The 60156-nt window shown below is 34.2% G+C and overlaps 2 protein-coding genes across 3 annotated transcripts; both read right to left on the bottom strand.

Moving 5' to 3' along the window:
- Positions 1–18222: 18222 nt before the first annotated feature.
- Positions 18223–29338, bottom strand: LOC110029418. 2 transcript variants are annotated; one of them, XM_020731740.1, is made up of 2 exons: positions 28424–29338; positions 18223–18531 (listed from the first exon to the last, which is right to left on the bottom strand). In XM_020731740.1, the coding sequence occupies exons 1-2, from the start codon at positions 29057–29059 to the stop codon at positions 18472–18474; spliced, it is 696 nt and encodes a 231-aa protein (XP_020587399.1). In that variant the 5' UTR covers positions 29060–29338; the 3' UTR covers positions 18223–18471. The 2 variants fall into 2 exon arrangements, with proteins under 2 accessions (XP_020587399.1, XP_020587475.1); XM_020731816.1 differs by lacking the exon at positions 28424–29338 and adding an exon at positions 18652–19513.
- A 9502-nt stretch (positions 29339–38840) lies between these two features.
- LOC110029637 lies at positions 38841–39649 on the bottom strand. Its single transcript, XM_020732054.1, has 2 exons — positions 39233–39649; positions 38841–39112 (listed from the first exon to the last, which is right to left on the bottom strand). The coding sequence occupies exons 1-2, from the start codon at positions 39593–39595 to the stop codon at positions 39050–39052; spliced, it is 426 nt and encodes a 141-aa protein (XP_020587713.1). The 5' UTR covers positions 39596–39649; the 3' UTR covers positions 38841–39049.
- Between the last annotated feature and the right edge of the window lie 20507 nt (positions 39650–60156).

Here is a 60156-nt window from a genome sequence, read left to right as displayed (position 1 = left end):
TCATCGGGTTTTCAAGTAAGGATCATTAATAGTTATGTAGGCTGGAAGATAACACTGGTTCTTAAATGTGTCATTACACATTATGTTCATATTTGAGATACGACATTAGCAAGTAAGGGTCATCAGCGGTTATGAAGGCAAGAAGTTATCGTCAGTTCTTCAATACAACATTATTAGTTACACAATATTTGTGACACATCATTAGCAATCAGAGTTCCCCAATGGCTGTGAACAAGGGCATCCGGTAGTGGTTAGCGGTGGCTGACAAATGGTGGTTGATGGTGGTCAGTGGCAATGGAGGCCAAAAGTTTTCAATTTAGAACATCATGGCAAGTGAAGAAAGTGTGATTACTTGTGGCTTCCGGGGGAGGAGCATTTTGGTTCCTTGACAAATAAGTTATGTAACCACCATATTTGACGACCCATTTTTATCTCCCTTAATTATATGCTTTTTAATAATTTTATGGCCTTATTTTAGAATTATGCGAGCTTAGGCTCATTGGCTTTCTCTTATCAAAAGGCTTAATTTGATTATAAGTATGCCCGATTTAGAGTTCGTTTAACCATTCAACTAATGATCTAAAGGCTTGAAATATGCTTTAATGACTTGAAATGGGCTTAATTGGACATGGATTGACCCAACTTTGACATCATCGAGTTTGACTTGTCAAGACAAACAATTTGATATAAAATTTCTAAAATTAGGGCTCTGGATGATTTAGAATTTGAATCTAGAGTGTACATTACTAAAAAATCTACTAAGATTCGTGGCAGATGAAAAAAATTTGTTGATTACACATTAGTCGTCGTCATTTTTTTTGGGTGATGTTGCTTGTGGCACTAAAAACAAAACTCTAGAAATTTAAAAAAATATGTATAATTTCTTTTTTTGAGTTGTCATGTGCACTCCCTGAAGTTTGGATCAATTTTAGTTGTCAGGGTCGGTGGATGCTGAGTAAATGTAGTTTAAAAGTGATGGTGGTGGTCAGACAACAATACTTCAGTGGTGGTAGCGATCGTAGGAAGGTGGTAATTATTGAAGCTTAGGTTGAATTCTTATAGACTTGAAAATGTTTTTAGCTACCCTTTGAACCTAATGATCTAGGTCACATATTTTTGTCTCTCTTACTGGACACTTTGCACCTCCATCTCCTAACTCCTTATATAACCTTTTCTTTAGTTCATAGAGAACTCATTGGGTATGAGGCTCATTTTGAACAGAGATTGAGTTCATCTTTTACTGGTAGAGAAGATAAAATAAAAAACACCAAATGAAAACAATACTAAAATCAAGGAAGTCCAATTTATATGAAAATTGACCTAAAAACTTAATTAAAATTGAAAATCATTAACACTTCAAAGACTGAAATAAAAATTAAAATAAATTCACCGAAGTAAAAAATAAAATCAAGAAAATTGAATTTACCAAAATTATAAAAATTAAATTCATCAAATTAAAATCACAAGATTGAAATGTTGAAAATATAAATATAAAATTATCAAATCAAGTATAAATTAAAACCAAAACCTATTAAAACTTCAAAGTAAAATAAAAATTAAAATAAAGTCATCTAAAAATATAACTAAAGTCCAAACCAATAATTTTAAAGTTAACAAAGTGAAAATAATAAAGATAATAAAATTAAAATCCACGCAACCATCAAAATTGAAGATCAAATTGACCCAAGTCAAAATTAAAACTAAAATCACACATCACAAAAATTCTCAAATTGAACAACAAATTAAAATCACAAAATTAAAACCACCAAGCAAAACTAAAGTAAAAAACAAACCAAATTTAAATTGAATCATCAAGTCCACTAAAAATCAAATTCAAATTAAAGTTAATTATAAGCAAATCTATTAAAATTATAAACTCCAAATATCAATCAAAATTAAAATTAAACAAATTCACCGAAGTGAAAACAATCAAAATTCAAAATCGATTAAAACCATGAAAATTAAACTGAAAAAAATGAAAAAAAAAAACAAATTAGACTAAAATAACAAAATTTAAATACACCTCAAACAAGCCAAATCCATTACATCAAGGCCTCACCCAAGTCAAACCCACAAATCCACCAAGAGTCAAGCAACCAAGCCAAACCCACCTCATGAAAAGCTACCGAATTTTCAAGGTAAGCAGTAAGACAAACCCAAGCCAATCAACCTCATGACAAATCAACTCAATCCAAAACCAAGCCAAACGCAAGGCACCAAGAAAACACATGCCAAGTTAAATAAAAAAATTTCCAAGCTATTGAAGTGACCAAACCCATGCTTATAACTATCTTAGATCATGACAAAATGAGATCACCCGTGTAACCCAAAACCACCCAAAATCACCAATCTAAGAAAAATTCCATCATGACCCACTTACGCAAACCCAAAGGACCCACCCCAACCTAATAGTTCCTTTCCAAGGACCAAAATAAGCTCTTTAAAGCCAGAACAAGCTCCCCATGTCCTCATATGGATATTTAAAGTCCAAACTCGAGAGCTCCTCATTCAAGCCATATTTCTCGATCCCTTCCCAAACTTTGCCAAAAATCCCCTCAAACTATTTAGCCAATCCCCCTCATTAACTCCCCTTCCTTATTAAGCTCTACCTCACCTCTTACTCCATTGAATTTTCCAATCCTCAAAAAACCAAAATCATTTTCTAACTCAAAATCACCAAAATTTTAAATTGACTCTTCCATATGCTTCCCAAAGCCCTAAAAAAAATTTCTTCCATCATTTTGCCTCTGTCTCAAGCCCTTTAACTCACCTATAGACCAACTCGTGAAACCTTTTGTTCAAATTCATACAATAACTCAACATCACTTCAATTCGAACTCAGGGGAGGCGTGTTTGATCCAAAAAACAATGAAACATGCACCAAATTGAAACCAAACCTCTTGGGTCAAGGAATAAGCTCAGAACTTCATCTTGATGCTCGGTATTAGTCCTTTATGAAGAGAACCGTCATGTCATACAATTTTAGCTATATGATGTGAACTTTAGAGCCTATAGATACTTTTGGATGTGTTGGATCTTAGCTTTGTGCATAGGATCGCTTGGATCAACCATTTGATCTTGGATGACTTCTCATTCACTGTCTCTTTGGGAATGTTGAACGAATGTCATTTGTTTCTATGTATTTTGAATGGATGGCTTAGATTATATCAAACAAAAAACCATGAGATGGATCAATGCACAAGGTCATATGCCAACATGAAAAGGGAAGTCAACCACGGATTGATGCGTGGAGTTTAGCATCTGTTGAAGTTAAATTGGCGGTTGAGTCATTGAGCACATTAACAAGATAAATCTAGGATATCCCAATTAATTAATTAAATAAAAAAATATTTGAACTTTAAAAATTCATAACTAATTACATAAAAATTTTTAAAAATACAAAATAAATCTTAAGAACTCGATAAAATAAGAAAAATAAAATTATAATAAAACTAAGGCAAGTTACTCGATAAAATAAGAAAAATAAAATTATAATAAAATTAAGGTATAAGGCAAGTTAGCCCATAATTAATTTAGAGATTAAATAAAATCATTAAATCAATAAAAAAACATTAAAATTATACATAAATCAAAATTAAGTGAAAATTGAAATGATTAAGTCTAACCAAGGTGATATCCTATAAATTTTCCAAGGCCAAAGACCAACATTTTATTAAAAATTTATAATTTTCTTTCAAATCAGTAGTTAATCTAGAAAAAAAAATATAAAAAATAGATAAAGAATTAAAAAATCTACAAAATCTAATGAAAATAAGTTGACTTCTTTTCACTGTTATGAAAATTCTAATGTCAGTTTCCACGTATCGAAGTACTGTAATTTTTTTTTCGAGTGCAAGTCCATCAAAGAAAATAAGAGAGTCCATAAGTAAGGAATGAAATACAAGTAAAAAGTAAGAGAATATAAAATTGCAATTTATAATCTCATATATTTATTCTAAAAAATGTACAGATGAATGTCGTAAACTGAAGCGTGATTCAAACTAAAGCTACAAAATAACAATAACTATGAAAAGTCGGAATCTTAGAATTCTTAAGAACCTCCACTCTAACAATGCATAATGTCATAACCCCTCTTGCATCTTCTGGATAGAATATTATTTCCTATTCTTGTTGATTCAAACTTTCTGGTAGAAGGATAAAAAAGATAAATGAAGAATCAACTCATTAATCCACTTTATACATGTTTGCATTAATCTCCGACAGCCATACGCCAGGAAATAAGTCCTACAACAATGAACATAAATTCAAAATTAGAGATCAAAATTAATCCAAATACAATCAAAATTGCAACCACCACAACTAAGAATAATAATTATGGGCTCAAAATATGGAATTTCCACTTACATCGAGTTGTCTCTGGATGACCTTGGGTCTCTTTTTAGGTCTTCGACTGGGCTTCTTCGCTTATTCCCATTGAACACCAAAAAGTCCTCCTCGATCTCCGCTCGAGATAACGAAATAGAAAACTTCTTTCGCGGGGCATTTTCGCCGACCGCTGATCTTTGCATAACGAATTTACCCAATGACAGATTAGAAGGTGATGAGCAATGGTACTTGTTTCTTTCGTTCTCCAGTGGAGCTTGACACGCAGCTCTTCTTTTCCTCATATTCCATGGACAAGCAACTCGTGCAGCAGCAGTCTCTTCTCTCTTCTGCAGCGGTAGAAGGATCTGCAGCGGTAGAAGGAGCATTGTCCTGCTCCGCCTCCTTTTCCGTCTCCCCGCCAGCGTGAGACGACATGGGAAGAGCAGTAATAGGAGAATAAGAAGCTTTTCTCTCTCCTTGGGGCTCTATTTGGGTATCCGGATTTGTCGATCGAGCTCCCGAACCACCGCCCTTCAAGATTGGGTTCGCACGACCTAGAAACCCTTGACCGCTCCAGTTCATCGCCGGGAAAAAAAAGTCGTGAAAACGTGACGGTCTCGCAAGGGAGCGTTTGGGTCTTATCTCCCCGTCGCCGGCTAGCTCTAACCGCCGCCCGTCAGTCACTCCATAACCTGCGGACCACATAGTCTGCAGAAGACAGCATTTGAAAACCGATTCGGCTCCAAACAGAAAATTATCGGTGGAAGCAATCAAAAAAGGCTTCTTAAGGGCTTCGTTGGACGAGCACGATAGGGTGGGAGAGAAGCTTAGCGGAGAAAGAAGAAGAACAGGGAATGGGAAAAAGGGCCAGGCGTGTTATATCGTGGAAGGTGACAATTACATACAAACCACCCGAAATTTGTTATTTACAAATTAAACACGTTTGTTAGAAAAATTAGCGGTGACGGAAAAGTGGATTAACGGTTAGAGATAGCAGAACGGCGGAGAACGTGGCGCAGATACATTATCTCATCAATTTTAAATAGGAGTGTTAATTTCGTAAATACCATGTTATTATCCGTAGAAATATCTGCTTCAAGGAATAGAATTTCTAATTGTAAATAAATCATAATATTATACAATACACCTGTATATTATAAGCATTCCACCACCTTCAAAAATTTTACTTTTGCAGGTGGCTTGAATGTCAATGGAAAATATCTTTAAATAATTTTTTTTACTAGAAAAATTTTGATGTTATTCTACAATACACCTGTATATTATAAGCATTCCAACACCTTCAAAAATTTTACTAGAATAATTTTGATGCTTTTGATGTGTCCCCTAAGATTCACGGTAATAGAATAATGATTTAGCATCGTAGCGTCGTTGATGATTGTTTCAGAATAATTTTGTAAATATCATGTAGGTCGTTGATGATTGTTTCAAAAGTGTCGGATAGCATGGAGCTGTATGAGTTGTGAGCAACATATGTTATAGTTAGTTATATAAGTTATATTTGTGAGCTGTGATAACATCCGTAAGCCATAGAAACTAGAGTTGGAAGCTGCATGAGTTGTGCACAATCAGGTCATAATTAGTCACGTAGGTCATGGTGGTGAACTGTAATAACGTCTGTAGGATGTAGAGGCTATAGTTAGGGGCTACATGAGTTGTGAACCGCATAAGTCACAGTTGGTCATATATGTCGTGGTGGTGAGCTGAAATAATGTTCGCAAGCCATAGAAGTTGGAATAGGGAGTTGCATGAGTTTTAAACCACATAAACCATAGCTGGTTGTGCAAACTATAATGGTGAGTTGCAATAACCACATACACAAGTCATAAAGAACAAAGTTGGAAGCTCCACGATATGTAGACCACGACCGTAGTTGGGCACTTAGGTGATAGCAATGAGTTGCAATAATGTCCGTAGGCCGTAAAGGCCAAAGTTTGGAGCTTAATAAGCTGTGGAACACTTAAGTCGTAGTAAGTATTGTTGGTTGTAATGGTGAGGTACAATAACATTCGCATGGCATAGAGGTCAACTTTAGGAGCAGCATAACCTATGAGCAATGTAAGTCATAGATGGTCACTTAGGTTGTAGTACTGAGCTGTAATAATATTCATAGGACATAAAATCTGGACTTGGGAGTTGTGTAAGTTGTGTGGAGATATTTAAGAATTTGCAGAAGGTCACTATACTCTGGTTATGACTGTTGTAAGTAGTTATTGCAGAGCATGTCATCGTACCCAGGGTGCATGGTTCAACCATCTTTATGTGGCGTCTTTATATCATATTCGACATACATCGTTACACCATCTCTGGGCTGCATTGTTACATCGTCTTTAAGCTTGTTGAGAAATGTGATGTTCTCGGGCTCGTGAACGCATTTTATTCCATAAAATTAGATGTTATAAGTGAGGGGTGCCCTCTAGTCCATTTTACATCATGAAGTCCTTCTATTCATAGAAGATAGCAGGGGTAAACATTATATAAAAAATAAATATTTTTTATGTTTTGAAAGAGAGAAGCAAATGACATTTTAGTCCTTTGTATTTCGATCGTTGGATTGTTTTTTGATCGATGTCGACTTTCATGTCCATGTTTTTTTGCCTTGGCCTTGCAGCACTTTTTGTCAATTTTATAACCGTATTTGTCAGTTTATATTTTTTATACTTTTCTTGTATAATGACAACATAAATTAGATGAATATTTTATGTTTTATTCACATTTAACAATAGAAAGCATTCAATGCATAAGAAATTAAGTGGCTTGTATGTGAATTTTCTTAAGATGATGATTGTTTTAGCGTGGCTATCCGGCTGACAGAAGAATGTCCGACGACTAAGATATGGTGGTCGGTCGAAGGAGTCCGACCAACTGATACTCATTGGAGAAAGGTTAGCTAACGGAGAGAGTTGGTCGATCGACTGAAATGAGGTAGCCGAAGGAGAGAGCTTAGCCGGTGGACTAAAGTGAGGTGACCGACTTTTGGCTTGCCTTAAAAATCCGTGCAGATTATTTTTGAGTAGACAATATAATATTACATTTATATTTCAATGATAAGTTGCCAAATATAGCATACTAAATAATTTTCAATATTTAAACACCTCATGATTTATTAAATTGGGAGTTATAAGATTTACTAAATTTTATTTAGAGCTTAACCCCTTCGAGTTTTCCTGATAACCAACAGGATAAATATCAAGGGAATGCCCAAAAAAATGTACGGCAGATTATTGTCGAATAAAACAATCGACTATTTTTCAGAATTTTTTTCCCGTGATGTCGAATAAAACAATCGACTATTTTTCAGAATTTTTCCCGTGATTTTTTTTATATCTTCAGTTTATTGCTCATTATAAATCTGATTTTAATGTAGGTTTTAAGTCAAAACCCTTATGGGATTTTAAGAAAACCAAATTTTAATTATATTTTAGAAAAGAAATCATTTAAGTTAAGAAAACTAGCAAATGAGAAGTTATACTTCATTATTCATGATTTTAAATATGAAAATCTGTCAAGCTTTCATTATCAAATTATCTTGTTTATATGTTAGTTATAAATCTCTTAATATAATGTTTCAAATTAAGTTTTATTTTTATCATGATTTTAAATCATTTTTTTGTAATGTATTTATTTTGATGCTTGAGCATTTGTCTTTGAAGGGAACATGTGATTTTAAGCCTATTGCTAGCCATTATTTTGTTTTGTTATTAAGGCTTGATCATTGTATTTGATACCATTAGGTGTCATTTTTCTTAAGATGAGTTTATGTCATTCATCAACTTTTAGAGACATTAAATATAATATCGCTTATTGTGAATGCAACTTAATATGCCTGCCATTAACTTGTTATAGAAGCTGGAATGGTGAAATGCAATCTTACAGATGTTCAGAAATTGATAGGAAGATAATTATAATTATTTTAAATAGATGGACGAAATTGATGATGCATCAACTAACATGGAACATAAGAGAATATTGAAGCTTAAAACATAATTAGAAGGAATCAAGTCCATAAAATTTAATAATAGAATTATGATTATAGTCGTTACATGCCAGAAGATTCATAGTAGTAGAGTGATAATTTAAAATATTATTGTTGCACGAAGATCCATCACACACACATATAGATAGTTGAAAAGTAACAGGAAGAGACTCTAAGCTTTTTTATATTGAAAAACCTCAAAATGGGAAAAAACCAAGGGCCTAACTAAGTCAAAGAGAGCGACTATGCAATTGTAAGTAGATAAGTCCAACTTATACTAAATTAGAGAAGATGAAATTACAAATCTGATAATTATAGATGTACAATAGTAGTTTAGTTATAATAGCTATAATTAAGCTACATAAAAGGTAGTTCTCGACTATAATAGAAATAATTAGCCAAAAAATCATAGTTGGTTGCTACAAAGGTTGTAGTTAGTCATAAAGGCTGTAGTTAGTAGTTGCAATAGCAACAGTTGGTCATAGAGGCTGGAGGTGATGCTTTACAAAAAAACACTAGTTGGAAGTCATAATAATATCCATCGGCCTTGGAGGCTGTAGTTGGTCATTGAAATAGCGCCTGTGGTCACAAAGTTCAAAGTTTGAACCTATAGTAGCTTCAGTTGGCCACAAAAGTTGTATTTGGTGAATTTAATAACATTAATTGTCCAAAAATGCCATAATTGATGACTACAATAGCGTCATTTGGTCACAAAGGTTGTAGTCCATGACTATAATATTGATAATCGGCCACAAAGGTCATATTTGGAAGTTGTAGTAGTGTTAGTTGGTCATATGGGTCTTAATTAGCATATGGACCCCTTCTTTTAGAGAGAACAAAGTTACAAATTTATATTTAACACTGCATTTATCTTTATACAATGTAAAAGAAAATATATATACTCTTAATATCCTTCTTATTCGGGCTACGAATATTATAAGCAGTGGTTGCCAGTGGCCAGTGGTTGGCGGCGGCCAGTAATAATGATGGCGGTGATCGATGATGATCAGTGGTTACAGAGGCAAGAGATTATTGCCGGATTTTCAAGTATGGGTTATCGGTAATTATGGAGGCTGGAGGATATCACTGGTTCATAAATGGATCATTTTACATTACATTCATATTTGAGATACGACATTAACAAGTAGGGTCGTCGGCGGCTATAAAGGAAAGAAGTTATTGTCGGGTTTTCAATACAACAATATTAGTTACACAATAGTTATGATACATCATTAGTAAATAGATTTCCCCTAATGTCTGTGAATAGGGGCATTCAGTGGTGGTTGGTGGCAGCTGGTGGTTGATGGTGTTCTACGACAATGGATGCCAAAAGTTATCATCGGTTCTTTGATTTAGAACATCATGACAAGTGAAGAGAGTGTGTTTATTTGTGGCTTCTAAGGGAGGATCATTTTGGTTATGTCGGCACTAAAAGGTTGGAGGGTTGTGAATTTGTTGGTTGTCGGATGGACCTACCACACCCGTTTTAATTTAACTTAATATATAATTTAGAAAAAATAGTAATTTAGTTTTTGAAAATACAAGACCGGACCGATCTCATATCCGCAGTAGTTTAAATAAATGAGCCTAATACCGTAAATAACCGCAAATAATGTATTCATCTCGAAGGATAAACACGCTACTTGCTGGTAAGACTCGATTAAATAAACTAAAAATTGTATGACATCCGTTCAATCTGCGAAACCATTTTTATTATAAGCCGACAAGTTCCCCTATTTACTTTGAAGGATTAAATAGAGTTTATATTAAGCTGGGTTCGGAAATGCTTTCTATAAGGGCAAGCCCTTATAGTTAATTACATCCTAGATAACAGAAGTCACCTAAGAAAACTTTCGATAAAAATCAGGGGATATTAATTTCAAGGAGTTCAAAGGTATATAATTTTTTAGTGAGATCAGACAAAAAGGTGTGAAGAGAAATGACTCAAATTTGGAACATTTTATTTTAGAATCCAAAGGGAGAATGACTAGGGGATGTCATAAATCTAGAGGAGAATCTCGGTGACTTCCCAAAATCATCCTATTATTTGGCTTCAGTTTCAGAAATTAGAATTATTGAATGTTTCATCCTGCCAATTTTATTAATTAGGGCTTACATTCGTGTAAAATGATCACACAAATAACCTGAAAGATGTGAGGATTTGGGTCGTAACGAACGACAACCTAGGAATCTTAAGGCACTTACATTCGTGTAAAATGATCACACAAATAACCTGAAAGATGTGAGGATTTAGGTCGTAACGAACGACAACCTAGAAATCTTAAGGCAAGTTAGGACTTATATTGTATAGCAGAACCATACAAAAGCCTAAATATAAGTTGAGGATTTATGTTGCATGAGCAAACAATCTCGAAGTCCTATGGATTGTTGTTTAATTCTAAGGAATGATTTAGTTGGTGTAGACAGACTTTGCTGTTGAAGATGGTTGTGATGCCCATAGTGCTAGCTCCAAGCTTCTCGTCGTGGTGAGTTTAAGTTTTCTAATGTGTCAAGTTATGATGTCAAATCAAGTTTTCCTATGACTATATTTATTTAAATTTTATGGGGGATAATAATGTTGATTAGAGCAACACCGGTTAGGATCCTACAGTTCCTTTGTTCCGACACCACTATTTTCTTTCGGATTCACTTTGTACAAATGAATTTATTAAACTCAACTTAATGAGTTCCATACTTTCATTTAGACCGTGGGAAGTCTTCTTAACAACCGTAGGTTGCCTCATTCGAGGGATTCCCGATCATCTGATAGAGACGTTTTAATTTAGTTGCAATTTCGGTTGATTTAGTTGCAGTTTTTGTTTTGTGATGTTTGTGATTAAATTTTTGACTTGTTTTATATTTTGAATGTTGTGACGGTGAATTTTATCATGTTTTATTTTTAAATTTTTGTTTTCGTTTCAGTTTTGTGGCTATCCTAAAAGTTTTAGTTTTGACATGCAGGGTGACATCATTGTTTAACATGCAAGTTCGAGCAAAAAGTACGGAAAGATAAATGCAATAATTTAGAAGTGTACGTATCGATTCTTCTCATTTTTCCATCTAAATATGCTGGTAGAAAAAGTAGGAAGTACAAGTTTAAGGTGCGTCTACCAGATCCTATATCATATCTTAGTGGGTACTATTTATTTAAGACCAAAATGAGATTGGTTGCTGTCATTTATCTCTTTTATATTTCAATCATCAAAATATATCAATTAAGATTATTTGTTGCCCATTTAGCTCTTTGGTTAAGCTTAAATATTACATAAGTCTTAAATTCCAAAATTACCCTTTTGCCCCTAAGGCCTTAGCACCATATAATTCATAAATTGAACTCAAATGACTTTAAAATTTTGTATTACCCCACTCATGGGTTAGTTAAAACATCATAGGAGAAAATTTGATTTTTTTTGAATTTATTTAATTTTATAATTATTTTTCATGCAAAAATGGGAATTTTCAATGAAAATTTGATAACTCAACCAAAACAAAACCTCTATCCTTAAGAAAATTATTGGAGGTTTACCTAGGTTAGAGAACCACTTTGACCAATTTTCATAATTTTTAGAGTTTTAATTTAGTTATTAGAGTTATTTAGTTGTTTTGAGCATTAATTAAATATAAAATATTATTTAAGTAGAAAATTAAGTTTTATATTTTTATGAAATCTCTTTGAGTCCAAGAAACCCAAATAAATAAATTTCATATTTTCTGTGATTTATATTTTAATTATTGGAATTATTTTAGTGAAAATTTAAAGAAAATTCATTTTAAGCCTTTAAAAATTAATATCTTGACTTAAAGAATTGAGAAAATTATTTTAATTAGTTTCAAGAGATCAGAAAGTCAAATGTGAAATTTTTGTGAGTTTTTACAATTTTGCAATTTTTATGATTTTTAATTAATTTTTTAATTATTTAAATGCTAAAAAATAGCTCAAAAATGAAGTATTTATTTTAATTCTAATTTTATTTTTCTTAGGTTTCTCTAGTAATAAGGAGCTCCCAAAACCAATTTGGTGATTTTTTTAATTGTATTTTAATTATTATAATTATGTTAATGCAAAAAATGTGATTTCACTTGATTAATCCATTGAGTAATTAAATTAACTCCAATTGACTTGAAATTTTTATGGGAAGCTCCTCTAACATTAATTACAGTATAGAATGATTATTATGTCAATTAAATTTATAATTACTCCAAATTAACTTTATTTCATTTTTTAGGGATGATGATAATTAATATTATGAGTTAAATCAAGTTTATAATTTTCCTAGAGTCCACTAACTACAGTGAACCTACCAAAAAAAATTTTGTATTTTTCTGATGAGTATTTTAATTTTTATAATTATTTTAACAAAACAGAAACTATTAATTTGAAAATTTGATATCTCTAGTTAGAGATGCCCCCTAACCTTGGAAAGATCAGGGGAGATACCCAACAACAGAGACATCAAAAGCCCCATGGTTCCATGACATGGTAAAATGTCTATGGAAATGGTAATTCAAATAAGAAAAATACTATTTAATTAATTAAAAATAATACATGCATCAAATGGACATGGAAATATTTTCACATTATTCTCCTCTATTCACTGAGCAAGAGGATATTTTTACTTTATTTTTGTGATTTTTCTACATAAAGATATGTATTTTTAAAGTTCTGACCATTAAATAATTCAAGAAAAATCCCTATTTTTCTACTTAAGTGACACGACGCGGACTGGATCCTCGTATGCGTCGAAAGATCCTCGTATGCGTCGAACGGACGCATGTCACCGAGGGATTGGACGTCGTCATCTGAGTCAGCCTGTCGTTCACGTATAGAAGCATCATCCATCCACATCAGGACCCTCCTTTTGATACACGCTCGATCAGACGTTCGTCCGTCGTCGTCCCCGATGGACTGAACCCGCGAGCTATCGAACTTCAAACATTAATATATCTCTCGATTGTTAATCAAATTAAGTGTAGTTTGTTTCTATGGACTCATATGACTAGGAGAGCATATCCACATGGTTGATCAAGCCTTAAAACAAGTTTATAAGCATGGAGAATTAAATGAAGCTCGATTTAAGGGGAGAGTTCAAGGGGAGAGTTCAATATCTTTTCCCAAGAGGTGTAGCCTCGATTGGGTGCTTCCAAAAGCTTGCGTTGAGTCCAAAGAGCTCCTAAATGATGCCTCAAGTTGTGGTGAAATGCCTAGGTATGATTTCGATCAATGCCGATTTGGGGTGTTGATCAAAGTCCACCCTAGGGTGTTCTGGTGATGGGGCTTCTATGGGGAATCTTCTTTTCTCACTCAAGGGATGGTTTGGGTGCAATTAATTTGAATTTGGTGGAGCTTTGAGGGATGTCTTATTTTGGGCTCAAATTTGGGGTGAGAAATTGGCTCTTATCAGTGGGGAAGAGGGCTAGATAATGGTTGCATTGCACTCAAGAGGTGTTGAAGAAGCTATGGGATCAATTTGGCAGAGTCTCCCCAAGGAATTTCAAGCTTTCCCCTCTTGGGCATGGAGGGTGAGTTTAAATAGAGGGGGAAGCAGAGGCCATTAGGGGCAATTGGTAGGTAACATAAGTTTCTTAGGTGGAGAGGAGGAAGGGCAACAATCCAATTGGAATGAGCCAACTTGGTTGAGTTCAATTTTGAGTTTTGGCCTAGGTGGAGCATTTGGGCTTGGCTTTTCGCGCAGCCAAGGTAGTCGGTCGGCCAAGGAGTGCTCACCATCTGACTCAGGGATGTCAGGGCTTGGTTTTGGCGAAGTTTATTGGGGTTGGTCATGTTCTTGGTTTTGGCGAAGTTTATTGGGGTTGGCCATGTTTAAAGGTGTTGGATTGAAATAGTATGGGGGAAGGGTCATTTTCGGTCACTTTGGGTCAAAGCATGGGTTTCGGCTGGGTTCACCCACCAAGGTTGGTTCAGGCTGAAGAAAAATCAGCTCGTTCAGCTTAATGATTGAGGATAAGTCATCATCCAAAGAAATTTGGCTAAACATGAGTTTAAACCTTTTTAATGAGGCTTGAAAGTGGCTTGGCCTCTTTCCATTAATAGCTTGGTGATTTGGCAAGGCTTACATGGCTCACCTATGGCTTGGGAATGGCTTCAAGGCTTCCCTTTGGCTTGACTAATTTTCATGAGAAGGGATTTTGGATTTATTTGGTACTTTTGGTAAATTTTGGCATGATGCTTTATTTAGAATGATTTGATCATCAATTTAAAACTTAGGGAATGATTTTAATCAAATGGATGATGAAGAGAAAAAAAAATGTCATGTGTGCTTTGGATTTGGGCTATTAAAATTAAATGTAGTGGGCTTGGCTTCTAAAATTGAGGTTGAATTTGGGCTTAATTTGGGCTAATTGAATGTTAAATTTGATATAGGTAGATATCATGAAGAGTTTGTAAGTGATTTCAAATGATTTGAATTGAATTTGAAGACCAATTTGGTGGGTCTAGCCATATGGTCAAAATTGGGGCTTTTTGATTTAGGTGAAATTGGGCTTGTAATTGGGTCAAATTGAGCTTGTATTTTGCGAAGATTGGAATTGTGGATATTGAATTTGGTGATTTAGGTTAATTTTGGTCAATTTAGGTAGTTTTGAGTGGTTTGAGATGATTTTTGGGCAAATTTGGGTATTCTGGGCAATTTTAGGATTTTTGGCAAAAATTTTGGTTATAGGGGTATTTTGATAATTTGGTGATTTTGGGCCAGAACGGGCAAGTAAGCCATGAAGTCATGCCAAACCAATAGGAGCCATATGAAGATTCATTTTGGATGCTCAATATGTTGGTTCTAACCCTCTTAGCCAAAGACTAGGGGTATATGTTCATTTATACGAGCTTTCCAAAAGGAATCATGGGACCAAATTAAGGGGTCTTAAGGTATGGGGTATGCAAGAAAGTTTACTGTGTGCAAGTCATTTCAACCCTCACCAGACCACCTAGGGTTAGTCTTAAGGTTTGACCGTCGTATGGGAGACTCCCCTTGAGTTCCCCCATACTGACCCCACCTACTGAGTGCTAGTGGTTAGGACCAATATGTGGAACTTCAAGTTGAGCAAATAAGAATTTGGAATTTCTAATGGTGAGGGTTCCTTTTCTAATATTCTAGGAATAGTCAATAGGAAAAATCTATGGCTAGACCCTAGGCTACTAAAGCGAAAAAAAACTATACCTCAACCAAAAATGAGGTCAACAGGTTCCTTGAAAAATAACTTCTATAACCATCAGATTTGATGACCCATATTTATCTCCCTTAATTAAGGTTTTTTTCCTTATTTTAGAATTATGTGCGCTTAGGCCCATTGGCTTCCTCTTATCGAGAGGCTCCATTTGACTATAGGTATGTCCAATTTAGAGTTCATTTAACCATTCAATTATTGATCTAAAGGCTCCAAATATGCTTTAATGGCTTGATATGGGCTTAATTGGATATGGATTGGCCCAACTTTGACATCATCGATTTTGTCTTGTCAAGACAACCAATTTGATATAGAATTTCTAAAATTTGGGTTTTGGATGATTTAGAATTTGAATCTATAGTGTTCATTACTAAAAAAACACTAAGATTTGTGGCAGATGAAAAAAATTTGTTGATCGCACATCAGTCGTCGTCATATTTATTGGGTGATGTTGCTTGTGCCATCTGAAAATATAAGTCTAGAAATTTAAAAAAATTGAACTTCTGAGGAGTTTTGAGTTGTCATTTGCACTCCATGAAGTTTGGATCAGTTGTAGTTGTCACGGTGGGTATATGCTGAGTAAATGTAGTCTAGAAGTGATGGTGACGGTCGAATAACAAAACTTCAGTGGTGGTAGCGATCGTAGGAAGGTGGTAGGACTCTGGAGGTGCAATCACGCATGCACGACATGCGACTTTCATTCATACAAGCCAAAAAAAAATTACAATTATGCAATAAAAATTTAGTGACGTTGTTAACCTCATTTTTACATGAGATCTCTTCTGTCCTCTCTCTCTAAAGCCTAGGATCTAGCTTTAGATATTCATTCATGTCTCTCTTAAAAGATGAGTGGAGGAAACAATACCAAGTTAGGACTTTAAACATCTCTTCAATCCTTATAGTTTTATATAATTGGCTTCAAATCCTTAACCCTTGGTTGGGATGATTAAAGTTAAGTTATTGAAGCTTAGGTTGAATTCTTATTGACCTGAAAATGTCTTAAGCTACCCTTTGAACCTAGAGGCTCAGGTCATATATTTTTGTCTCTCTTACTGGGCACTTTGCACCTCTATGTCCTAATTCCTTAGATAACATTTTCTTTAGTTTATAAAGAACTCATTGGGTATGAGGTTCATTTTGAACAGAGATAGAGTTCATCTTTTAATAATAGATAAGATATAATAAAAATCACCAAATTAAACAATACTAAAATCAAGTTGACCATATTCACACTTTAAAATTGAACAACAAATTAAAATTACAAAGTCAAAATCAAAATTCAACCAAATTAAAATCACAAAATTAAAACCACAAAGTAATACTAAAGAAAAATACGAACCAAATTTAAATCGAATCATCAAGTCCACTAAAAATCACATTCAAATTAAAGTTAAAAATAAGCAAATCTATTAAAATTATAAACTCCAAATATCAATCAAAATTAAAATTAAACAAATTCACCAAAGTGAAAACAATCAAAATTAAATCAAATCAAAACTCAAAATCCATTAAAGCCATGAAAATTAAACTAACAAAAATAAAAAAACATATCAGACTGAAATCACAAAAAATTAAATCCACCTCATCCAAGTCAAATCCATTACATCTAGGCCTCACCCAAGTCAAACTCAAATCCACCAAGTCACCCCATGAGCCAAGCCACCAAGCCAAACCCACGTAAGGAGAAGCCACCTAATTTTCAAGATAAGCCAAACCCAAACCAATCCACCTCATCACAAATCAACTCAATCCAAAACTAAGTCAAACCCAAGGCATGAAGTAAACACACGCCAAGTTAAATAAAAAAATTCCTAGCTATTGAAGTGACCAAAACTTAAACCCATGCTCATAAACATCTTTGATCATGCCAAAATAAGGTCACCCATGGAATTCAAAACCACCCAATGTCAACCTAAGAAAACTAAATCCCAACGGGGTGACCCAAATCTAAGAAAATTTCATCATGACCATGTATTTTGAGTGGACATCCTAGATTAGATTAAACAAGCTACCATGAGATGAATCAATGCACAAGATCATATGCCAACCTGAAAAGGGAAGTCAACCACGAATCGATGCGTGGAGTTTAGCATATGTTGAAGTTAACTTGGCGGTTGAGTCAGTGAGCACGTTAACAAGATAAATCTAGGATTTATTAATTAATTAAATAAAAAAATATTGGATCTTTAAAAATTCATAGCTAATTACATAAAAATCCTAAAAAATACAAAATAAATCCTAAGAACTCAATAAAATAAGGAAAAAACTAAGGCAAGTTAACCCTTAAGTAATTTAGAGTTTAAATAAAATCATCAAATCTTTAAAAAGCATTAAAAATTATATATAAATCAAAATCAAGTGAAAATTGGAATGACTAAGTCTAACCATGGTGATCTCCCATAAATTTCCCAAGGCCAACATTTTATTAAAATTTTGTAATTTTCTTTCAAAACAGTAATTAATCTTAAAAAAAAACTACAAAATCAAATGAAAATAAGCTGGCATCTTTTTTTTTGTCATGACGATTTTAAGGTCAGTTTCTACATATCGAAGTGTAGTATGAAATCATTTATATAAATTAAATCCTCAAGCATTGTGAATTATGAAAAACACTACACGCAGAACTTTTTTCAAGGACAAGTCAAACAAGGAAAATAAGAGAGTCAATAAGTAAAGAATGAAATGCAAGTAAAAAGTAAGAGAAGGTAAAACTGCAAATTATAATCTCATATATTAATTCTAAGAAATTTACTGATGAATGTCGTAAACTGAAGTGCGATTCTAACTGAAGCTACGAAATAACAATAACTATGGAAAATCAGAATCTTAGAATTCTTAAGAGCCTCCACTCTAACAATGCAGAATGCGATACCCCCTCTTGCATCTTCTGGATAGAGGATTATTTCCTATTCTTGTTGATTCAAATTTTCTGGCAGAACTATGAAAAAGAAAAATAAAGAATCAACTCATTAATCTACTTTATACATGTTTGCATTAATCTCCGACAGCCATACGCCAGGAAATAAGTCCTACAACAATGAACATAAATTCAAAATTAGAGATCAAAATTAATCCAAATACAATCAAAATTGCAACCACCACAACTAAGAATAATAATTATGGGCTCAAAATATGGAATTTCCACTTACATCGAGTTGTCTCTGGATGACCTTGGGTCTCTTTTTAGGTCTTCGACTGGGCTTCTTCCCATTGAACACCAAAAAGTCCTCCTCGATCTCCGCTCGAGATAACGAAATAGAAAACTTCTTTCGCGGGGCATTTTCGCCGACCGCTGATCTTTGCATAACGAATTTACCCAATGACAGATTAGAAGGTGATGAGCAATGGTACTTGTTCCTTCCGTTCTCCAATGGAGCTTGACACGCAGCTTTTCGTTTCCTCAGATTCCACGGACAGGCCATCGGTGCAGCAACAGCCTCTCCTGCAGCGGTAGAAGGAGCATTGTCCTGCTCCGCCTCCTTTTCCTTCTCCCCGCCAGAGTGAGACGACATGGGAAGAGCAGTAACAGGAGAATAAGAAGCTTTCCTCTTTCCTCGGGGCTCTATTTGGGTATCCAGATCACTCGATCGATTACCTGAACCACCACCCCTCGAGATTGGTTTCACACAGCGTAGAAACCGTTGACCGCTCCAGTTCATCGTCGGAAAAGAAAAGTCGTGACAACGTGACGGTCTCGCAGGGGAGCGTTTGGGTCTTATCTCCCCGTCGCCCGCTAGCTCTAACCGCCCCCCGTCAGTCACTCCATGACCTGCGGAAGAAAGCATTTGAAAACCGATTGGGCTCCAACCAGAAAATTATTCGTGGAAACAATAAAAAAAGGCTTCTTGAGGGCTTCGTTGGACGTGCACGATAGGGTGGGAGAGAAGCTTAGCAGAGGAAGAAGATGAACAGGGAAAGGGAAGAAGGGCCAGGCGGAAATACTCAAAAGTTCTTCTCTTGAACAATTACATACAAGCCACCCGAAACTTGTTATTTACACATTCAGCACTTCTTTCATACATTAGCGGTTTGTTAGAAAAATTAGCGGTGACGGAAAAAGTGGATTAACGGTCAGATACAAGAACGTCGGAGAATGTGGGGTTGCATTTATCTAATAGTTAACATTTTAATGAAATCTTAAGCTTATTATCTCTTATATATATTTCAATTATATTTGAATTATTTCATATGGGTTGATATGGATTTAATTTTCATATGATGACTCGGTTTTAATCATAAGTTTGTAGATATTAGAATTTAGATAGTTTCGAATTTACCTCAAAAAATTTTTAATTGAAAAATGAAATAAAAAACGGACAATTGCATACATATCACTCAGAAGGTTACTATTTACAAAAATAGCTTCTTTCATCAATTTTTTTCAAATTTCCACTCCAATAACAGAATTTAACGAAGTCAAAGAGATCAACTATACAATCGTAAGTACATAGGTCCAACCCTCTTCTAAATTAGAGAAGATGAAATTATAAAGCTGATAATCATAGATGCAAAATAAAATTTTAGCTATAATAACCATAATTATGCTACAAAATGGTAGTTATTGACTATAATAGGAATAATTAGCCAAAAAGATCAAAGTTGGTTGCTACAAAGGTTGTAGCTGACCATAACGGTTGTAGTCAGTAGTTGCAATAACAACAATTGGTCATAGACACTGTAGGCGGTGGTTGACAAAAATGCTCTAGTTGGAAGTTGTAATAGTCGTTGGCGGTCGGTAGTGACGATCGCGGTGATCGATGATGGTCAGTGGTTACCCAAGCCAGAGATTATCGTCGGGTTTTCAATTAAGGGTCATCGGCAGTTATGGAGGTTGGAGGATATCATTGCTTGCATTATACAATACATTCGTATTTGAGATATGACATTAGCAAGTAGGAGTCATCAGCGACTATGAAGGCAAGAAGTTGTTGTCAAGGTCATTAATACAACATTAATACAACATTATTAGTTACAAGTTACACAATATTTATGATACATCAATAGCAAATAGAGTTCTCCAGTGGCCGTGAATAGGGGTGTTCGTTGGTGGTTGGTGGCGGCTAGTGGATGGTGGTTGATGGTGGTCAACGACAATGGATGTTATAAGTTATGACAAGGTTTTCGATTTAGAACGTCATGATAAGTGAAGAGAGTGTGTTTATTTGTTGCTTCTAGGAAATGAGCATTTTGGTTCCTTGACTAATAAATTAGGTAACCACCAGATTTGACGACCCATATTCATCTCCCTTTAATTATAGGTTTTTCTAATAATTTGAGGGTATTATTTTAGAATTATGCGAGCTTAGACCCATTGGCTTCCTCTTATTGAGAGACTCGATTAGACTATAGGTATGTCCAATTTAGAGTTCATTTAACCATTCAATTAATATTTGAAAGGCTCCAAATATGCTTTAATTGCTTGATATGGGCTTAATTAGACATGGACTGGCCCAACTTTGACATCCTTGACTTTGTCTTGTCAAGACAACCAATTTGAAATAAAATTTCTAAAATTAGAACTCCATATGATCTAGAATTTGAATATAGAGTGCTCATTACTATAAAAAAATGCACTAAGATTCATGGCAGATGCACTAAGATTCGTGGCAGATGACAAATATTGTTGATTACACATCAATCGTTGTCGTATTTTTTGGGTGATGTTGCTTGTGCCATTTGAAAATATAAATCTATAAGTTTAAAAAATTTGTGCTTTTGAGGAGTTTTGAGTTGTCATGTGCACTCCATGAAGTTTGCATAAGTTGTAGTTGTCACGGTGGGTAGATTCTGAGTAAATGTAGTCGGAAACTAAGGGTGACGATCGGACAACAATACTTTAGTGGTGGTAGTGATCGTAGGAAGGTGGTAGGACTCTCGTGGTGCAATCACGCATGCATGATGTGCGACTTTAATTCAACCAAGCAGAATAAATACAATTATGCAATAAAAATTTAGTGGTGATGTTGACCTCATTTTTACATTAGGTCTACTCTATCATCTCTCTCTAAAGCCTAGGATCTAGCCTTAGAGTTTCATTCATGACTCTCTTAAAAGGCTAGTGGAGGAACCAACACCAAGTTAGGACTTTAAAACATCTCGTAAATCCTTATAATTTTATATAGTTGGCTACAAATATCTAACCCTTGGTTGAGATGATTAAACTTAAGTTATTGAAGCTTAGGTTGAGTTCATATAGAGACCCGAAAATGTCTTAAGCTGCCCTATGAGCCTAAAACTCATGTCATATATTATTGTCTCTCTAATTCGGTACTTTGCACCTCCATCTCCTAACTCCTTAGATAACCTTTTCTTAGTTCATCAAGAACTCATTGGGTATAAGTCTCATTTTGAGCTGAGATAAAGTTCATCCTTTAATAATAGAGAAGATATAATAAAATAACCAAATCAAAACATTACTAAAACCAAGGAAGTCCATTTTATATGAAAATTGACCCAAAATTAAAATTAGAATCAAAACTTATTAACACCACAAATAATGAAAAGAAAATTAAAATAAATTCACCAAAGTGGAAATTAAAATAAAAAAAATTAAATTTACCAAAATTATAAAAGTTAAATTCATCAAAGCAAAATCACAAAATTGAAATGTTCAAAATATAAATATAGAATTATCAAATCAAATATAAATTAAAATCAAAACCTATTAAAACTTAAAAGTAAAATCAAAATTAAAATAAAGTCACTTAAAATTGTTTCTAAAGTTCAAACCAATAATTTCAAAGATAACAAAGTGAAAATAATAAAGATAATAAAATTAAAATCCACCCAACCATCAAAATTGAAGATCAAATAGACCTAACTCAAAATTTAAACTAAAATCACACATCACTAAAATTCTCAAATTGAACAACAACTTAAAATAACAATGTCAAAGTCTACATTCAACCAAATTCAAATTGAACAACAACTTAAAATAACAATGTCAAAATCTAAATTCAACCAAATTAAAATCACAAAATTAAACTAAAGTCAAATGAAAACTAAAGTCAAAGCAAAACCAAATTTAAATGGAATCATCAAGTCCACCAAAAATCACATTCAATTTAAAGTTAATATGAACAAATCTATTAAAATTATGAACTCCAAATATTAACCAAAATTAAAATTAAACAAATTCACCAAAGTGAAAACAATCAAAATTAAATCAAATCAAAATTGAAAATCCATTAAAAACATGAAAATATAAAAACATGAAAATAAAATTATCAAAAAAAAAAAAAAAAACAAATCAGACCAAAATCACAAAAATTTAAATCCACCTCATACAAGCCAAATCCATTACATTTAAGTCTCAACCAAGTCAAACCCAATTCCACCAAGTCCACCCCCATGAGCCAAGCTACCAAGCCAAACCCACCTCAAGAGATGCCACCCAATTTTCAAGGTAAGCCAAACCCATGCCAATCCACCTCATGACAAATCAAGTCAATCCAAAACCAAGCCAAACCTAAGGCACCAAAAAAACTCATGCCAAGTTAAATAAAAAAATTCCAAGCTATTGAAGTGACTGAAACTTAAACCCATGCTCATAACCATCTTTGATCATGACAAAATAAGATCATCCCATGTAATTCAAAACCACCCAAAGTCAACCTCAGAAACCTAAATCCCAATGGGGTGACCCAATTCTAAGAAAAATTCCTTCATGACCCACTTACAAACCTAAAGAAAAATGAACCAAACTCAAAACCAGCCCACCCCAACCTTATGGTTCCTTCCCAAGGACCAAACTAAGCTCCTAAAGGAAGAACAAGCTCCCCCATCTCTTCACATGGCTATTAAAAGTCCAAACTCAAGAGCTCCTCATTTAAGCCATACTACACGATCCGTAGCCAAACTTTGCCAAAAAACCCTTCAAATTTCTTAGCCAATCTCCCTCATTAATTCCCCATCATTTTTAAGCCCTAACGCACCTCTTACTACATCGAATTTTCCAAGCCTCAATAAACCAAAATCATTTTTAACTCAAAATCACCAAAATTTTAGATTGACTCTTTTATATGCTTCCCCAAGCCCTAAAACAAATTTCTCCATCATTTTGCCTCTACCTCAAGCCCTTTAACCCGTCTATAGACCAACGCGTGGACACTTCTGGCCAAGTTCATACAATAACTCAACATCACTTCAATTAGAATTCAGAGGAGGTGTGTTGGATCCCATCAACAATGATTCAAGCACCAAATTGAAACCAAACCTCTTGGATCAAGGAATAAGCTCAATGCTCAAAACTTCATCTTGATGCTCAGTCGTAGTCCTTTATTAAGAGAACCATTATGGCATAAAAATTTTAGCTATTTAATGTGAACTTTAGAGCCTAGAGGTCCTTTTATATGCATTGCATCTTAGTTGCATCTTAGCTTTGTGCACATGATCGCTCGTACCAACCATTTGATCATGGATGGCTTCTCATTCACTGTCCCTTTGGGGTTGATGAACGAATGTCATATGTTTCTATGTATTTCAAATGGACGGCGTAGATTAGATCTAATAAGAAACCATGAGATGGATCAAGGCACAAGATCATATGCCAACATGAAAAGGGAAGTCAACCACGGATCGATGCGTGGAGTTTATCATATGTTGAAGTTAACTTGGTGGTTGAGTCAGTGAGCACGTTAACAAGATAAATCTAGGATTTTCTAATTAATTAAATAAAAAAATATTGGAACTTTAAAAATTCATATTTAATTACATAAAAATCCTAAATAATACAAAAAAAAATCCTAAGAACTTAATAAAATAAGGAAAATAAAATTAAAATAAAACTAAGACAAGTTAACCTATAATTAATTTAGAGATTAAAAAAATCATTAAATCATTAAAAAAATATACAAGTTAACCTATAATTAATTTAGAGATTAAAAAAAAATCATTAAATCATTAAAAAAATTATTAAAAAGTCTATATTAACCAAAATTAAGTGAAAATTGGAATGATTAAGGCTTTGTTTGGGGCAGCTACAGTTTCTCAGCTTTTGAGCTACAGTCGCGTTGCCCCAGGAAGCTGCTGCGGGGAAACAAACTGCCTTTTTGTTGCAGCTGTGTGAAAACACCTGTGGGACAGTTGTTTCCGGAAAATGATCATTTTGTTCCTATGTAGTATTTATGTATATAACAGAAAATAAAATAATTTTTTATATTAAACAAATAATTTTATGCAGCAATAAATTAACATTAATTAAAAATTAATTTGTTTTTTTTTAATTCACAAAACTTTTTTGTTTATCAAATAATTTAAAATTTAAAAATATGTTTGTAAAATAACTAATTACTCATTAAATAATTATATAATTTAATATAATTATGATTTATTTGAAAATATATGAAAAAATCATTAATTATTAATAAATTAAATCAATAAAATTAAATTGAATGTGTCTGCATATCTAACACCTAAACCTTTTTTTTTTTACTTTTAACCTACTAAAACCTTTCATATCACATAAAAATACCACCATATTACCTTTTAAAGTTAAACAAACCTTATCATGTTTAGTTAAGGTGGTATGTATGCTAAAAATGAATTTTAGGTGCTATAAATGTATATGGATGGGACTGAGTGGTATGTCTGCATGTCATGCTTAACTCCCTCTATTTACTCACGTTTAACTCAGATAGCTTCAGAATTTTAGACAATTATAGACTTCTGATTATTTTTAGCAGAGAACACATATGCAACCTAAATGGGTGATTGTGGTAGTTAATGAAATTAAAACAAAAAGTTCAGTGATTATAAATGGAGCAATACATTGAACTATCCATCCATCGATCATCCTTCAACCCTTGATCACCCTTCTCAGTTCTTTAGGCCAAACATTGTTGAAGCCATACCTGTCCATCCCACTCAATGACTAAAGGAGGTAGTTGGGAACTTGGTTCTAATCTGCTGAGAGAGCTCTTAACATTGAATTTTTACATATAATCCAATCATCACCAAGCTCCAAACACAACAAAGGAAGGTAAAGAATTGTATCCACAATAGCGAAATATATGACGGAGAAAGCACCTCATGCAAATAGCAAAAATCGAAAATTAAATGAGCCAACCAAACGACATCCACAGATGTGCAACCAACCAACCAAATGGTATGGGAACAAAGACTGATGACCATAGAAGTAACATTCCAAAAAACAGACAATACAATCTAGATAGTTGAACCCCAAATAGCTTATAGGATGAAATATGATAGGTAATTTAGCATCCAAACAAAACCATGCTAATAACCTCAACCAAGATACATATAAGAGGGGGTTGACATTTCGTCACGTAGGAAGATGTAGACCCCAAACCCTAGAATCAAAAGAAGCATTAAAAATGACCCATTCAGAAATAAGCACAAACCATCTGCTACAATTAACAAAGGCGTGTAGCCCAAACAAACAAACGAGGAATGTAAGATTGAACACATAAACACAACTACAAGCAATGAAGTGTCCAAGAAAGTTGAATCTGATTAGTAATTCAACAACTCAAAAACCAAGCTAGTAAAGTTGTAGTGATGCCCACACATTAGAGTAGTAATCAACCAAGATAGATAGAATGGAGAATATCCAAGATAAGTAGAATGGAGGTTTCCATCTCACCACATTAAGAGTTGCAGACCCCAACCCCCTAGTGTTGAAAGGCCTTTATAATACTAAATAACAGTAAATTGAGAGGAATTTAATCCGCAATAATGAATTATATAGCTAACAAAGACAAGTAAAAACTCTCCATGGTCTGCACCTTATTGGGGTCTTTATCATCCAGTGATCCTGAACTTCTGTTTTAATTTCACCTTGCCACTAGAGTATTTGGGTTTGCATTGTCTTAATAGTACTCACTATAAATCTCGAGTGCAAAGAGTTTAAATGCCTTAAATATTTAGAAATTTTAGATGTTAGATTTGTAAATCAATGAAAATTCTGTGATATGGATGTAATTTCCCCTGAAACAGAATATATCAATATGATCCAGCATAACCACAAAAAGATTCTAAGCCAAGTTACAGCACAAAGTACTGAGAAACAAAATTTTAGTGACATTAATGAAGTGTTTTAAGCCAAAGATACAACTCATCAGCTACGGATAAATAATTCTACGCCTTTAATACTTCCTTGTAAGTGGAAAATATATGACAGAGTTCACTATCATTTTTGGCTTAGTATTTATAAATAAGTTTGTAAATAAATAAACATGGATACATTTGCAGCAATTTTATAAGTAAAAACAGCTAGTCAGACAGCTGCACTTCTCCCATACCACTAAAAAACTACATCTACAGCAATTTTATAAAAGAGATTATTGTAAGGACTACAATCCAATGAGAAAAAAAAAATGAGAAGCGGGGAACAAAATGAGGGTCTGGATAAAAATAAAATCCAAAATATAAGATAAATAAAGAAGCTTTCAACCGGTCATGGCAGCAATGGTTGACTAAGAATCATTTGGCCCTCCTAAGAACCCACATCATCACCATTGGAAACATATACATTTTATTATTGGTCAGTTGAACACGATTGCAACCCTCCAAAATCATCATCAGTGCCCTCATACAGTCTTAAACATAACGAAAAAAAAGAGTGATGCACTCATGCAAGATATGTGCATATCACAAAATCTCCAACACTATTGTAGTAAAGAATAAGAAATTTTACAAACAACTTAACAAAATCTGTATATTCATTTGAATGTCTTGGTGTTGTACATTTAAACATGTGAGCATTGAGTGTTTGGTATACATTAAAATTTTGCAATCAAATATCTAAACCTTTCTCATTCCACTAACATCCAATAACGCAGGGTAGAAACGACGCGGGGATCAAATTGGAATAAAAGCTTGGCGAAAGGTGGGGCCGCAGGGTCGATCCCGCGGCCCACTTTTCGTCCGCTTTCACGTCATCCGACCGCGAAGTTGAGAAAAAAACAATAGACGTTCACAGTTTGGGGCCGCGCCGCTCGAAAAAAGCGGCCCAAAACGGACCCTAAGTCTAACCATTGTGATCTCCCATAAATTTCACAAGGTTAAAGACCAACAATTTTTTAAAAATTTGTAATTTTCTTTCAATTTAGTGATTAATAAAAAAAAAATAATAATTTTCTTTCAATTTAGTGATTAATAAAAAAAAATAATAATTAAATAATAATTAAAAAAACTACAAAATCAAATGAAAATAATTTGGCATCTTTTTACTGTAATGACAATTCTAATGCCAGTTTTCACATATTGAAGATTTTTCCACATATCGAAGACCAGTATGAAATCATTAATATAAATTAAATCCCCGAGCATTATGAATTACAAAAACTCTACACCAAATGAACTTTTTCCAAGGATAAGACTATTAAGGAAAATAAGAGACTTCGAAAGTAACAAATGAAATGTAAAAAGTAACAAATGAAATGATGAAATTAAGTAAAAAATAAGAGAAGATAAAATTGCAATTTATAATCTCATATATTCATACTAAGAAATTTACATATGAAAGAATTTACAGATGAATGTCACAAACTGAAGTGCGATTCAAACTGAAGCTACAAAATAACAATAACTATGAAACGTCAGAATCTTAGAATTCTTAAGAACCTCCACTCTAACAATGCATAATGTCATACCCCATCTTGCATCTTCTAGATAGAGAATTATTTCCTATTCTTGTTGATTCAAACTTTCTCGTAGAAGTATGAAAAAGATAAATGAAGAATCAACTCATTAATCTACTTTATACATTTTTGCATTAATCTCGGACAGCCATAGACAGCCATACGCCAGGAAAGACAGCCATACGCCAGGAAATAAGTCCTACAATAATGAACATAAATTCAAAATTAGAGATCAAAATTAATCCAAATAAAATCAAAATTGCCATCACCACATCTAAGAATGAGAATCATCTGCTCAAAATATGAAATTTCCTCTTACATCGAGTTGCCTCTGGATGACCTTGGGTCTCTTTTTGGGTCTTCGACTGGGCTTCGTCCCCTTAAACACCAAGAAGTCTTCCTCAATCTCCGCTCGAGATAATGAAATAGAAAATTTCTTCCGCCGGCCATTTTCACCGACCGCCGAATTTCGCATAACAGATGTACCCAATGGCGGATTAGAAGGTGATGAGCAATTGTACTTGTTCCTTCCGTTCTCCAATAGAGCTTGACACGCAGCTCTTCGTTTCTTCAGATTCCACGGACGAGCCAACGGTGCAGCAGCAGCCTCTTCTGCAGCCGTAGAAGGGGCATTGTCCTGCTCCGCCTCCGTTTCCTTCTCCCCGCCAGTGTGAGACGACATGGGAAGAGCACTAACAGGAAAATAAGAAGCTTTTCTATCTCCTCGGGGCTCTATTTGGGTATACGGATCAGTCGATCGATCACCCGAACCATTGCCCCCAGAGATGGGTTTCTCACCGCGTAAAAACCGTTGACCGCTCCAGTTCATCGTCGGAAAAAAAAAGTCGTGAAAACGCGACGGTCTCGCAAGGGAGCGTTTGGGTCTTATCTCCCCGTCGCCGGCTAGCTCTAACCGCCGCCCGTCAGTCACTCCATAACCTGCGGAAGACAGCATTTTTGAAAACCGATTCGGCTCCAAACAGAAAATTATCCGTGGAAGCAATAAAAAAGGAAGGCTTCTTAAGGGCTTCGTTGGACGAGCACGATAGGGTGGGAGAGAAGCTTAGCAGGGAGGAAGAAGAAGAACAGGGAAAGGGAAGAAGGGCGAGGCGGAAATACTCAACGTTCTGTGGGGTTCGTCTCTTCAAACGTGGAAGGGGACAATTACATACAAACCACCCCAAATTTGTTATTTACAGATTAAACCTGTCTTTCATCCATTTTCAAATTCTAACTGAACTATTAAAATTTATTATAAAATCTGAACTCTTAATTTTCATTTTATATCAAAATCTAAATAATTTGATCGTGCCACTTGTAAATATATCATTTGAGCAGTTCACAAAAATCACTTAAATAATTTATTTGTAAATACTAATATTTTTGGTGGTGTGTATGTAATTATCCGAAAAATTGGTGAAATATATAAAGTTACGGAGTCTCGCATTTTGATTCCCAGGCGTGCGTGCTAATGTATTTAATTTGGGCCTTACGATGGCAGGAAACAAAGGAGATAAATTTTCGAAAAGGGCAATTTCTGGATGGGCGAATTTTATAGGATCGTTGGAAGCATCTAAGGCAACTCCGAGAGTGAGCATACCGCTTTAGGTTGGCAGTTTGTTAGAAGAATTAGAGGTGCCGGAAAAAGTGGATTAACGGTTAGAGATAACCAGAATGTCGGAGAATGTGGGACTTAAAAAGCTTATTATCTCTTTTATCAAGATGCTCAAGTTAATTATGTGCCCAAAATTTGTCAATTATATTTGAATTATTTTATATGGGCTGGTATGGATTTAATTTTCTTAATTAGGGATGTCAAAACGGCTCTTTGTTCGCGAACAACTCGTGTTCGGCTCGTTAATTTCGTTCGATAAGTTAGCGAGCGGAACACGAATTAAAATGGGTTCGTTCGTGTTCGGCTCGTTTTGGTCGATATGTTAACGAGCCGAATATGAACTAAGATGTGTTCGTTCGTGTTCGGCTCGTTTTAGTTTAAAATACTACTCATCAAGTTTATATATATATATATAGGGTATATAAAGTAGTATTTAAAAAAAATCTAATTGACTACAAGGCTACAAAGATTTATAATCAATTAAAATATTGATTAAGAAAATAGAATAAAAATTCTTAAATTTGATTCAAATGATGTTTTAATATAAAAATAATTTTTAAATCTTGTTCAAACCCTTGTTGTTATATGGCTACATGATTAGGTTTGTTAAAATGACTCTTTGTTCGTGAACAGCTCGTGTTTGACTCGTTAAACATACGAGCCGAACACGAACACACTTTTTGAGCCCGAAATATAAACGATCCGAACACGAGCTAAGCATGGCTTTGTCGTGTTCGGCTCGTTTACACCCATATTCTTAATGTCTTAGAGTATCATAATTCATGACTCAATTTTAATCATAAGTTTCTACTCAAATAACAGAATTTATAGTGGAACATAAAACACATTTTACATTTTTTTTATCAAATTCCCAAAGCATGTATTTTGTAAATAGGAGGGTTAATTTGTAAATAGCATGTGTTTATACGCAAAAATATCTGCTTCATCGAATAAAACTTCTAATTGTTAATACATCATAATATTCTACAATAAACCAATATATTATATATATAGCAAAAGTCAGCACTACACCTTGAAAAATCTTACTTTTGCAGGTGGCTTGAATTCGTCGAATGAAAAAAAATTTATTTATTTATTTATTTTACTAGAATAATATTAATGCATGTCTTAAGATTCACGATGATAGAATAATAATTTAACATCGTAGCAAATGATAGAGATCCAATACATACCAAAAAAATTTATGTAGAAGAAGAAACATCGATTTTTTTTTGTGAAAACTCTAAAAAAGAAAAATAACCATGGGGTCAGGATTAGATGAAATAACTCACCATGCAATTGCAAGTAAGTACATAAACTCACACTCCTCTTGAATTAAATAAAATGAAATTATAATGTTGATATACAACTATAGTTCAAAAATAATAGTTATAACAGGCAACAAAGACTGCAGTCAATTGTTATGAATGAAATAGGCTGTCATGAATATTGTAGACGGTGATTGTAGTGTTAGCTGGTCGTAAAGACCATAGATGAAAGTTGTGATAGTAGTTGGTCATGTAGGTCGTAGAGGGTTGTTTCAAGGGCGTCGGTTGGCCATTGAGGTCCAAGTATGGAGCTGCAGCAGTTTTGAGCCACGTAGGTTGTAGTTGGTCACATAAGTCGTATTGGAGAGCTGTGCGAGCTGTGTTAGCATCCGTAAGCCATAGAAGCTAGAGTTGGGAGCTGCGTGATTTGTGGACAATCAAGTCATAATAAGTCTCGTAGGTCATGGTGGTGAACTATAATAACGTCTGTAGGTCGTAGAAGTTAGAGTTGGGAGTTACATGACTTTTGGACCACGTTAGCCGCAGTTGGTCACATATGTCATGGTGGTGAGCGGCAATAATGTTCGCAAGCCATAGAAGTTGGAATTGGGAGTTGCAAGAGCTTTAAACCACATAAACCATAGTTGTTCGTGCAAACTATAATGGTGAGTTGCAATAACATCCATAGGCCATAGAAGACAAAGTTGGAAGTTGCATGATATGTAGACCACTTAAGTCATAGTTGGTCACATAGGTGATAACGATGAGTTACAATAATGTCCGTAGGCCATAAAGGCCAAAGTTTGGAGCTTAATGAGTTGTAGACCACTTAGGTCGTAGAAGGTAGTGAGCTACAATAACTTTCATACGTCATAGAGGCCAAATTTAGGAGTATCATTACCTATGAGCAACGTAGGTCATAGATGGTCCCATAGGTCGTAGTACTGATCTGTAATAATATTTGTAGGTCATAAAGGCTGGAGTTGGGAGCTGCGTAAGCTATGAGAAGATATTTAAGATTTTGGGGAAGGTCACTACACTCAGAGTATGACTGTTGTAAGTTATTATTGCAAGGTGTTACATCGTACCCGTGATGCATTGTTACACCATCTTTATGTTGCGTTTTTACATCATATTCAAAGTACAACCTTACACTGTCTTTGGGGCGCGTTGTTACACCGTCTTTAGGCGTGTTGAGAAATGGGGTGTTCCCGAGCTCGTGGATACATTTTTATTCCATAAAATCAGATGTTATAATTGAGGGGTGCCCTCTAGTCCATTTTACATCATGAAGTCCTTCTATTCATAGAAGATATGAGCGGTAAACATTATATAAAAATTAAATAATTGGTCTTGTTTTGAAAGAGAGAAGGAAATGACATTTTGGTCCTTTTTATTTCGATCGTTGCATTGTTTTGGGATCGATGCCGACTTTCATGTTCATGTTTCTTTGCCTTGGTCCTACAGCTCCACTTTTTGTCTATTTTATAACTGTATCTAATAGTTTATATATTTTTATATTTTTCTTGTATATTGACAGCATAAACTAGATGAATTTTTTATGTTTTATCATATTTATCAAAAGAACACATTCAATACATAAGAAATTAAGTGGCTTATATGTGAATTTCTTTAAGATGATGATTGCTTTAGCGTGGCTATCCGAGTGATAGAAGAATGTCTGGCGACTGAGATGTGGTAGCCCGTCTAATGAGTTCGGCCAACTGATATTCATTGAAGAAAGGTTAGCCAAAGGAGAGACTTGGTCGCTGGACTGAAATGGCGTAGCTTAGGGAGAGAGCTTAGCCCATTTACTAAAGTGAGGTATCCGACTATTGGCTTGCCTTGAAATCCATGTAGGCTATTTTTGACTATACAATATAATATACAATATAACATTACATTTGTAACATTACATTTGTATTTCAATGATAAGTTATCAAATAATTTTAGAGAATTGAACATATCTAATAGCTGTCGTACTATTAAATTTTCAATATTTAAACGCCTCATGATTTACTAAATTGGCAGTTACAAGATTTACTAAATCCTACTTAGAGTTTAACAACCCTTTTGAGTTTTTCTGATAACCAACAGGATAAATATCAAGGGAGTGCCCCAAAATAGTGTATGGCAGATTATTGTCGAATAAAACAATCAACTATCTTTTAGAATTTTTCTTGTACTTTTTTTTCTATCTTCAATTTATTGTTCATTATAATTCTGCATTTAATGTAGGTTTTAAATCAAAACCCTTGTGGGGTTTTAAAAAAAACTGAATTTTAATTAGACTGTAGAAAAAAAATCATTTAAGCTAAGAAAACTAGTAAATGAGAAGCTATACTTCACCATTCATGATTTTAAATATGAAAATCTGCAAAGCTTTCTTTATAAAATTATCTTGTTATAATGTTTCAAATAAGTTTTATTTCAATCATGATTTTAAATCATTTTTTGTAATGTATTTATTTTGATGCTAGAGCATTTGTGGTTGAAGAGAAAATGTGATTTTAAGCCTGTTGCTAGCCATTGTGGTTGAAGGGAAAATGTGATTTTAAGCCTATTGCTAGCCATTATTTTTTAAGGCTTAATCATTGTATTAGATACCATTAGGTGTCATATTTCTTAAGATGAGTTTATGTCATTCATCAAATTTAAGAGACATTAAACATAATATCATTTATTGTGAATGCAACTTAATATTCCTGTCATTAACTAGTTAAAGAACCTGGAATGGTGAAATGCAATCTTACAGATGTTCAAGAAATTGATAGGAAGATAAAGGAAGATAATTATAATTATTTTATAATTATTTTAAATAGATGGACGAAATTGATGATGCATCAACTAACATGAATTATAAAAGAATAGTAAAGTTTGAAACATAATCAGAAGAAATCAAGTCTATAAAATTTAATGATAGAATTATGATTATAGTTACATGTCAGAAGATTCACATTGATAGAGTGATAATTTAAAATCTTATCGTTGCATGAAGATTCATTACACACACATATAGATAATTGAAAAATAATAGGAGGAGACTCTATGCTTTTTTGTATATAAAAACCTCAAAAAGGGAAAAAACCATGGGCATAACCAAATTAAAGAGCCCGACTATGGAATGGTAAGTAGATAAATTCAATCCTCTACTAAATTAGAGAAGATGAAATTACAAATCTGATAATCACAGATGTAGAATAGTAGTTCAGCTATAATAGCCATAATTAGGCTACAAAAAAGGTAGTTTTTGACAATAATAGAAATAATTAGCCAAAAAGATCATATTTGGTTACTACAAAGGTTGTAGTTGGCCATAAAATATGTAGTCAATAGTTGCAATAGAAACTGTTGGTCATTGAGGATGTAGGTGATGGTTAAGAAAAAAAAGCTCTAGTTGGAAGCTGTAATAGTATCCATCGGCCTTAGAAGCTGTAGTTGGTCATTGAAATAGCGTTTGTTGATCACAAAGTTTATACTTCGAACCTATAATAGCTTCAATCGACCACAAAAATCATATTTGGTGACTGTAATAACATTAATTGTCCACAAATTCCATAATTGATGACTACGATAGCATCAATTGTCACAAAAGTCGTATTCTGTGACGATAATATTGACAGTTAGCCACAAAGGCAATATTTGGAAGTTGTGGTGGCGTTAGTTCGCCATATGGGCCGTAATTAGCATATGGACCCCTTCTTTTAGAGAGAATATAGTTACAAATTTATATTGAACATTGCATTTATGTTTATACAGTGTAAAAGAAAATATATATACTCATAATAACCTTCTTATTCGGGGTACAAAGATTTCAAGCAGTGGTCGCCAGTGGCCAGTGGTTGGCTGCAGCCCGGTGGTGACGATCACGGTGATCGATGGTGGTCAGTGGTTACTGATACCAGAGATTATCATCGGGTTTTCAAGTAAGGATCATTAATAGTTATGTAGGCTGGAAGATAACACTGGTTCTTAAATGTGTCATTACACATTATGTTCATATTTGAGATACGACATTAGCAAGTGAGGGTTATCAGCGGTTATGCAGGCAAGAAGTTATCGTCGGTTCTTCAATACAACATTGTTAGTTACACAATATTTGTGACACATCATTAGCAATTAGAGTTCCCCATTGGCTGTGAACAAGGGCATCCGGTAGTGGTTGGCGATGGCTGGCAGATGGTGGTTGATGGTGGTCAGCGGCAATGGAGGCCAAAAGTTTTCACCAGGGCTTCAGTTTAGAACATCATGGCAAGTGAAGAAAGTGTGATTACTTGTGGCTTATAGGGGAGGAGCATTTTGGTTCCTTGACAAATAAGTTCTGTAACCACCATATTTGACGACCCATATTTATCTCCCTTAATTATATGTTTTTTAATAATTTTATTGCCTTATTTTAGAATTATGCTAGCTTAGGCTCATTGGATTTCTCTTATCAAGAGGCTTAATTTGATTATAAGTATGCCCGATTTAGAGTTCGTTTAACCATTCAACTAATGATCTAAAGGCTTGAAATATGCTTTAATGACTTGAAATGGGCTTAATTGGACATGGATTGACCCAACTTTGACATCATCGAGTTTGACTTGTCAAGACAAACAATTTGATATAAAATTTCTAAAATTAGGGCTCTGGATGATTTAGAATTTGAATCTAGAGTGTACATTACTAAAAAATCTACTAAGATTCGTGGCAGATGAAAAAAATTTGTTGATTACACATTAGTCGTCGTCATTTTTTTTGGGTGATGTTGCTTGTGGCACTAAAAACAAAACTCTAGAAATTTAAAAAAATATGTATAATTTCTTTTTTTGAGTTGTCATGTGCACTCCCTGAAGTTTGGATCAATTTTAGTTGTCAGGGTCGATGGATGCTGAGTAAATGTAGTCTAAAAGTGATGGTGGTGGTCAGACAACAATACTTCAGTGGTGGTAGCGATCGTAGGAAGGTGGTAATTATTGAAGCTTAGGTTGAATTCTTATAGACTTGAAAATGTTTTTAGCTACCCTTTGAACCTAATGACCCAGGTCACATATTTTTGTCTCTCTTACTGGGCACTTTGCACCTCCATCTCCTAACTCCTTATATAACCTTTTCTTTAGTTCATAGAGAACTCATTGGGTATGAGGCTCATTTTGAACAGAGATTGAGTTCATCTTTTACTGGTAGAGAAGATAAAATAAAAAACACCAAATGAAAACAATACTAAAATCAAGGAAGTCCAATTTATATGAAAATTGACCTAAAAACTTAATTAAAATCGAAACTCAAAGACTGAAATAAAAATTAAAATAAATTCACCGAAGTAAAAAATAAAATCAAGAAAATTGAATTTACCAAAATTATAAAAATTAAATTCATCAAATTAAAATCACAAAATTGAAATGTTCAAAATATAAATATAAAATTATCAAATCAAGTATAAATTAAAACCAAAACCTATTAAAACTTCAAAGTAAAATAAAAATTAAAATAAAGTCATCTAAAAATGTAACTAAAGTCCAAACCAATAATTTTAAAGTTAACAAAGTGAAAATAATAAAGATAATAAAATTAAAATCAAAATTGAAGATCAAATTGACCCAAGTCAAAATTAAAACTTAAATCACACATCACAAAAATTCTTGTATTGAACAACAAATTAAAATTACAAAGTTAACAACAAAATTCAACCAAACTAAAATCACAAAATTAAAACCACCAAGTAAAACTAATGTCAAAGACGAACCAAATTTAAATCGAATCTTCAAGTCCACTAAAAATCACATTCAAATTAAAGTTAAATATAAGCAAATCTATTAAAATTATAAACTCCAAATATCAATCAAAATTAAAATTAAACAAATTCACCAAAGTGAAAACAATCAAAATTCAAAATCTATTAAAACCATGAAAATTAAACTAAAAAAATAAAAAAAAAATAAATCAGACTAAAATCACAAAAATTTAAATACACCTCATCCAAGCCAAATCCATTACTTCAAGGCCTCACCCAAGTAAACCCAAATCCACCAAGTCCACCCCATGAGTTAAGCCACCAAGCCAAAACCACCTCATGAGAAGCCACCGAATTTTCAAGGTAAGACAAACCCAAGCCAATCAACCTCATGACAAATCAACTCAATCCAAAACCAAGCCAAACGCAAGGCACCAAGAAAACACATGCCAAGTTAAATAAAAAAATTTCCAAGCTATTGAAGTGACCAAACCCATGCTTATAACTATCTTAGATCATGACAAAATGAGATCACCCGTGTAACCCAAAACCACCCAAAATCACCAATCTAAGAAAAATTCCATCATGACCCACTTACGCAAACCCAAAGGACCCACCCCAACCTAATAGTTCCTTTCCAAGGACCAAAATAAGCTCCTTAAAGCCAGAACAAGCTCCCCGTGTCCTCATATGGCTATTTAAAGTCCAAACTCGAGAGCTCCTCATTTAAGCCATATTTCTCGATCCCTTCCCAAACTTTGCCAAAAATTCTCTCAAATTACTTAGCCAGTCTCTCTGATTAAATCTCCATCATTATTAAGCACTACCTCAGCTCTTACTCCGTTGACTTTTTCAAGCCTCAATGAACCAAAATATTTTCTAAGTCAAAATCACCAAAATTTTAAATTGACTCTTCCATATGCTTCCCCAATCCATAAAATAAATTCCTCCATCATTTTGCCTCCGTCTCAAGCCCTTTAACCAGCATACAGACCAACTCGTGGAGCCTTCTGTTCAAACTCATACAATAAATCAACATCACTTCAATTAGAACTCAGGGGAGGTGTGTTGGATCCAAACGACGATAAATCAAGCACAAAATCAAAACCAAACTTCTTGGGTCAAGGAATAAGCTCAAAACTTCATCTTGATGCCCGGTCTTAGTCCTTTATGAAGAGAACCATCATGTCTTACAACTTTAGCTATATGATGTGAACTTTAGAGCCTAGAGGTCCTTTTGGATGCGTTGGTTCTTAGCTTTGTGCATAGGATCACTTGGATCAACCATTTGACATTGGATGGTTTCTCATTCACTGTCCCTTTCGGGATGATGAACGAATGCCATCTGTTTCTACGTATTTCAAAGTGACGGTGTAGATTAGATCAAAAAAGGAACCATGAGATGGATCAATGCACAAGATCATATGCCAACTTGAAAAAAGAAGTCAACCACGGATCGATGCGTGGAGTTTAGCATCTGCTGAGGTTAACTTTGTGGTTGAGTCAGTGAGCATCTTAACAAGATAAATCTAGGATTTCCTAATTAATTAAATAAAAAAATTATGGATCTTTAAAAATTCATAGCTAATTACATCAAAATCCTAAAAAATACCAACTAAATCCTAAGAACTTAATAAAATAAGGAAAATAAAATTAAAATAAACTAAGGCAAGTTAACCCATAATTAATTTAGAGTTTAAATAATATCATTTAATCATTAAAAAAGCATTAAAAATTATATATAAATCAAAATCAAGTGAAAATTAGAATGATTAAAATTTTGTAATTTCCCAAGGCCAAAGACAAATATTTTATTAAAATTTTGTAATTTTCTTTCAAAATAGTAATTAATCTTAAAAAAAAAACTACAAAATCAAATGAAAATTAGCTGGCATCTTTTTGTTGTCATGACGATTCTAACGCCAGTTTTCACATATCGAAGTGTAGTATGAAATAATTTATATAAATTAAATCCTCAAGCATTATGAATTACGAAAAACACTACACGCAGAACTTTTTTCAAGGACAAGTCAATCAAGAAAAATAAGAGAGTCAAATAAGTAAAGAATGAAATGCAAGTAAAAAGTAAGAGAAGTAAAATTGCAATTTATAATCTCATATATTAATTCTAAGAACATTATTCATAAACTGAAGTGCGATTCTAACTGAAGCTACGAAATAACAATAACTATGGAAAATCAGAATCTTAGAATTCTTAAGAGCCTCCACTCTAACAATGCAGAATGTCATACCCCCTCTTGCATCTTCTGGATAGAGGATTATTTCCTATTCTTGTTGATTCAAATTTTCTCGTAGAACTATGAAAAAGAAAAATGAAGAATCAACTCATTTATCTACTTTATACATGTTTGCATTAATCTCCGACAGCCATACGCCAGGAAATAAGTCCTACAACAATGAACATAAATTCAAAATTAGAGATCAAAATTAATCCAAATACAATCAAAATTGCCACCACCACGACCAAGAATGAAAATTATGGGCTCAAAATATGAAATTTCCTCTTACATCGAGTTGCCTCTGGATGGCCTTGGGTCTCTTTTTAGGTCTTCGACTGGGCTTCGTCCCCTTGAACATCAAAAAGTCCTCCTCGATCTCCGCTCGAGATAACGAAATAGAAAACTTCTTCCGCCGGCCATTTTCGCCGACCGCCGATCTTCGCATAACGGATTTACCCAACGGCGGATTAGAAGGTGATGAGCAATGGTACTTGTTCCTTCCGTTCTCCAATGGAGCTTGACACGCAGCTTTTCGTTTCCTCAGATTCCACGGACAGGCCATCGGTGCAGCAACAGCCTCTCCTGCAGCGGTAGAAGGAGCATTGTCCTGCTCCGCCTCCTTTTCCTTCTCCCCGCCAGAGTGAGACGACATGGGAAGAGCAGTAACAGGAGAATAAGAAGCTTTCCTCTCTCGTCGGGGCTCTATTTGGGCTGAGACGACATGGGAAGAGCACTAACAGGAGAATAAGAAGCTTTCCTCTTTCCTCGGGGCTCTATTTGGGTATCCAGATCACTCGATCGATTACCTGAACCACCACCCCTCGAGATTGGTTTCACACAGCGTAGAAACCGTTGACCGCTCCAGTTCATCGTCGGAAAAGAAAAGTCGTGACAACGTGGCGGTCTCGCAGGGGAGCGTTTGGGTCTTATCTCCCCGTCGCCCGCTAGCTCTAACCGCCCCCCGTCAGTCACTCCATGACCTGCAGAAGAAAGCATTTGAAAACCGATTGGGCTCCAACCAGAAAATTATTCGTGGAAACAATAAAAAAAGGCTTCTTAAGGGCTTCGTTGGACGAGCACGATAGGGTGGGAGAGAAGCTTAGCAGAGGAAGAAGAAGAACAGGGAAAGGGAAGGAGGGCCAGGCAAAAATACTCAACGTTCATGTGGGGTTCATCTATTCAATTGGGACAATTACATACAAGCCACCCGAAACTTGTTATTTACACATTGAGCCCTGACTTTCATCATTAGCAGTTTGTTAGAAAAATTAGCGGTGACGGAAAAAGTGGATTAACGGTTAGAGATACCGGAGAACGCTGATGTTAATTATGTGCCCAAAATTTTTCAATTATATGGATTTAATTTTCTTGATGTCTTTGAGTTCTTCACAATTGACGACTCAGTTTTAATCATAAGTTTGTAGAAATTAGAATTTAGACAATTGCATACATATCACTCACAAGGTTGATAAGTATATGCATTATGCATAAGCTTCCACTCAAATAACAGAATTTATGGTAGAACATAAAACACATTTTACATATTTTTTTTTCAAATTCCCAAATCATGTAACTGGTAAATGCATGAGTTTGGTAGTTCAAAAAAACAATAGGAGGGTTAATTTTGTAAATAGCATGTAATTATCCGTAAAAATATCTGCTTCATCGAATAAATTTTCTAATTGTAAGTAAATTCTACAATACACCAATATACTATATATAGCAAAATCATTTAAGCTAAGTAAACTAGCAAATGAGAATTTATACATCACCATTCATGATTTTAAATATGAATATTCGTAAAGCTTTCATTATCAAATTATCTTGTCTATATGATGGTAATAAATCTCTTATTGTAATGATTCGAACTAAGTTTTATATCAATCATGATTTTAAATCATTTTTTGTAATGTATTTATTTTGATGCTCGGGCAATTGTGGCTGAAGGGAACATGTGATTTTAAGCCTGTTCCTATCCATTTTTTTTGTTTTGTTATTAAGGCTTGATCATTGAATTTGATACCATTAGGTGTCATCTTTCTTAAGATGAGTTTAAGTCATTCATCAACTTTAATAGACGTTAAAAATAATATTGTTTTTTTGTGGATGGAACTTAATATGCCTGTCATTAACTTGTTATAGAAGCTAGAATGGTGAAATGTACTCTTACATATGTTCAAGAATATGATAGGAAGATAATTACAATTATTTTAAATAGATGGACGAAATTGATGATGCATCAACTAAAATGGACAATAAGAGAATAGTGAAGTTTAAAACATAATTAGAAGGAATCAAGTCCATAAAATTTAATAATAGAATTATGATTATAATCGTTACATGTCAGAAGATTCATAGTGGTAGACTTATAATTTAAATTCTTGCTGTTGTACGAAGATTCATCACACACACATCGATAATTAAAAAGAAACATGAGTAGACTTGAAGCTTTTTTATATGAAAAAACCTCAAAAAGGAAAAAAAATCAAGGGTTTAACAAAGTCAAAGAGATCGACTATACAATTGTAAGTACATAAGTCCAATCCTCTTCTAAATTAGAGAAGATAAAATTATAAATCTGATAATAATAGATGCAAAATTATATTTTAGCTATAATAACCATAATTAGGCTACAAAAATGGTAGTTCTTGACTATAATAGGAATAATTAGCCAAAAAGGTCAAAGTTAGTTGCTACAAAGGTTGTAGTTGACCATAACGGTTGTGACCATAACGGTTGTGACCATAACGGTTGTAGTCAGTAGTTGCAATAACAACAATTGGTCATAGAGGCTGTAGGTGGTGGTTGAAAAAAATGCTCTAGTTGGAAGTTGTAATAGTATCCATCAGCTTTAGAGGTTGTAGTAGGTCATTGAAATAGCTTCTGTTGGTCACAAAATTCATAGTTTTAACCTATAGTAGCTTCAGTTACCCACAAAGATCATATTTGGTGACTGTAATAACATTAATTTTCCACAAAGGCCATAAATCATTACTACAATAGCATCATTTGGCCACAAAGGTTCTAGTCTGTGACTATGATATTGACAGTTGGCCACAAAAGTCATATTTGGAAGTTGTAGTGGCGTTAGTTGGCTATTTGGGTCGTAATTAGCGTATGGACCACTTCTTTTAAAGAGAAAAGGGTTACAAATTAATATTGAAAACTACATTTATCTTTATAAAATGTAAAAGAAAATACAGATACTCATAATAACCTTCTTTTTTGGGCTACAAATATTTTAAGCAGTGGTCGCCAGTGGCTAGTCGTTGGCGGCCGGTAGTGACGATCACGGTGATCGATGATGGCCAGTAGTTACACAAGCCAGAGATTATCGTCGGGTTTCCAATTAAGGGTCATCGGCAGTTATGGAGGTTGGAGGATATCACTGCTTGCATTATACAATACATTCATATTTGAGATACAACATTAGCAAGTAGGAGTCATCAGCGGCTATGTAGGCAAGAAGTTATCGTCAAGGTAATTAATACAACATTATTAATTAATACAACATTATTAGTTACAACAATATTTATGATACATCAATAGCAAATAGAGTTCGTGGCCATGAATAAGGATGTTCGTTGGTGGTTGGTGGGGGCTAGTGGATGATGGTTGATGGTGGTCAGCGACAGTGGATGTTAAAAGTTAGGACCGAGTTTTCAATTTAGAACGTCATGAAAAGTGAAGTGAGTGTGTGTATTTGTTGCTTCTAGGAAAGGAGCATTTTGGTTCCTCGACTAATAACTTATGTAACCACCATATTTGTAGACCCATATTTACCCATATTCATCTCCCTTTAATTATAGGTTTTTCTAATAATTTGAGGGTATTATTTTAGAATTATGCGAGCTTAGACCCATTGGCTTCCTCTTATTGAGAGACTCGATTAGACTATAGGTATGTCCAATTTAGAGTTCATTTAACCATTCAATTAATATTTGAAAGGCTCCAAATATGCTTTAATTGCCTGATATGGGTTTAATTAGACATGGATTGGCCCAACTTTGAAAACACTGACTTTGTCTTGTCAAGACAACCAAATTGATACAACCAATTTGATATAAAATTTCTAAAATTAGAACTCCATATGATCTAGAATTTGAATATAGAGTGGTCATTACTATAAAAAAATGCACTAAGATTATGACAAATATTGTTGATTACACATCAATCGTTGTCATATTTTTTGGGTGATGTTGCTTGTGCCATTTAAAAATATAAATCTAGAAGTTTAAAAAATTTGTGCTTTTGAGAAGCTTTTGAGAAGTTTGCATAAGTTGTAGTTGTCACGGTGGGTAGATGCCGAATAAATGCTTTCCCAACTAATGTTTTTTTTTTTTTTTTCGCTAGCCAAATTGATCTAGATTAGTGAACAAAGATTAGTGGTTACATATCAAAATTCCAAAAAAACTCCTATAAATGCATCATAATATCAATCCATAAGTATAAAGGGTGCAATAACACCATCCTTAGTATGAATAAATAATGAAATCAAGTTTTACCGCCAATGTTAAAAGAGGAAAACTTTTTCCTTTTTTTTGTCTTTTTTTTGTTATTCACTTAAAGACATCTATTTATTACTAAAGACTAATACAAAATCCTATAATAACAAAATATATATATACACCCCTAAAAAAACATGGAATGCTTTCCAAATTTTATATTTCCAACATTAGTATTCCCCTTTAAGCTAGATCATATATATCAGTTAGCTTCAACCTAGTAGAAAACAATAAGAAAAATGAAGAGCCAAATCTTTTGTTAGAATATCCTGACTTTTCCTCTGAATTGGAGATATGAGAGGCAACAATCTTCTAAAAAGCACATCTCAAATTGAACATGAACCTATTTGATTAAGAGGCAACAATCTTCTAAAAAGCACATCTCAAATTAAACATGAACCTATTTGATTACTTTATGGACAACAAAGTTGTTGGTATTGTATATTGTAGAACGATTGTCACAGAAGGGATCCTTCGTGCGATTGAGAATAAGTTGAGTGCTCGGGCTTGAGATTGCAAAGGCTTGGGTGATTCAACGCAGCGGCGAAGGGAGAAGGAGGCGCGGAGTCGCGGTGTTGGGCAGGCGAGATGGCGAGATGGCTGGCGGAACGCAGGGTAGAAACGACGTGGGGATCAAATTAGAATAAAAGCATGGCGAAAGCTGGGGCCGCAGGGTCGATCCGAACACGAGCGAACAAACTTTTGTTCATGTGCGGCTTGTTTACATTTTGAGCTTAAAAATTTGTTCGTGTTTGACTCGTTAGACTTAACGAACGAGTAGAACACGAGCTGCTTAGCAAGTCGAACACGAGCTGTTCGCGAACAACGAGCCAAATTGACAGACCTAGATTTTGCATTTATCGGGCTTACCAACATAATATGATAAATTATATTCATAATCTAAAATCTATAAAAATCAGTAGAAATTACATCTTTATACCATTTTGCAAACATCATCAGCTGCTGCTTCTAGATACACGTATAGGATTGAATTAGTGAATTTAGCATAAGAGAATGTTGTCCTTTAATGTTCTCTCGGAGTTCTTTAAACAGATACAGCAGTAGCAGCAGACTGTTCGGTTTCTTCTGCTTGCAAGCTTTTATAATAGTTGACCAAAACTTGCCATCCGCCTGGGCACATAAATCCATCAGGAGGAAACTCTCCATTCCTGGCATATTCCCGCATCTGAAGTCACAATGCATCAGAAGAACTATAATATTCCATAAGTTTTCATTTGTATATTTTGAAATTTTCAATAAGATTGATGGTTTATCTGCAAATATTATCATCATTTGAGAGACCAACATTGGTACCAGTGATGAATAGGAAATCTTTAGCTCTGGAAGGATCAAAAAATGCCATCTTCTTTACCGCAGTGTCATATGCTGCAACCTCCAGTTAAGGACCAAGCCATATATGGTTTATAGGGGAAATAGTCCAACCTCGAAGTTGAGAGACAAATAATAGATGTTCACGGTTTCGGGCCGCGCTGCTCGAAAAAAGCGGCCCAAAACGGACCCTAAGTCTAACTATGGTGATCTCTCATAAATTTTCCAAGGTAAAAGACCACCAATTTTTTTAAAAATTTGTAATTTTCTTTCAAATTAGTGATTAATAAAAAAATAATTATTAAATAATAGTTAAAAAAATACAAAATCAAATGAAAATAAATTGACATCTTTTTACTTTCATGGCGATTCTAATGCCAATTTCCACATATCGAAGATAAATATGAAATCATTAACATAAATTAAATCTCCGAGCATTATGAATTACGAAAACTCTACACGTAGATGAACTTTTTTCCAGGATAAGACTATTAAGGAAACTAAGAGACTTCATAACAAATGAAATGTAAGTAAAAAATAAGAGAAAATAAAATTGCAATTTATAATCTCATATATTCATACTAAGAAATTTACGTATGAAGAAATTTGCAGATGAATGTCGTAAACTGAAGTTTGATTCTAACTGAAGCTACAGAATAACAATAACGATGGAAAGTCGGAATCTTAGATTTCTAAAGAGCATCCGCTCTAACAATACAGAATGCCATACACCCTCTTGCATCTTCTGGATAGAGGATATTATTTCCTATTCTTGTTGATTCAAATTTTCTCGTAGAACTATGAAAAAGAAAAATGAAGAATCAACTCATTAATCTACTTTATACATGTTTGCATTAATCTCCGACAGCCATACGCCAGGAAATAAGTCCTACAACAATGAACATAAATTCAAAATTAGAGATCAAAATTAATCCAAATACAATCGAAATTGCCACTGCCATAATCAAGAATGAGAATTATCTGCTCAAAATATGAAATTTTTTCTTACATCGAGTTGCCTCTGGATGGCCTTGGATCTCTTTTTGGGTCTTCGACTGGGCTTCGTCCCCTTGAACACCAAAAAGTCCTCCTCGATCTCCGCTCGAGATAACGAAATAGAAAACTTCTTCCGCCGACCATTTTCGCCGACCGCCGATCTTCGCATAACTGATTTACCCAATGGCGGAATAGAAGGTGATGAGCAATGGTACTTGTTCCTTTCGTTCTCCAATGGAGCTTGACATGCAGCTCTTCTTTTCCTCACATTCCATGGACAAGCCACCGATGCATGAGACGACATGGGAAGAGTAGTAATAGGAGAATAAGAAGCTTTTCTCTCTCCTTGGGGCTCTATTTGGGTATCCGGATTTGTCGATCGAGCTCCCGAACCACCGCCCTTCAAGATTGGGTTCGCACGACCTAGAAACCCTTGACCGCTCCAGTTCATCGCCGGGAAAAAAAAGTCGTGAAAACGTGACGGTCTCGCAAGGGAGCGTTTGGGTCTTATCTCCCCGTCGCTGGCTAGCTCTAACCGGCGCCCGTCTGTCACTCCATGGCTTGCGGAAGACACCATTTGAGAACCGATTCCGCTGCAATCTGAAAATTCTTTAAGAGCTTCGTTGGACGAGCACGATAGGGTGGGAGAGAAGCTCTGAGCAGAGGAAGAAGAAGAACAGGGAAAGGTAAGAAGTGCCAGGCGGAAATACTCGACGTTCATGTGGGGTTCAATCGTGGAAGGGGACAATTACATACAAACCACCCGAAATTTGTTATTTAAAAATTAAGCCAGTTTGTTAGAAAAATTAGCGGTGACGGAAAGGTGGATTAAACGGTTAGAGAACGTGGCGGCGCGGAGAATCTCATCAATTTTAAAAAATTAACATTTTAGTGAAATCATGTAAATCATGAATGCGTAAGTTTGCTTGTTCAAAAAAATAAAATAAAATAATAGGAGTGTTAATTTCGTAAATACCATTTTATTATCCGTAAATAAATCATAATATTCTACAATACACCTGTATATTATAAGCATTCCATTTACAATACACGTGTACCAAATGAAAATTAAAAAGGGCATTAACCCAAAAAAATAAATGATACGTTTACCCTTTGAAATCAAATATGCCATTTAAATGAAAGTAATGGTATATTTATAAAATCCAAAACTTATACTTTTAACATTTTGCTTCCAAATCTTAAGTAAAACAGAGAATCAACCCTTTAAATTTTAGTAATTCGACCTATTAAATAAGTGAACTTAAGTATATAAAGCAAACACTAACTTGGGTTTGCAAAATTACATAAAATAGTGGATTTATAATTATCCAAAAATAAGAAAAAATTACTCCTTATAAATTTATGAAAAAAATCTAATAATTACAAGTCATGCGGCAAATGACTAAATCGGCATTTAAAATTGTTTGTGCTAACATTATAGGCTCGACTATGGTAGGTTAGTCATGTTACGTCACATTTAAACATCAAATCCTTAAAAATCATTTTCAAACTAGGGGCAACCTTCATCTTATAGAGGGCTTCCTTTTCAATTAGATTAGGAAGCTGATCTCTTGAAGATTTAATACATGGGCTAATTTATAAAATTTTGTGGAAAATGCTCTGCTAGGGGACAAAAAATTCGAAAGCAAGAACATGCAAGTTGGCAAACATCATTCTTTGAGTGTAGTCTGTATTTCCAAGAAAAATGCATGTTTCATTTTGACCTTTTTAGGGAAAGTGACAGAAAAGTTCTCCAACTAATCACTGAAAGATGAGCTTATGAGGCAAGTCTCAATAGGAAACTAGTATTAGATACATTCATCATTGGAAAGACTCAAAAAGAGCAAACAATTTATAAGCTCCACTCAAAAATCATAGATTGCTACAAGACTCATAAGGTATTGTTGACCTCAATTTTTATCAACGCATCCTTCACTTCAAATATTTAAAATAAAATAAAAATATTACACATAAAATGGAAATCAAATATTGTTACCCTCAATCAGATCCTCAAGTTGGACCGAAATGCAGCTTGATAAGGGAATATTCTAAAATTATCTTTTTTGTGCTTCAAAATTTTCATTTTTTATGGAAATCATTATAGTGATTGTAATTCTTATTATGAGCTACATTTGGTTCATTATTAATATATGGATGGCATGAAATAAGTTTTGATGACTATCAAACTCTTTTTTACATGTTGAGTTTTCATGCATGAAAATTCACCCCATGTAAATATTTTTCAATGAAGTGTCTTTTTACAAAATGAACTCTATAAATGTGTTTGGGTCATTGAAAGCTCTCAAATGAGGCCCTCTGTGCCCAAATCAGACATCATTTTGATGCACATCTAGCCTACAATAATTTTGATGATAGTTTGGATAATAATTACAACTTTTCCCTCAAAATGTCAAAATTTTTCAGAATCAAATAAATGAAAGACATGGAACAAACACATTATCACCTTCTACAAATGTCATATCAGGAGATTGAAAAAAAATAAAGATTAATACTAATTAGTATAAAAGCTATAACAAGTCAATAGAAAAAAATACAATATATGGTACAATATTCTTATCATCATCAGAAAGTCTACATCTTCATGTTTTGATCATTAAAAGCTAACATCCTCGCCTGAAAAGCCTTCAAATTCTCCTCATTTTGTTCAAGTAACTATCCTTCTTGTGCTTGCCAAGGATGTGATTGATCTTTATAATCATGTTCTTCCATGCTTATGAATAAGTGTTGGTTCATCTTCAAAAGGCATCAACATTGCCTTCTCGGGATTCTAGAAATTATGTCAATTTTCAATAAGATAAAATTCCCCAGATCATGACATCTCATAGTGCGAGAGAGCCCCTCTAAAAAAGCACAATAATAACTTGAAAAATCTCTTCTAAAAAGTACAATAATAATGCAAAAAATTTCCTCCTAAATGCATAATAGCATCACAAAACATTTTCTCTACATAGTGCACCAGCACAGTAAAGAATATCCTCCAGAAAACACGTCAACAAAGTCAAAAAACTTCTTATAAAAATGATAGTAGCTCATAAATTCTACTTCAGAAAGCACAATAGTAGCGTGGGAAATCTAATTCAAAAAGTGAAACAATAACTCGAAAGGGAGCTTAGTTGATTTTAGAAATAAGTTTGGAAACTCTAATTAGCAGACCGGGGGTGGTTTTGTTCATCGCACAAATGGGCATGGAGACTCTGAGCTAGTCGACAACAATGTCAAGTGGGACCTCTAATAATAGCACAAACATGCAGGGAGACTCTAAGGCGGTTAGCAACTACACCATATGGGAGCTTCATTGATTGCACAAACAGTCAGGAAGACTCTGAGGTGGACAACTGCAACACCAAAAAAAGCTCCATTTATCGTACACACAAGTTGAGAGACTACCTTTTTCCTCTAAAAGCTTCATTGATTGCACAAATAGCTTGAAATAGGTTGGGCATCTCCACAATTTTCCTCCCCATATTGACCTATTCATAGGCTCAGTATGGCCAAAAAATTAAAAAAAAAAAAAAACCACAAAACTGTCCAACAAAGGAAGAATCCAGGTATACACCGATTACATTGCATCGAGCGTCCATTCCTACCCAATAATCAGATCACATTTTCATGCAAATCAAGGTGAAATTTTGCAAAAAAAAAAATTAGAAAACCCACAATCTTTCTCAAATGGCTAAACTACACTTTTATTATATGATTCCCTCACTCGCATCTGTCAGATCTGATATCAAGATTTGCTGACGTGGTCAGCCGCTGACAAAAATTTGTCGCCCGATCGACAGGCTTCTTGACAACAAATGCTCAGCTTCGATCGAGGTCACCGGATTCACGTGATCCAAATCAAACGAATGCACGACCCATTCTCATCGGCTTTGTAGCTTATTCTTTGGCAAGTTGTTGATTCGTTGAACAGATTTCTCCAAGACCTACTTCACCATGCCTTGAGCCACGCGGTCTGACTTGCTTTCATACTCAGTTGAACCGACTCACACATCTAACCTTGCTTGTCGAGTCGTGTCTCTGGTCTGACTCGTCGGCAAAAATACCAACAAATATGTGGAGGGGAAAATTTGAACCCCAACCCCATAAAAGAAATACGAACTCCCACTAACTGAGTTTAGCATCTTTTCTATATATATATATATATATATATGCACACACGCACAGACACATAATAAAATAAAATTAAAAGAGAAGACCAGAAGAAAAACAAAATCCAAATTTCTAGCATTTTTGGAAGATGAAATCAACCTTGCCCAAAAATAGAGGGGCAATGGATATGCTATCAAAAAATTTTATCATCGAACACAAAACTTGAGGCATGATATGAATCTCTTCACACTTCTTTTTAGAAAGGAACATTCAAACTTCAATTAAAAATCATTGTTGGCATCAATTTTTGATGTCATGAGTATAGGTTGTCCACTTCCACAATTTAAGATGGCCTACGGTTTGTTTGTAGCATTGACCACTCCAGTTTAGGTTGCCGACAATTTTACTATCTCTCCCTCGCGGGAGCTTTGATCACTGACATCGTAACAATCGCATTGCGACACACAGAGACCTAGTGTTCAATCCTCACTAAGGTACTTTTTGATCATATCTTCATATGTTATGATCATTTATTTTAGGTACTTTCATACCTCTCTCTTGCTCTCACTTGTTTGCGTGGTTCATTGTGAAATATGTCGGCACATGGATCAAACTCTAACAGCCTGGGGCAAGCTGTGAGGACATTTGCAACATTCGCAGTGGTGAGATTTCCTAACTATTAGCCAGCCCTAGAGTTAGTTCAGTCTCGGCGTGTGTGTTCGATCACCAATGCGGGGTGAATGTGTTGGCCGACGTTTGTTTGCACGCCCACACCGCCTATGTGATGGATCGTTGATTTCATAGAGCTATCCATAGGTTAGGAATCTCTTGTGTTGGTCATTCCTATTTGGACCTGAGTAATTACCCCTCTGATCCTTACGCCTTAATCCAGGGGGTCGGAATCCCAATTTATACGGCTTTGGGTCTCCCAACTTTCCTTGGAGAGGTTGGCTGAGTTCGATCTTAGAGGATATAAAAAAGCTTTATAGATAGTCCATCCTACAAGATCATGGGTGTTTGTAGAGAGGGAAAAAACTATATAGCTAGTCTGCCTTATAAATAGTGGAGAGTTTCCTCTATGAGAAATTGGAGAGAGAATCTCTCCATATTGCCACGCCAAAGTCGGAGACGGTTATGCAGCAAATCCAAGTTTTGAACCTCAGATGCCTACATGAGGTCGTTAGGGTGAGCTTGATGTGTCGTCAAACGTGTTGGGTTTCATTGCATGTGCATGGTCCATCTTGTTGTACTTTTGCATATGATCATTGGGAAGGTGCTTTAATGCCCACTTTTCCTTTTCCTTTTGAGGGGGTACCATGATACCTGGTTGAAATTTTATTTCATTGCTCAAATCTAGTCGAACTAGCTATTCATTCATATTTCTCATCGATTCACTCAACTTGACATAATATCGAGTCATTACTAAAAAATTGAAATGAAAATTTTTAAAAACTTATATTATTTAGGAGCATATGTCTGTTAAGGCTGCTCGATCTTCGAGATCTAACCATAAGTCCCAACCCAGTATTCTAAATAATAATCACCTATTACTCTTTATTAACATGTGACGGTAGTCAAGAATTTGGAGCGTTGGAAATGTTAGTTTCCAGTCCTTTCCAAGAGGATTGCATGTCTAAGAGAGTCAGGCTAGGTTTCAATTCTTGGTGAGAGTGTGACCTATAAGCCCCACCTTCTACATTAGTTTCTATTCTCTATCTTAATGGCAGAACTAATCTTAGTTTAGATTCTCAGGTGAAACTACCGAACATGACATAAAACAAATTCCTCTTAGGCTCTTCAATAGCTTGTTCTATCGAGTATAAGTCCTAAAATTTTAAAATGTTATACAACTCAACCAAAAATTCAATTTCACTATTTAAAGAATAAAACCCAAGCATAGGAGAGACTCAAGTGATCACTTGATCTCTCAGTATTCGGTGCTCCCTACTCCTCATTTGTTAACTTTCGGTAAAAACTGTTCCAGCTCGAGTCAATCCCATTTGAAACTCAAAAGAACAATCTTGAAATATATCATTGTGATCTATAAAAATAAACAACCACTATTTTAATCGAGAGTTATGCATTTTTAAGATTTAAATAACTAGAGTTGTAAATAAGCCGAGCCTGAGCGAGCTCAGCCTCATCTCCTGTTTGGCTCGTGTTCAAAATTGGCTCATAAATTGTGTTCATGTTCAGCTCAAATAGCATATTCCTGTTCATGTTTGGCTCGTGTTCGGCTTGAAATTGATGTTACTTGAGGCAACAATGTTATTTGTGTGATTTTGGCGGTAATAACAATATAATAACACCACAATAACACAACAACATCACTCAAAATAACACCTCAAATAACTCCTGAAATAACATCGCAATAACACTACAAATAATATCATAATAATACCACAATCACACCGTAAAAACACCATTGCCACAAATTTGTGGTGTTATTTGAGGTGTTATTACGGTGTTATTTGAGGCAACCCACAATATTTATGTGTTTTCTGCGCGGTGTTATTTGAGAGTATTTGATGTGTTATTGTAGTGTTATTATGATGTTATTGAGGTGTTATTATAGCTGAAAAAAAGCAAATAACACCGTTGCCACAAATAGCATGTTGCTTTTCGAAGCATCGGGCTTGTTTGGGCCGGGCCAGGGGAAAAAAATTGGGTGGTATGTATGTAAATGCCCATAATGAAAATATATTTCTTATGTGATATAAGAATTGAGTGGAATGTATGTAAATATATTTTTATTTTTTTTTATTTCTTTTCGAGCCAATTCGAGCCCAACATAAGCAAACAAATATTTGTTCATGTTCAGCTCATTTATATTTTGAGCTTAAAAATTTGGTCGTGTTATGCTCGTTAAGCTTAACAAATGAGTCAGACAATAGCTACTTAACGAGCCGAACACAAGCTCTTTGTTAACAACAAGCCAAGTTGGCAGTCCTATAAGTAACTAGTGAAGCATGCCTCCCTGGGATACCAGACCCCAAAATTAAAATAAATTATATTTTTCTAGAATGGGGGAAAGGCTTATGGAACAAAACCTCACAGATTAGTGAACAATTACTTCGAGATCAAATTCATTGAAGGGTATTACTTTCGTCACTTTGGGCGAAATACTATTCCTTTATATCGAAGTATGTTTGGTTCTTTATATGTCCTTTTAACATGTTTAATTTTCTTAAATTTTTGCACTTATTTTTTAATGAAATTGCATTTTAAAGAAAGATATTTTTAAGTTTTTATTGCAGGTATAACAGGTAGGACAATTGGAGCGAAATCGGAGCAAAACAGAGATTGAGCAAATGGGACTGCCAGCAGGCTGATGCCTAGCCGCCACTTTCTGGGCTCAAAGGTGCTGTCGCATAGCTCCTTGGCGTCGCAGACGACGCCTAGGTGTCAGATGTCTCTCAACAAATAGAGACATCTGCAGTGGTTATGTATGAATATGGAAGTTAAGAAGTGGGGGAAGCAACTCAAACAAAGGTGGATCATTTGGGGAGTCTAGGAGAAAGCATAAGGGAATTTGAGAGAGCAAAAAAGAAGAGTTTAGAGTCAGGTTTTACATTTTTTCTGCATTTCCTTAGTGAGATTTGAGAGAAAATTTTAAGGGAATAATGTTAGCAGTGCAAGGAATATTTGGAAATCACTTGGTGAGGAGTTTTCATTTCTTCTCTCAGGGATAAGTGTTTCATTCTACATTGTCTTGTATTAGTTGTGAACTGATTTTGTATGAATTTGCTTTATTATAAGATGATGAATTGTAGTGTTTTCTTCATGCACTGTGACTAGATCCTTTATACATTTCCCTTGCGATGAATTAGTAATATGACTACGATATTTGGTTGCATTTAGAATAAGTTTTTAATCATTAAAATGATGGCTTTACTTTTTACTTCATTTATTTATCATTCTAGTCAAGTGGTATGTTAAAATTTGTTGTAAATCCATAAAGACTCGAGAGAGTTATGACTCGACTAGTGTGTGAAGGAAAAGTGGTCCATAGGGCAATGCAAATAGATGAGAAAATAGGCTTTGATTAACACTAACTAAGACTAAACCAAACTCAAATTGAGGTTTCTATGGTGACAGACAGAAATACTCAAATTGGGGTTTCTAGGGTGACAGAAGAAACTCTAACTAACATTAAACCAAACCTCTTTATGCACTCGAAGAGGGTAAAGAAGAGGATTGTTCATATTTGTCACCTACAACAATCCCTATTTTAAATGTTTCACTCCTATGCACATTACTTATTTATTGCAAGGGAAGGGTATTTTTCATGTATTGTTCTTTCTCGACTTCATTAGTTTAGTAGAATTAAACTTAGAAGTAAACCGATAGGTTTAGTTAAAATTTAGAAGAATTTACAAGCACCACTTGGATCAACTTTACTTCCAGAGCTAAAAATTTTCTTAAAGGTAAATCATACCCTTCTCTGTAGGATCGATAATCCGGACTCAATAATCCAATATTACTTGAACGATACTTACACTTGCATGAAACACCTAGAGCGTAGTGCTAGATTGTTGTAAAACTAAATTATTAAAATTATAATACCTATTCAGGATTTCAAATATTTCATCCAAAAGTACTACGTTAGACCGAACGTCGATCAGTCCCCCTGATACAAATAACCAAACTTAATGACACATTAATCAGAGCTAGTTTAAATAGCCCTAAATCAAGCAATTACTTCAAATTAAAATTTTTGAAACTTTAAATGAAATGTGAAATAATCTTTGAATATTGCATGCTTATAATCAAACCAAATGTCACGATAAGCGGTATTCAATGAGTCAATGATTACTCCATCATAGAGCCCTTAAAGTATGTATATTTTGAATGAAAACTTCATGATAAAAGACAACTAAAAGTAAATAACACCAGTTGTCAAATAGAATGTTTTAAGATTTTGACAAACATAACTAGAAATCACAATATTAATTATGAATGAACTTTTATTTATCATAAGAAGGGGATCTAAAGTTCTATCCCATAATTGATGATGTTGACTACAAAAATAACTAGAAATCACAATATTAATTATGAATCAACTTTATATATATATAAAGTTGATTATTCTACTAGGTTAAACTTTATAATGTTTTCTTTTTATATTTTACGGGTAAAAAATTAGTGTCACGAGCCTGATATCTTTTGATCAAAATAGAGATGTAAAATCTTTCAATATTCCCGTAAACTTTATAGCATAAAATAATAATACATTTGAACATTATTGTTTAATTTTACAAATTTCTATTAAAATATTTTGATATTATTGTAATATAGTATTAATTTTAAACTAATTTTATATAATTATAAGTCTGGTTTTTTAAATTTGAATTACCTTCTGCTTGAACAAAATCGCCACTGATATAACAGCCCCCAGCCGATAAACGGCCGCCTAATGTGGGATGCTTAACAAGTTGAAGAGAGATAACTACACAATCAAGAAGAGCGGGGGAAGACAGAGACAGAGACCGAGCCACACTTGCATGCAGAGAAAGCAGGTGACTCGGCTGGCGGATGCCAAAATATAAAATTGGTATTTTTCACCTGGGCTCACAGCCCCAAAATTCTCAGTGCTTCCTCATTCTCTAACTTTTCCTCGTTTCCCCTCCTCTAATCAGCCATTTCGGTCAGCTTTAGCTTCCCAACAATGGTAATCTCCGATAAGAAAGTTCCTGCATCGCGGCCAGAGCCTCTCACACCTTCTTTTTCCCTCGCGCCACCATCTCGGCTGCGGCTCCATAACTTTGATATCCCGCTTCTTATGAAGTGGGGAAGGCACCAGGTCCTTCGCTGCCTAAACATTAATCGAAAGGGTGAAATTATCACTGACAACCGCAGATCTAATCTAATTGAGGCCCCTACAAATTTTCCCTATCAGATACGACTAGATGAAACTCCGGTCAGCATTAGTGATAACCCCATTTCTGATGAACGCAAGACCAAGTTCCTCGTTCAACCCTGCCATGCCGCCGTTATCACTGATAACATAAACCAATCAGAACGCGATCACCAATCGGATGATCTTCGAGGACATTTGCCTGCCGCTCCTCCTCCGGTTCCAATGCCGTTATATATTCCTCCTTCAAATTTTATGCACAGGAACTTCTCCCTGGCTCGTTGCTGCCGACCATCACACCATCTACATATAGAGTGCCACGTTACCCTAATGGCGTTAAGCTTTCTCACCTCTATTGATGCTCTTGGCACGCTGGATATCTTTCAGGTTACATTGAGAGGCTAACTCCTGCTCCTCTCATTATTCTTTCGGAATGCAAAAGGAAGGATTCGGCCGTCTGAAAGCTAGGGGTGTAAACGAGTCGAACATTTAAATTTCGAGCTCAAAAAGTGTGTTCGTGTTCTGCTCGTTTGTTTAGCGAGTCGAACACGAGCTGTTCACGAACAAAAAGTCGTTTTGACAACCCTAATCACGTAGTCATAAGTTATTCTTTGGAAAAAATATTGAAAGCTCTTTTCCCCCCATACTACGTGGCTTGGCCCGCATCAAAAACATTGGCATCATTGTTTTTTGAAAAATAAAATATATATTTAAATGCAAGGATTTATTACAACGATATTTTATAAGCATAAATATCAAATTTTGAGTGTAATATATAAATGCATAAAATTTTGTGGTATGAATGTAAATTTCTCTTAATTTATATATATATGCCATATTAATTATATTTAATAATATATTTTAATTTATTTTTTAATAATTTTTTTTTTTTTAAGATGATATAAAAATATTGATGGAAGATATAAAAAATAAAATTGTTGTCGGTTGTCGGCCGCTCACATCTCAACACAACAAAGTCCCTTGAGAAATCACGACATGCTATATAGAATCCTAACGTATATTCTAGAGCAATGAAATAACTTACGGAGCAACACACCTCGAAGACGTTATAACAACATATCTCGAAGAAGGTGTAATATTGTACCATGAAGATAGTAAGAAAATGTCTTAAAAATGATACAACGTGAAACTCTCATATAGTGTAAGAACGCACCACAAAGCAGTGTGATGACGCCCGAAGACTGGTTACAACACACCTCAAATATAGTGTAACACACATTCTATATATAGTATAGCAACACACCACAAAGATGGTATAATGAGACACCTTGAAGTTAGTGTAACAACGTGACCCAAATATGATGAGATGATGCAACGATGAGCCCCATATACAGTGTAACTGGTCCTCCTAAAGTAAGCATATGTAACACACATGACCAACTACTACCGTGATTTTCTACTATGGTCTCTATGACAAGCTGGCGCTACAACAATCATCTACAACACTCACAGTGGTTTACTGCCTCCATAACAATCGACTACGACCTTTATAGCCCGTTTCAGCTATTATTGTTGAATTATTGTTGTACATCAACGTTGTAATTTCATCATCCCTAACTTAGAAGAAGAGTGAGTTTATGCACCTACCATGTCATAATGGATTATTTCAACAAGGCTAGACTTTGTTTTTTTTTTCTCATTTCTAAAATGTTTCATGTAAAAATTGGTCAAACACGAGGACTTCAAAAACTGGTAGGATTATGCACCTACCATGTCAGCTACTTAACGAGTCAAACACGAGGTGTTCACGAATAACGAAATTGACAGCCCTAGTTTCGACGTCTAAAAGACGACTTCTTATGTGACAAGTTATTATGCATGAAAAAATATTCCTCATAAAATTTTTTTTAACAGTGTCGTTATGTAAAATGGTCTGCGAATGCAACTAGAACTTCAAAATCTTTCAAATGAGACCCATCACGCCTGAATCAGACTCTGATTTGAGACTCATTTTGCCTTCAATAGTTTGGACAAAAATTTGGATAATTTGAATGATAATTATGATTTCACCTTTGACATGAACTCAAATAAATTTCAAACTGAGCGGAGAACAATAAAATTGTTCAATTTGAAGTTCATTGAGCCCTCCTTTAAATTATTGATTTTTGTTGGATGAGACCCACACTTTGACCTCAATTTCCTCATGCAAAAATTTTAAAAATAAAATTATCAAAATTTTGGAATTGGACATACAAAGACATAAGAATTGCATGGTAGGTCTGTAAAGTTTCGAATAAGAGACAATCTCTCATGAGAAAAGTTTGCGTATGTAAGACGTACAGAGCGCTGCGTACGTCAGGAGGTTATACAGAGAGTGTTGGGGGGTTATACCCGCGTTATATCTCTTGTAACCTACAAATATATGAAAATAGAAGTGAAACTTATTTGTAGGTTACAGATATGTTACATGGGGGTATAACGTGAATATAATCCTCCAATACCCGCTGAATAACCTTGTTAAGGTACGCAGCGCTGCGTACGTCTTATGCACACAAATTTTTCCCCAATCTCAGACAACACTGAGCATTAAAGATCATGAACCGAGAGCTTATTCGTTTATCCTGATTCTTCTGACAAGGCGAGCCCGAATATAACTTCAATTAGGAAACCTTTTATAAGATTGTAATAATTAAAATCAGGGTGATTAAATATCTTTTATCTTTTCGTTTGTTTATTGCCAAAATATATTTTTTTAAATTAAAAATGTAAATTTTCTTTTAAAAAAACAAAGAAAATTCATTTAAATTCATTTTTTCAAGTTAATACTATAATATAATTTCAATTTTAATTTAATTATAATTCTTACTTTAATTAAATTAAATTATAATTTTTAGTTATAATTTTTAATGAGTTTTAAATCAATATTGAGCATCTTAATGAACTTGTTTTCAAGATTTAAATGTAATTATTCTTCATTATTTTAATTTTTTTAATTAGGTTTTAATTATGTAGTTGATAATATTATAAAGTAATTTAATTTTAATCATATTTTTTTAAAATAAATTATATTTTAATTATAATTTTTGTTGAGGTATTATTTATTAACTCACCTTTATTTAATGCTTTATAATATTAAAAATATTACTTTATATTTCTTATATATTTTAAAGTATATGATTATTAAATAATATTATAGATGAAAATATGTGTAGCGTATACATTAAAATAAATTCATAAGTCTAAAGTATATTGAGTTTAAAAATTATTGAAAACTTTTTGAGTTATAATATCTAATAAAATAATTATATTATTGAAAACAAATTAATTATAACTATTTTAAATAATATTCTAATTTTAATTTTTCATAAATATATTTAAAATCGTTTTTTATGAAAAATTAAAAGATTAAATCGTTGGTTTCAATCCCAAATCTTGATAAAAGAAATTGAGATTATTTTTAAAATTATTAATTTTGTGCTCCCATTAAATTTTTTTCTTATTTCGCCCTTCATCACAAGTCAAAGTTAAATAGGTTATGGGTAAAAAATTTTTACATTAGAGTTAGAGTCCGTTTGGGGCAGCTTATTTAGTGCGGTGACGTTTTGAAAACGCACCCGACATATTTTGGTAAACTGTGTTTTGGCAGCTTATACATTTTCAAAGCGCTGAAAATCACATTTTCACATCGCCCTTGTCTAAGTGCGGTGGCAGTTTTCTGGCACCAGTTTGGCTTTTCCAAAAAGATAAAAAATTATAATAGCCACTACACCTAGCTTATCAACAGATTATTTTTAATCAGTTTATCAGCAATTATTCAATAAGTTGCAGCTGTCCCAAACAGACCCTTAATTAATTTGCTTTCATTTAATCATTACTTTTTTTATTGCTATGTGCTATAATATATATGATTTATCATTTATGTTAATTTTTCCGTAAAAACAACGTTAAAACTTCTTTCTCTTTCGAACGTTTCACACCTATCAAAAGTTAGCTTAGATTACTTTTCAGAACTTGTCGAAATTTAAATTAACTTTACATGGGCGGATGAACTCGTTGTAATAAGCCCACAATGTGAACAGCCCACAAAGCCAAGCCCAATAAGCATTGGCCTACTCTGATTGGATCATGTGTAATCTACCCAACTTCAACAAGTTTACGTGTTGCAAACTCCAATTAAATCAAAGCTTATGACACCTTTCATGCAATCAAACCAAATCTAATTATCATGTGCGTCGTGTGCATGCGTGTATCTATATAATTGTTATCTATACATTCAGCTATCATCCCCAATTGGGTATTAGACTTCTTTTAATTTCATTTCATATTATATAAATGTAAAATTTTGCTCAAATAGTGCAGAGTGCATAAACTAAAAGGAATTTACATACATATCCGACAATTTCAAGGCATTTAAGTTTTTAAGTCTTGAATTTTAATTTTTAATATATATAT

This window comes from Phalaenopsis equestris, unplaced genomic scaffold (assembly GCF_001263595.1).
Source record: "Phalaenopsis equestris unplaced genomic scaffold, ASM126359v1 Scaffold000002, whole genome shotgun sequence".
Taxonomy (NCBI): Eukaryota; Viridiplantae; Streptophyta; class Magnoliopsida; order Asparagales; family Orchidaceae; genus Phalaenopsis; species Phalaenopsis equestris.
The sequence above is the reverse complement of the archived record's forward strand: the minus strand, read 5'-3'. Positions and strand labels throughout refer to the sequence as shown.

Coding starts and splice junctions, on each gene's coding strand:
- LOC110029637 (XM_020732054.1), bottom strand. CDS start 39,595: ATGTCGTCTCACTCTGGCGGGGAGAAGGAAAAGGAGGCGGAGCAGGAC. Junction 39,113..39,232: donor CCATCCAGAGGCAACTCGAT/GTAAGAGGAAAT, acceptor TCATTGTTGTAG/GACTTATTTCCTGGCGTATG.
- LOC110029418 (XM_020731740.1), bottom strand. CDS start 29,059: ATGCTGTCTTCCGCAGGTTATGGAGTGACTGACGGGCGGCGGTTAGAG. Junction 18,532..28,423: donor TCATCCAGAGGCAACTCGAT/GTAAGAGGAAAT, acceptor TCATTGTTGTAG/GACTTATTTCCTGGCGTATG.